At 42.2% G+C, this 72,089-nt stretch overlaps 3 protein-coding genes across 5 annotated transcripts; 1 reads left to right on the top strand and 2 right to left on the bottom strand.

The window, feature by feature from the left end:
• Positions 1-21,517: 21,517 nt before the first annotated feature.
• On the bottom strand, positions 21,518-32,550 carry selenoi (selenoprotein I). Its single transcript, XM_053444693.1, has 10 exons — positions 32,353-32,550; positions 29,515-29,583; positions 28,873-28,981; positions 28,486-28,560; positions 26,061-26,323; positions 25,864-25,972; positions 25,738-25,786; positions 25,469-25,649; positions 24,753-24,932; positions 21,518-24,519 (listed from the first exon to the last, which is right to left on the bottom strand). The coding sequence occupies exons 1-10, from the start codon at positions 32,407-32,409 to the stop codon at positions 24,412-24,414; spliced, it is 1,200 nt and encodes a 399-aa protein (XP_053300668.1). The 5' UTR covers positions 32,410-32,550; the 3' UTR covers positions 21,518-24,411.
• A 345-nt stretch (positions 32,551-32,895) lies between these two features.
• Positions 32,896-34,170, top strand: ost4 (oligosaccharyltransferase complex subunit 4 (non-catalytic)). Its single transcript, XM_053444694.1, has 3 exons — positions 32,896-32,899; positions 33,699-33,836; positions 34,044-34,170. Exon 2 carries the CDS (start codon positions 33,700-33,702, stop codon positions 33,811-33,813), a length of 114 nt encoding a protein of 37 aa, XP_053300669.1. The 5' UTR covers positions 32,896-32,899; position 33,699; the 3' UTR covers positions 33,814-33,836; positions 34,044-34,170.
• A 955-nt stretch (positions 34,171-35,125) lies between these two features.
• Positions 35,126-48,008, bottom strand: agbl5 (AGBL carboxypeptidase 5). 3 transcript variants are annotated; one of them, XM_053444690.1, is made up of 18 exons: positions 47,872-48,008; positions 47,036-47,084; positions 46,436-46,732; positions 45,655-45,826; positions 45,321-45,487; positions 44,974-45,151; positions 44,408-44,586; positions 43,409-43,931; positions 43,154-43,323; positions 42,739-42,874; positions 42,315-42,532; positions 42,026-42,228; positions 41,238-41,414; positions 37,073-37,215; positions 36,885-36,937; positions 36,576-36,772; positions 35,752-35,885; positions 35,126-35,655 (listed from the first exon to the last, which is right to left on the bottom strand). In XM_053444690.1, exons 3-18 carry the CDS (start codon positions 46,648-46,650, stop codon positions 35,578-35,580), a joined length of 2,943 nt encoding a protein of 980 aa, XP_053300665.1. In that variant the 5' UTR covers positions 46,651-46,732; positions 47,036-47,084; positions 47,872-48,008; the 3' UTR covers positions 35,126-35,577. The 3 variants fall into 3 exon arrangements, with proteins under 3 accessions (XP_053300665.1, XP_053300667.1, XP_053300666.1); XM_053444692.1 differs by lacking the exon at positions 41,238-41,414 and having other exon boundaries at positions 47,872-48,007; XM_053444691.1 differs by lacking the exon at positions 47,036-47,084 and having other exon boundaries at positions 47,872-47,995.
• Between the last annotated feature and the right edge of the window lie 24,081 nt (positions 48,009-72,089).

Raw genomic sequence — 72,089 nt, 5'->3', positions numbered from 1 at the left:
CTAAAACAATTAGTTTAGTGAACTGAAGATCTGCATCTTCTCCAGTTACGATTTGTAGTGTTATGTTATGGGTTATCACCAAAAAAGCCAAAACATCAAAACATTGCAACAATCTAAACTATAAAAAAAATATATATATGTATATTTGTATCTTCATTTAAAAAACAACAACATTATTAATATATTTCATTGCACACTAGCAGGATTTGGAGACCATAAGTAGGGTTTCAGATGTGTTTACTTAATGAATGGACGTACGAGTGCAAAGCCAATCGATGCCATAAAGTGTCCACAATCTTGCTCTCAAATCTCTGACAAGTGTTTCGTCCCTCATACACACATGTCTCACACACACAAGTGTCTCGTCCTTCACACACACCTCTCTCTCCGTCTCTGCCCTCGCCTCTCCCGATGCCACCTTCTCTGGATCATTAATATTCTGGTGCCCTGCAAAGATGTGGAAGAATCTGGTTGCTGCTTGATGGTGCTCTTCGGGGCTGCTCAATTATTCAGGTTCTGTTAACTGAGACAATCGTGTTTTGTGTATGTGTACGTGTGTGTGTGTGTGTGTGTGTGTGTGTGTGTGTGTGTGTGTGTCTGTGTGTGTGTGTGTGTGTGTGTGTGTGGTTGTGTGTGGTTGTGTGTGGTTGTATCGTTGGCATGCATTTTCTGTGTGTGCCAAATGAAGACAGATTGAACCCACTGAGGTGGATACATCCCCCACTCCAGTTACCTTTCTGGCTGCTTAACTTAGTGCTATGAACCGGTAAGCTCTGATACTGTATCAGACAAACACAGACAATCACACTGCACAATAGCGATACACTAAACGCGAGTAGCACAGACAGTTGAGTAGGCTTAAAGAAATACAAGAGCACTTTACTTTTAAATGAGTAATCCAGAAACTATTCAAGATCAGTTTTGATATAATTTCCATAAACACATATCGTTCATACTCGTGCAGAGGACCTTGCTTTTGATGCCAGACATGTTTTCTGCTCTGAACAAACCTCCAGCCCCCTCCTCCCTTTGAGAACTGACCTTGACAGGACTGAACCTGAACGGTGCATGTACATAAGAACAATGAAGCACAACAAACAAGGTATGGAAAACAGATGAATAATTCATGCTGCATGTACAGATGTATTCATGGCTTGTGGGCCGTTGTGTTTGCGTGCATCCTACAGTGTTCTGTCTGAAGGGCATGTACCTGTAACGATGACATCAACCAATGACCTTAAAGTTTCCATGTGATCACAGCTGGTTAGCAGTGACACATTGACTGTTGTGCTGTAACTCAGTGTCTTCACCATAGTCTTTATAAAAAGCTTCCTCCCACTGTAAAAAAAAAGATATTGTGATAATGGCGTCATTTGGAACCAGAGTCAGTAGTGATTGGAGGATGGATCAAACAATCATGATTGTTTAGCCTGTTTGGATAGCATCAAACAATCAATTAAAATCAGTCGCAACCAGTATTATAAGAACTACCCGAAATGAGAGAAATCATATTTGGAAAAAACATGTTCCATGTCCCATCTGCTAACATAGAAGAGCTTGGGTTTATCACATGTACTGCAGCAGGCCGCCAGGGGGGTCATCCATATATTTTGTCAGGTTGTCCATCTTTTTATGGCCACTGTGGTCTTGTACCCAGTGGCAGTCTGAGGTGTGAGTTTTGCTTGATGAGTCATCCATGTTGGAATAGTGCACAACAGCACATAAGGCCCGTTCTTTTACCAAGACTCAGAACTGATCCTTTCCGGCAGGATTAGAACAGAGAGGAGTTCATACAGAGGTGAAGGTTTGAGACTCAGGTCACAAGAAGGAGGACTTGACTCCTGAGACTTGAGAAGTATTTCTTTCAAGTCCAAAGACTTGAGCTGTCCACAGTTAGATTATTTAGATATTAGCCCTGTGCATTGACAGGACCTGTTCTGAGCTATGTAAATGATCACAAGCTTACAGGTATTAAACATAACTCTAGCATGGCATGTGATGAGGAATATCTAAGGGTGAGATGTGTGATTAAAGAAACACAGGGACCCTGAGCTCAGTTGCTGCATTAGTTCACAGTAACAATCATTTTGTGAGAACCCCCTTAAATTCTATGATCGGCTAAAGGAGACTGCAACGACCGCTAATGAAGCCCCATGTCACCAGCTTTCTGCCAAAAGTTTCGTAATTTTACATTTTTGGTCTAAATTTGTGTTGATGGGATGGTGATGGGGTTTGAACTGAAGCTTTACTACTTTACTATTATTTAAGTTTATGCACTTTGTTTAAGACTTTGATACTAAAAGAATCTCTGGTGATTGGAACTAGCCTGTCACTCAGTGGAGTGCATCCCTCTGCCAGGGCCCAACAGTTCCCTCATGAAGCCACATTTGCAGCTCAGGAAACTCAAGATCAGTGTTTTCATCCAGAAGAAACTTGGAGATTGTCGTTCATGCCGTCATTTTTCTCTCGTTTGGATTATTACAATTCTCTTTTCACCTGCCTGAGCCAACAGAGTCTACCTAAATTCCAGCTCGCCCAAACCGCAGCAGCCAGTCTCCTCACTAAAGACACCATGTGTGTCTGGTCGTAACCTGAGGTCCTCCGCGAAGGCCCTACTGGCCATTACACAGTCCCGTCTAAGGACCAATGGTGACCGGGCCTTTGTGTTGAAGTGTTATGTGTTGTGTTAAAGAAAGTAAAAAAAGTCCTGGATCCGGCCTCTGATCCAGATCCCCTCCATGATGTAATAGGTTCTACCCCGACCCATAATACATCCTTCCAGCGAGTTTCATGGGAATTGGTTGAGTCATTTTTGCGTAACCCTGCTAATGATGTGGTTTGGTATCATGTGTTAGTCAGGGGAGTTTTTTTTTTATCTATGTAGGGTCCCCCTCAGGTTTGAGCCCCTAAACTCTCCTGAAACACTCCTGCACTTCATCTCCTCACATCCTCTCTCTGACTTCAGTTTTAGCTCTGAGTTTCTCAAACAGCAGAATGTGGGTTAAGTTGATTTCGAGTTTGAGTCGTCGTCACGCCCCATCAGGTGAGACGCTATGGAGACGGACAGTTGTGGTCACAGGGAGTGAGTCATGTGTGTCTTCATGTGGGACACTAAACATGCCTGGTCTTGTTTATATGGCCCAAGTTTCCTCTGATGTTTTATCTGTTAGTGTTGAGCTCTGGTTAATTATTAGAGAAGTATTTGTTGTTTAAGCCAAACTAAGAAGACTTAACCAAGTCCTGCGAGGGTGCAACTCCACCTTCAGTCCAGAGGAGGATAAGTGCACCACTTCCATCAGTGTGGTAATGTGACTGCTTGACTTTTTTATATTCTGGTCATTTCCTCACTTGCTACCAACAGATGTATAGTGTTTGTGTGTTTGTATTTAGCATGTGAACTTATTTTTTCAGACACATTGGCACAGAGCCATGCTGCTATAACAGAGTTTATTTTAAAAGAAAGTGATTGGTGACAATTTGGATGAAGAGGAGCCAGTGAAACACAATGTGACATAACCCAATTCCGCTCAGAAAGTGGAAACTTGAATTCGATGTGTGTATGTGCCCGTTCAGGCTGCTGACTCGTCTTTGTCGTCATTTCAATCTACAGCAGCTTAATCCCTCTTCTGATGATTGATGACAGATGTGTCCTTTGTATCCGATACTTCGTGGAACAAATGCAGGATTAAGAACCAACACAAAGGAGCGTATCTATGCACCCGACCCCAACATCAACTTCCACATACAGTCGACAGTGTAGGAGCATCCGAACGAAAGAAAAGAAACAAAAAGTTTAGGATTTCCATCATAATTCCACACTGATTTTAATTTGCTAATTATACCAGTGATGTGGAAAATGGATAATTGTGTCACCTAGAGGCCACAGAGGTAACAGTGCACTGGTTATGGATTGGAATGGATGGTGTTGCCCCATTAGCACTTCAATAGTCTTTGGTGTCTCTGAGAATAATCGCTGTGCCCATCGCAGTGTGTGTGTTTGTGTGTGTCAGTGTGTTAGTGTGTGTGTTTGTGTCAGTCTGTGCAGGCCTGTTCCGGCGTGTCTGGTTTCTAATGCTCATCCATAATTGAGTGTCACCTCGCAGGGAGAGCGGCCCAGGGTGGCGCAGTGGTTAACTAGTCTGCGGCTGCTCGCCATTGTGTGTTTATGTGTGTGTGTGTGTGTGTGTCACAGGGGTCAGCGGCGCACAAAATGCCCAGCATCACAGCAACCTGAGCTCGAACACTGTTTAATTGATGCCACCTCGGATAAACTGTCAGTTTTAGATCAACACCAGCTAATTCACTAAAAGACGCGGTGATCTGAGGGACAGTTTATCATCTCAGTGCTCTGGAGCACAGTGAAGTCTGGTTATCAGAAAACAGGGGAGCTGTTTTTCATTGTGGAGCCCAGTTTTCCTGTCAGGACCTCAAAGTTCATGACGTTTTGTAGAAAACAAAGTTGATCAGATTGAGGGAAATTCTGCAGAGGAAGGACTGGAGCGTTTATTCTCAATTCCTGGTGCCTCTGGGAGATGAGGCTGATGAACCATGTGGAAAGTTAAAAGGTGTGTGGCCATCATCAGATCTGAGCTGTCCTTGCAAAAAGAATCATTATAATCTCACCAAATCACATTAATCTTCATGTGGCCGTCTCACAGAGATCTTAGATACCCTCCTCCAGTTGTTATCTGTCTGGCTTCTTAGTATTATAAAACAAGCATATGGTGGATTTAGATAAGCTACTCTCTGATCTGTCATCCTGGGTTAGACAGGCTTAAAAATAAGAGAATTCAAAATGCCAGACCTAAACCATAAATAATTCTAGAATAATCAGTACAATATTAAAAATCAATTGTAGGTTTTGGTTTAAAGTCACTGTAGGTATTTTCAGTGTTTTTCTTTCCAGCACATGAACACCGGCTTCTGCCCTTATGGTCAAAAGCTCAGATCTTTTCGTCTTTATAAGTTGACATCTTCCTCTGCGTCTTCCATCTGTATTACCAGGGCCGGGTCTAGGCAGGGGCAAGAGGGGGCCTGGCCCCCTCAAATAAATGTTGTGCCCCCTCAAACTAAATAGGGTTAGGGTTAGGGTTAGGCACAATGCCCCCTCAAGATTTGTGGCTGCCCCCTCATACATGCCTGTCTAGACCCGGCCCTGTGTATGACTCCTCTTTCTCCTTCTGAGATATTTGTATCCTTTTTATCAGTCTTGGTCCGTTGTGTGTTTGACATGTCACAGAGGAGTCCACTCGCTTGCTGTGAATCTTTATTTTTTGCTGTTTTCTCACATGGGCTCACTCAGACAGTTTACCAGGAATCTTGCAGGAAAGGGTTCAGTAAATGTCTGTTCTGACATACAGCCTCTGGAAAATACCAGGATCTTCAGTGCAGATGTTAAAGCAGCTGAGATGTTTACCTCTGTGGACACAGAAGTCAAACATTTCCATGTCATATTGTTGCTTTAAGCTCCACATGTATTCTTCCTCATGAGGCACCCTTTTATGAAAGGTTTATAAGTTGTAAAAGTTACATTAATCCCTCAGTCTGGGTTTACAGGTTGTGAAAAATCTCTCGAGAGCAAGTCATCAATATTTTTGTCATTAATAAATGCTTAAAAAACTGGTGTAGATGCCCTGCAGCTAAAAACAGTCCTGCTGGAGGAGGATAAAAATGTGAATCTACCAGTGACTTATAACTGATCCATAAAGCATGAGTAAATGATTTGAGTCAGATTTATAAACTCTTCACAAAGTGAACATTTTGCTTAAAACTGTTGTGAAAGTGTTGTAGTTTGGTCCCCTGCAGCTGAGCCTATTTATATTTTAGCAAAAAATAAATAAATAAAATCTTTTGGAAGGTGGAAAAGTTCCCCAAGCTGCAGGATTATCTTGAGACACTGCAGACCCTCTTTTCCTTTCTTCCGCAGTTAAACTTTCCCATTTGAAACGTTTGATTGTGTATTCCTCTGAGGAAGATCAAACTATATGAGTGTAAAATAAAATAAAAAGTCAAGTGGAATAACTGAAACCGTAACGTAGAAAGAAGTGGATGAGAAAACGAGTGGACGGCTTGGGTTTCCAGCTCATGGTCTGAATGAATCACTGCTGGATCAGAGTCATATTTCTGATAAGCGAGCGGCGGTGCTGCCAGCTGTTTTGACAGGCACAACTCAGCACCGCCACTTTCAAAACACACGGCCGATCCAACACAGACATGCTGGGCCTCCAAGTTTCAAACACACCGACTCTGACAGAGAAGTCTTTATCAAACACAAACTCGTCACACAATCCTGCTGCTTTGAGGATTTCTGGCAGTTTCTCCACAGGATTATTCAATATTAAAAGTATTTAATATTCTAAAACCCTCCATCCACTCTGACTTGATCCCCGCAAGGCCTTAAAAACACACACAGATTTGTGCAGCTATCCTTATTAGGACTATGCATTGACTTCCATTCATTGTGGACAAATTAAACAAGCCTTAACTCTGACCAATTCTTACCTCAACCTTAATGTAACCACAACTCACATCTTACCACCAACCTTAACCAGGAGCTCAGTGAAGAGGTTTTCTACACAGACTCTCTCTCTCTTGTTTTCTACCAGACAATCAATTACTAATGAAGTCTGTCACATGGAGTCTCATGAGTCAGAGGCGTTCAATTCAGCTCAGGTTCAAACTGTGAAGGTGAAGGTAAAATCAACCCGTGACAGTCAGAGGGAAACGTGTGAAACGTGCACAGAAACTTTGATGATTCTGTGTTTTTGATCCTCAGCATTCGTGGAGAATACAGCATGTGTTGATCTACACTGCCATCTGCTGGAGGCCCTGTGTAGTGGAACTTGTTCTATAATCTCCCATCTGTTTGCATTGTTTTACATGAAGTGGTTTCATGAAAGCAAACTTCTCCAAACTCTGTTTCAAAATCACATGATTGTCAGACCTTTTCGTCATGTGGTCCCACATCAGCACACTCCCACCTCCGCAGTTACTATGGTTACCAGTCCTGGGCAGGTTCACGGCAAACATGCTTGAACTGAGAAGAAGCTTCAGGTCCAAACATTGAACACCTCGTCACCTGTTTCTGTTGCTTTGCCGTCATGATGTTTTCAGAAATGTTTGACTAAATATCAAGGACAATATTTCTGTGGCATTGAAAGTACCATTGTTTCCTTGAACTACATCAAAACAACTATTTCAACCCAGGCTCCATCAAATCTGCATCTTTCACCCGAAAGTGCAGATTTTTGGGTGAAAGCTCCAGCCCGAGGGTCAGGTGGAAAACTTCTTCCTCGGCTGATTATGTGTCTGCAGATTTCGCTGAATCTGCAGAGTCAGTCAAGTTCAATCAGAGGTGCAGAACAGGAGAGGAGTGAATGGGAGGGAGAGAGCTGTGGTCACTTGTCCAGAAACAAATACACAGAGGCAAAAAAGGAGACATGCTACACTGAGTAGAAGATTTTAAATTTTTTTAATGATAAACCTTTAAATGTATAATTTTTTGAAAAGCAAAAGAGCCCTGGCAAAATGTTGACACCATTTCACATAATCATACACATTTGCCAAGAACTTGAAGGACTTAAGCCTCCTGCTTCTTCCTGCAGGTCTCCTCCACCTGACTAGGCTCCAGGTGGTGACCTGCCTGCAGCGCATCACACTGGGCCTTACAGCTCTTCAGCTCCTTCTCAGGCAGTCGACGTTGGCGTTGGTTCGAACACACGTTTTCTCTGTCTCTCTCTGTATGGGTTTGTCCTTCTGTTGGACCTCATCACAGACTTGGCTTTTACAGTAGTAAGCCGATTCCCGGCTTCTTCAGCGCAGAATTTTTCTAATGGAGAAGCTCTAGCTTCTTTCTGCAGGTCTCTTTCACATACAACCAGTTGGTTGTATTCCTGCCGTGCATCACATTTGGCCTCACAGATGGCAGCTCCTTCTCCTTCACAGTGAGGGTGCCCAGGCAGTTTATGTAGGCGTTGAATCGAGCTCGCATTTTCTCTGTCTCCCTCTGTATGATTTCGTCCTTCAGTTGGACTTCATCTTCAGAGTTGGCATTTACAGAAGTAAGCCTGTTCACTGTCTCGTTCAGAGCAGCGTTTTCCTTGTGAAGAACCTCCAGCTTCATCCTGCAGGTCTCTCCCACCTGACTCAGCTCCAGGTGGTGACCTGCCTGCAGTGCATCACACTGGGCCATCCAGCTCTTCAGCTCCTTCTCCTTCACAGTGAGGGTGCCCAGGCAAGCCATGTAGGCATTGGTTTGAACTAGCGTTTGCTCTGTCTCCCTCTGTATGATTTTGTCCTTCTGTTGGACCTCATCTTCAAGCTGGTTCATTTCACTGGCCAGCCCGTTCCACATCTCGTTCAGAGCAGCGTTTTCCTCATGAAGAACCTCCAGCTTCTTCCTGCAGGTCTCTTCCACCTGACTTAGCTCCAGGAGGTGACCTGCCTGCAGTGCATCACACTGGGCCATCCAGCTATTCAGCTCCTTCTCCTTTACAGTGAGGGTGCCCAGGCATGCCATGTAGGCATTGGTTTGAACCAGCGATTTCTCTGTCTCCCTCTGTATGATTTCGTCCTTCTGTTGGACCTCATCTTCAAGCTGTTTTTTTTCACCGGTCAGCCCGTTCCACATCTCGTTAAAAGCAGCATTTCCCTCCTGGAGAACCTCCACCTTCTTTTTGCAGATTTTCATCTCCTTCTTCGTCTCTGTAAGGGTCCTCAGGCAGTCGAGGTAAGCGTTGGTTCGAGCTTGGCTTTTCTCTCTCTCCCTCTGTATGAGCCATTCCTTTTTCCTGAGATCTTCTTTAAGAGTCTTGATCTCTGTTTCAGCGCTCAGGAGTTCGTTCTCGAGGCTTTTGACAATGTCCTGTTGTGTCATTGCCGTTTCATAGAAGTTGTCCATGTTGAAATTGTTTCTCAGATAATCATCAGTCATCAGATAATAAATAGATATTGATAATGCTGGAAGCAACTGAAGAATCTCCTGCAGAGTGTTACAGTTAAGTAGATCAGAAGAGGAGAACACAACAAAGGAATCACTTTGATGTTTCCCTTTAAACTTTCCGATGTTTAATGGTCAAAGACTTAAAACCATCTTTAAAGGAATAGGTCTTTCCTTTATTGGTAATAAAACAAAGAACAGATGACACAGTGTCTCTTTGGGAATTTGTAAATAATGTGAATAGATACAATACATAAGATAGTATGTTGTTAAGTTGTTAATATTTGTTGAGATTGTTCATGTGTGAAAATGTAGAAAAAATAATTAAAAGAAGAAACGGGAAACAAAATAAAATTCAAAAGCTCTTTATTTTGTTTTTAAATGCAAACCTTGGTTTGCTTGCATTTAGAATAGAACCCTCCAGTTCCATGTGAAATTTAATAATAAACATTCTTGAAATACTATTGAATTGTTCTTTATTATGGCCCAAGCACTGACAGTGTGAGGCCCTATTGAAATTGTATTATTATTATTATTATTATTCAGGCAAATTAATTGGCTTTTTGAGGGCTTTAACATGCTCAAATTCTTAACGCATCATTCCTGGAAGTGGGGTGATAGCCCCTCCTATAAAGGGTTCTCCCTTTTATTGCCCTTTATTCCTCAGTGGGCCAGGATCCACATAGAAGTGGTCACAATATTCATTATATGAAATCTGAGTCCAGAGATCAAAGCCTGAGGCTGGAGAGTTGTTTGATGTGATGTCATAAGGACATATAAAGACGTATATTGTCCTTTATGAGCCAAGAAATATAGATCTTGAGATTAAACATTTCCAAGACTACATTAAAGGACCATATCAGTCTCATGATTGTCATGGTCCTTTGAAACTTTAGTATTGGAAATAAATATGGCGACGCCTGTGAGCTAGTTCTGGCAGACAACTCGAGCTGCGCTGCGCCAATCATATTACATACATTATGTGACATACCTCAATCTCCACAACCATCTATAATACACACCCACCTTATCAGGTGGTCTATTTAACCAGAGAGACATTTCACATCAACCCCTCTTGCTCGCAGTGCTGCTGCAGTATTGCTACCTGACCGTCGTTCCTCCGTGGGTCGTTGTCTCTCTCAAGGCCAAATTATACTCGTGTTGCACGGACGCACGCATGCACGCAAGACACGCAACACGCCCCTTTCGAGCCCTCTGGCGGCTTGCGTGCGTCCGCCAATTTTTCTAAAGGCCAAATTATAGTCGGGTTGCACGCACGCACGCATGCACGCAAAACACGCAACACGCCCCTTTCGTCCCCTCTGCGGGCTTGCGTGTGTCCACGACAAAGCGACGCGAGCCTCACGCAGCCCGCAAGGCTTGTGATTGGTCGGCTGACTACATCCCGTCCGGAGTCTAACTTCCGGTTTCATGCCCCACAATACGCGGAAATCACGGCAGATCTAGAAGAACGAATATGGAACAAATAGAAGAGCACTTGGCAGAAGAGATCCGAAAGTATGACCACTTGTATAACCCGTCACTGACTGGCCGATTTGTCCGCCAGAAATAGGCTATTAGGAGCCGGAGTGGCGATGTAAATAAACAGTCAACGAAGAAGAAGACGTCTCTTCTTTGTGTGTTTTGTTTTCGAAAAAAAACGTTACTCCGCCTAGGGTTCTGGCGGTGAATTGCGTTGCAACACGCGCAACACGTTAGAGAAGCATAAACCAAAACGAGTCCGTCGATGCAGCTGCGTGGCCTTCCGCGGTTGCAGTCGCAGGAGTATAATTAGGCCTTCAATCCGAGTGATTCCTCCTCCGAAGAAGTTCGCTTTATTTCCGAAATTTCGGCTTGGTCCTTCGTGATCCACTACGTGTGAATCGGACGTCAAGCGTCTGCGCCACAACTCCACCACCTCCTGGAGGAGCTGCGCACCTGAAGCGTTTAATTCATCGGGTCTGAGCCACGAGTAAGTTTCAACTACTTCTTGACTGAAGGCGGCTCCGCGAGGCCGAGCAAACGCTTGTGGCAGCGTCGCTGACGGCAGCGTTGCTGGGGGCTTCTTCCCGGGACATCTCTGCTCGACCAACTTCTCCCTCACCTCAGGATGTTGTCCCTCGGAGGCAGAGGAAGCGCACCTGGATCCGCTGGGGCTTTCATCCTGTCTCCTCTGCTGAATGAAGTCTGCACTGAACGTTATGAATGAAACAATTCAGTCTCGAATCACACGCCATCTTCCCTGCACATGATGTAAACAAACTGGCGTGCAAGCTCGTGTTATAGTACTTCCTGGTACGTCACTCCAGCAGGATTATGGGAGTTGTAGTCCAATCTCCAGCCATTGGTTCGAGGCTCCTGTCTCCTGACAACAGTACCTTTCCCAAAGGAATCAAATGCTAGCAGGTAATCTGTTTTGTTATTCCGGAAACATTCAATTATATAATATAATATATATATGTGGGTAGAGTGGTCTTCCTCCAAACAAAGGTTGGTGGTTCAATCTTCAGTCTTCCCATCTGCATGCCAAAGTGTCCTTGGGCAAGATACTGAACCCCTCAAATGGGCCCTCATAGATGTTGAATGCACTAATTATAAATAACTTGTATATATGACTTTCTTATATAACTTCTGGCATGCAATGGTGTCACAACGGACGCGCCATGTGCTATATTTGTCGCATTGCACATGCCCGAGTTTCGGGATAGGAAGGGAGCGAGATGGCTCACTCCTCAGCTACTTCCATCAGCACCTCCGGTAAAACAAAGTTTATTACAGCTGCACGAATAACACGCGCTATGAGGTAACTAACGAATGATTGACTATCAAGTTCGCGGGCAACTATTTTGTCTTCGCTTTGTCAACTACGATCTGGTGCACTTTGAGGAAATAAATATGTCAGAATCTACTGTTGGTGGTCATAATCTACTTGTGGTGTGAGAAACTGTTCACAGACACACTGAGCAGTAAATGGTTCAGTCAACTTTGCAATTGGAACTTTTATAATACTTTAAATGATTAAAGTAACACTATTTTGCAGCATAAATAATACAAATTAGGTTAAGTGTCACCGATATAATGCTACAGCTTTCTCAAAAGGAGCCACCATGTGGCATATCTTTAATGCAACAAAGTTTTCAGCTAACAAACACAGGGAGACTAGTCTGTTTTTTCACCTGAAGAAAAAAAAAAAATTACCATCTGCCAGTATCGAACGTGGACATCGGGTTGTTATTCTTTATGGATTGAGGCTCTCATCCAACAACAGCACAAACTGCCCAGCCTTGTTGACGTCATCAACAAGCTGTAGCTCTATGTATGGTGCTATTCCGAATTTGGTTATGTACCCGGGTTTTCCTTTTCGCAGATGAATGTCTTGGCGATGTCCGAATCGGGAAACCTTTGAAAATTTCTGAACACCCTTCATTGGATGTGAGAGAGTGGTGGTTTACTGTTGTGTCGAGACACCACAACACTTCTGCGTGCAGCGTTGGTGTAAGGCCTGCAAGATTATGGCCAAAATCATAATCACGATTATTTAGATCAATATTAAGATCATGATTATTCATAAATTTTAGGAACAATATATTTTATTGTATTTTCATGTTTAAATGCACAAGAATACTGCTTTCACTTCCATGTTGTGCTACATTCCAGCTAATGTACACATCTTTGATCAGTTCCTAGGCAATCGACTCTCCTGTGGGTTCTTATGGAAAAAATTACGTCTGTAAGCATCGACTCTTCATTGCAAAAAATACAATCGATGCAGTGAATTGTCAGGTACATGTATGGCTCCATTGTTGTGTTTGACCATAGGTCAGCCGTAGTCGCGAAAATACTCGACAGCTGTGACATCCCTTTGTATTTACCCCGTTTTTTATTTTAGTGCAGGTAAGGCCTGTTTGGAGAAATAATTGCGCCTTCATTGCTCACAGTATTTATTGGACACATGTCTTTGGCCAAATGAAATGCGATCGCATCCGTTATTTCAGTGTGTCTTCGGGAGGTGGATGGATACGCTGTCGCGCTATGCATGGTCGTTTATGGTTTTCTCTGTTGACGTTGGAAATGGATGGAGATTCAGTGAGGTAACGTTAGCTTTAGCCTTAATGCACTCGTCGTACTATGGTTTGTGGGGATTTTTCAGGTGGTTAAACAAGGTAGTTGTATTGCTATGCGGCGCAGACACACTCTAAATGCATTATTTGTTCTTGGTTATCATCCCTTGCCCTAAATTCCAAAACTTCCAAACAACGGATGATGATCCTTTTTGAAGGACTAGTTCCTCGCCTTCTGCTCCTGATATTTGATTTACCTTTCACCCGATACCGTGACTGTCTACTCTCTGTATCTCTACTCTTCTAATAAATACCGGAATCGGCTGCAGACGGAACTTTTGTTCAGGCTACCACTGCAGGGTGCTTGCATGACTCCCATCTTGTTCTCCCTCTGGCGGTTAGCGAATGTTAGTTGAGAAAGCACTTAATTTGATATGTAGCAAAGCACGCATTTTAAATGTCAATATCGCTGACGATCATGCAATTCGATTAATTGTGCAGCCTTAGTTGTTGTGGCTCCCATTGTCACTCTGAGGTCTGTAGAAGTTGAAGCAGCAGCAAATGAGTTAACATTAGCAACGCTAGCAGTAACGTTAACGTTACAAGCTTCAGGTGTCGCACTCGTACTTGGTGGTGTAACAACGTAGCCGAGGAAGGTGTTGCCCAATGCTCGATGGACATACGCGGAAGCGACGCCGAAGCGTGGCGTAAGCGCTAATCCCTGGCACGCCGGCGCTTGGCTGGTCACACCGGACGCGGTAGCGACGCCGAAGGGCCGCGCATTACTTTTAATATCACATACTTCTGCTGTTATCAGCCTGCAGTAAAAACGGCATTTAATCATGTTTTTCAAGCATATACTTACTTGTTGCTCAAACATTAACTGCAACAGCGTCCCAACATGTGTCTTTTTTGGTGTTGTCTTTATACAACATATGCTGAGAATCAACAACTCAAGTTACTTCTCCACTTCAATTATTAATTTAATGTCATCCATGTTGAAGAACTTCTCCGCTGTTAGCTCAACTAAATGTTGGGTGTCGAGGGTAAATTACGTATTCTCCACTATAGCCTATGTGGAGAATACGTAGCCCCCCCTCTCTCTCTCTCTCTTTTTATCTTTATCACTGCTTATGTGGCTCTAGTGGATGGGCAGAGGGGGACATTTAATAATGTAGTTGGTAAAAGTGGTAAAATTAAAACTCCAAGACAACAGAAGGTGAATACTATAAATAATAATATATAAAATATGTCATCAATATCGTTTACAATCATTTTTCTGTGTTTTTCGTGTCGCGATACGCTCGCGTCAAGCGGGAAAAAATAGACTCGACGCCGAAACGATCGCTTCACGGCGCTAGGCAGCCGCGCCATGGCGCGGCGCTTCAGCGTCCGGTGTGACCGGCACAAAGGTTTAACATGGGAGTGGACAGTAACCAGAGGCTTGGCGCGTCGCTTCCGCGTCCGGTGTGAACCCGGCGTTATGCCTCGATGAGGTGCACCACAGAGTTTGAGAATCACTGCGCTACACAGGGCCGGCCTAGCACATTTGGCACTCTATGCAAGCTTCACTCCTGGCGCCCCCCCCCCCCCCCCCCCCAAGACTGCATTTCTTTTCAAATATACACAACAACGATCGTAACAACATGGAAGCATTCAATTTAGACAGCGTCTCTCCTCAGGAGAAGGAAAACATTCCGTAACGTTTTAGCTAGACCTCAGATAATAAAGAAAGTGTTCACCGTTCAAATTCAATATTTGTCATTAAGTTTTGTTCAGTTCAACGTTCTCATAAAAATGAGCGTGTTCAATGAACGCGTTCTTTTCAACTCGTTCAAGCACAACACTGCCTGAAACTGAATACTGGCCTACCTACCTCTGCCGCCTGTGCTGGATGCTGTCCACTGCAAAGCCCGGATGAGCTCTACTCACTTTGAAAATCAGCTGCTGCTCAAACTCAACTAGAGTTTGTAGACTAGTGCTCTAAAGGTGGACCAAAGTTTAACCAAAAGTTTTTTAGCTGTCATGTGGTTCATGTCTTGACATGTCCTCCCAAAAGTTCTTAAATGTTGTGTTGACATGTTAAATGTTTAATGTTTCACATGGTTAATGTCATTGCACTTATATTTGTAAAGATTCTCCTTTAATTCAAAATTACTGTTTTTGGATTGGATTTATGACCCCTTGTCCTTTTTTGCATTGGATAGGAGCGGCCCCCTCCAAGTTGTTGGAAGTAACTAAGTAACTTTAACTTAAAGTACATTTTAAATGAACGACTTTTTACTTTTACTTGAGTAGATTTTTAGATGGGTACTTTTACTTGTACTTGAGTAAAATTTCATCAAAGTAAAGGTACTTTTACTTGAGTACAATATTTCAGTACTTTTTACACCTCTGCATAACAGGTTCACTAGTTAGCATATTCTCCTGCAGGCAATGCGCCTACGGAGAATGGCCACACCGCGGCGGTGAATGGCTCACATAACAGTTTCACTAGGTAGCATATTCTCCTGCAGGCAATGCGCCTACGGAGAATGGCCACACCGCGGCAGTGAATGGCTCACATAACAGTTTCACTAGGTAGCATATTCTCCTGCAGGCCAATGCGCCTACGGAGAATGGCCACACCGCGGCGGTGAATGGCTCACATAACAGTTTCACTAGGTAGTAGAGATGAGCCGGATACTCGGCTGAAACGAGTATCCGGTACGGATAAAGCACTTTTGCCGAGCACGAGTATTATACGAGTCAATATCTGTGCTCGGACTGAATGAAAATCCTCACACAGCGTCACAGCGCTCCTCCCCTTCACACACCGCTCTGCTCACTCACTCACAGAACAGCTCTCTGTCTCTCATTCACTCAGGGTCGCGGGTCTTTTCCGTTAACGTTTAGGGTTTCTTCAGCTTGAAGTTTGTTTTTATTTCAGTTTGTACTTACTTATTAACCAGTAGAGTTCTGTTAAACGTGGGTTCGTTCAGACGTGGTGCTGGTAGATGCCGCGGCGGTGAATGGCGCACATAACAGTTTCACTAGGTAGCATATTCTCCTTCAGGCTAATGCCACAGTGAAGTAGAACGTTTTATTTCCACCTGAATATTTGTTGAAACAGATGCTTGCAGATGACTCTAGCTTGGATTTATGAGCTGGACACAATGGGACCCTAGAATCAAGCCTGATTGCAATACTGATAACAATACCACAGAAAATGAATGTTTTACAGATGTTTTCCTAAGGGCATGTCTAGGCGTTTTCCAAAAAGGCCATTTAGAGACTCCAAAGTCCCTTGATAACCATGGTCACCATACCTAGGCTAATGCGTGCACACTCGTGTTCAGGTGAGATTGGGTATTTTCTTTGACATCAGTAGACGCTACTGCATTGTTTCTGTTATAATTCTTTAAAAGTAATTTTTTCCCTCCATTTATTTCCAAAAACTGTTATGTCACTTTTTAATTTTTCTGAGATATGAAGAGTAATAAAGAATAATACCTCATGCTGCGAGTGCACATCTAACAATCAAACTTCGATAATGCTTCTCTGTCATAATGTACAGTTTATATATTTATAGTGGAAAAACAAAAGAAAGAAGAGTTCTGCCGAGAATGTTCACCCAACACCAGAGACAAGGAAGCGAAGGAATAAAAAATAGTCATTCACTGTTGTTATGGTCATATGTAAGCCCTATACACAATATTTCTGTGGCATTGAAAGTACCATTGTTTCCTTGAACTACATCAAAACAACTATTTCAACCCAGGCTCCATCAAATCTGCATCTTACACCCGAAAGTGCAGATTTTTGGGTGAAAGCTCCAGCCCGAGGGTCAGTGGAAAACTTCTTCCTCGGCTGATTATGTGTCTGCAGATTGCGCTGAATCTGCAGAGTCAGTCAAGTTCAATCAGAGGTGCAGAACAGGAGAGGAGTGAATGGGAGGGAGAGAGCTGTGGTCACTTGTTCATTCTAAAAAAGAAAAGTAAATTCATCTTTAATACTGAACTTGTGTATAATTTGTGTTAAGCCTCCTGCTTCTTCCTGCAGGTCTCCTCCACCTGACTAGGCTCCAGGTGGTGACCTGCCTGCAGCGCATCACACTGGGCCTTACAGCTCTTCAGCTCCTTCTCAGGCAGTCGACGTTGGTTGGAACTCACGTTTTCTCTGTCTCTCTCTGTATGGGTTTGTCCTTCTGTTTGACCGCATCACAGACTTGGCTTTTACAGTAGTAAGCCGATTCCCGGCTTCTTCAGAGCAGAATTTTTCTAATGGAGAAGCTCTAGCTTCTTTCTGCAGGTCTCTTTCACATACAACCAGTTGGTTGTATTCCTGCCGTGCATCACATTTGGCCTCACAGATGGCAGCTCCTTCTCCTTCACAGTGAGGGTGCCCAGGCAGTTTATGTAGGCGTTGAATCGAGCTCGCATTTTCTCTGTCTCCCTCTGTATGATTTCGTCCTTCAGTTGGACTTCATCTTCAGAGATGGCATTTACAGAAGTAAGCCTGTTCACTGTCTCGTTCAGAGCAGCGTTTTCCTTGTGAAGAACCTCCAGCTTCATCCTGCAGGTCTCTCCCACCTGACTCAGCTCCAGGTGGTGACCTGCCTGCAGTGCATCACACTGGGCCATCCAGCTCTTCAGCTCCTTCTCCTTCACAGTGAGGGTGCCCAGGCATGCCATGTAGGCACTGGTTTGAACGAGCGTTTGCTCTGTCTCCCTCTGTATGATTTCGTCCTTCTGTTGGACCTCATCTTCAAGCTGGTTCATTTCACTGGCCAGCCCGTTCCACATCTCGTTCAGAGCAGCGTTTTCCTCATGAAGAACCTCCAGCTTCTTCCTGCAGGTCTCTTCCACCTGACTTAGCTCCAGGTGGTGACCTGCCTGCAGTGCATCACACTGGGCCATCCAGCTATTCAGCTCCTTCTCCTTTACAGTGAGGGTGCCCAGGCATGCCATGTAGGCATTGGTTTGAACCAGCGATTTCTCTGTCTCCCTCTGTATGATTTCGTCCTTCTGTTGGACCTCATCTTCAAGCTGTTTTTTTTCACTGGTCAGCCCGTTCCACATCTCGTTAAAAGCAGCATTTCCCTCCTGGAGAACCTCCACCTTCTTTTTGCAGATTTTCATCTCCTTCTTCGTCTCTGTAAGGGTCCTCAGGCAGTCGAGGTAAGCGTTGGTTCGAGCTTGGCTTTTCTCTCTCTCCCTCTGTATGAGCCATTCCTTTTTCCTGAGATCTTCTTTAAGAGTCTTGATCTCTGTTTCAGCGCTCAGGAGTTCGTTCTCGAGGCTTTTGACAATGTCCTGTTGTGTCATTGCCGTTTCATAGAAGTTGTCCATGTTGAAATTGTTTCTCAGATAATCATCAGTCATCAGATAATAAATAGATAATGATGATGCTGGAAGCAACTGAAGAATCTCCTGCAGAGTGTTACAGTTAAGTAGATCAGAAGAGGAGAACACAACAAAGGAATCACTTTGATGTGTCCCTTTAAACTTTCACATGTTCCATGTACAAAGACTTAAAACAATCTTTAAAGGAATAGGTCTTTCCTTTATTGGTAATAAAACAAAGAAGAGATGACACAGTGTCTCTTTGGGAATTTGTAAATAATGTGAATAGATACAATAGATAAGATAGTATGTTTTTAAGTTGTTAATATTTGTTGAGATTGTTCATGTGTGAAAATGTAGGGAAAAAAGAAAAAGAAGAAACGGGACACAAACTACAAAATAAAATAAGAATTTCCATTTTAAGATGTCTTTTTCAAAAGCTCTTTATTTTGTTTTTAAATGCAAACCTTGGTTTACTTGAAATGAGAATAGAACCCTCCAGTTCCATGTGAAATTTAATAATAAACATTCTTGAAATACTATTGAATTGTTCTTAATTATGGCCCAAGCACTGACAGTGTGAGGCCCTATTGAAATTGTATTATTATAATTATTATTATTCAGATTATTCAAATTCTTAATGCATCTTAACGCCATCTTCTGTGTTGGTGCATCATTCCTGGAAGTGGGGTGATACCCCCTCCTATAAAGGTGTCTCCCTTTTTATTGCCCTTTATTCCTCTGTGGGCCAGGATCCACATAGAAGTGGTCACAATATTCATTATATGAAATCTGAGTCCAGAGATCACAGCCTTGAGGCTAGATAGTTGTTTGATGTGATGTCATAAGGACATATAAAGATGTATATGGTCCTTTATAAACCAAGAAATATAGATCTTGAGATTAAACATTTCCAAGACTACAGTAATGGACCATATCAGTCTCATGATTGTCATGGTCCTTTGAAACTTTAGTATTGGAAATAACTGAAGTCTTGAGATTTATAAGAAGTTGGAGCTAAACCTGGAATTTAAGACATCATTTCAGACAAGCGTCACGATGGAGAATGTTTCACGTGGAGACGGTGCATATAATGATAGAGCTAGTAAGTACTCTGTTCAATATTTTATATGGAAACTGATTCACAGATTAAGTCTGTGATAATGTCTGTGGTAATGTAATGTAATTCTCAACTTGTAGGACTGAGTCAGGCGCTCGTTGCTATAAATACCAATTATTTGGATTATGACAATCTTGTAAACAATGAAGACAACAATGATGGCGGCCCAGAAGACTTAGGACGTCTTGAGATCAGCGAAGAAAATGAAGTAGACGCAGGTGGTGTTGAGGTTGATGACCCCCCCTTGCCTGAAGAGCCCAAGAGAAATGCAAGAGAGGAGCATGAAGAGGACGATAAATTAAGGTGTTGGGAAGACATTTAGTACGAGGATTCAGAGAGTGACAACGAGTACAAGACTGACAGCGACGATGACACGGACGATGAAAACGCTCCACCCAGTGAAGTTGATGTTGTGGTTCCCAAAGAGGAGGAATCCACGGCCAACGAGAAAGATGATACAAAAAGTCAAGATGCTGTCGTGGCTGTGTGTTGCACATCTGTCTGCTCCTCACATAAGGCTCTCTGAGGTTTCTAGGTCGTTTCCCTCTTAAGAGGTGGGTGAGATTCGCCTAAAATGCCTGTCTGAGGAATACCCAAAGTGAATTGACAGCTGTTCTTGAACCATTTGGAGTACATGCATGGTCTTGGTCTCTTTTGAATGGTGACATTCTGAACTTTTCCCCCAAACAGTCAGAATCACTTTAAGTGCTACTGGCATTGAGTAAAAGCAGTTGGTACACAGTGAAGTATTACGTTTTATTTCCGCCTGAATATTTGTTGAAACAGATGCCTGCAGATGACTCTAGCTGGGATTTATGAGCTGGACACAATGGGACCCTAGAATGATACCACAGAAAATTAATGTTTTACAGATGTTTTCCTAAGGGCATGTCTAGGCGTTTTCCAAAAAGGCCATTTAGAGACTCCAAAGTCCCTTGATAACCATGGTCACCATACCTAGGCTAATGCGTGCACACGCGTGTTCAGGTGAGATTGGGTGTTTTCTTTGACATCAGTAGACGCTACTGCATTGTTTCTGTTATAATTCTTTAAAAGTCATTTTTTCCCTCCATTTATTTCCAAAAACTGTTGTCACTTTTTCATTTTTCTGAGATATGAAGAGTAATAAAGAATAATACCTCATGCTGCGAGTGCACATCTAACTATCAAACTTCGATACTGCTTCTATGTCATAATGTACAGTTTATATATTTATAGTGGAAAAACAAAAGAAAGAAGCGTTCTGCCGAGAATGTTCACCCAACACCAGAGACAAGGATGCGAAGGAATAAAAAAAGTCATTCTCTGTTGTTATGGTCATATGTCAGCCCTGCCCCCCCCCCCCCCCCACCACCTGTTATTTAGTATGATTCTGAGGTAAGACTGTGTTGACATGGACTCTCGGCTTGTTTCTGTAAAAAACCCTGAACTGTATGAATTAAAATGGTCCGACAGCGCTCCGCTGAGGCTCCCAAAGTTATGTACCTGCTTTGTGAAAGCATTCACAGCAGTTCAGAAGCTGCGTGCACTGCTGAGATATCTGTAGGTATTAAGGTCGGCTATGCTTGAGAGCTCCCGAGGTAAACTGGTACTTAACTGGTACTTTTTTTTTAGAGGGAAGAATTTTTTTAATTAAAAGTCATAAGAAAGCGGTAGCAGGACAGACGAAGTAAGGGATGAGGAGAGGAGACACGGAGGAAGAAAGAAGAAGAAAGCGAGGAGAGGAGAAAGGGACAAAAGAGGATAAGGTGAAGGAAATCAAAAGGGAGACCTGACAGACAGGGAAGACAAAAAGGAGGAAAAATGATGGATGGAGGCAAAGGAAAAAAGAGGAGAAAGGACAGAGGAAGGCAGAGGAGACAGAAAATAGTAGAAATGATGAAGGCAAAGGAATAACAAATATTTTTAAGAAATGTGTATAAGCAATGGAATAAAAGATATATATATATATCTCCACACACAACAGTCACTCAAACACTCAAAACTGCTCAATGCTGGTCCCTAGAGGAAAATAAAGAAACTTTGGCCTTTAAAATCTATCACAAACGTTTCTGCCTCTGACACATTGACATGGTTAAAGAAAAAATCACTTTTATTTGATTCTGGACAGTCTTTTCTTCCACTGGTTAAATACAACGTCACAAGTAGCCACCCAGGAGCCCTGGAGTGTTTTCCAGAGCAGCATTTTACAACAACTTCATCACAATTTGAAAGGTTTGGGTCATTAATCCAGGAGGAGGGGCAGTTTGTCCTAGAATGTGGTGAGTTAAGCTGAGGAGCACAGTACAGAAAAATGCCCAGAGAAAGTAACTGTGAGAATTGAGCTTAGACTGTAAGGAACTCAGAAGGAATTTATCTAGCAACAATGAGAAATGTGTTTATTACGTTTTTCTGCCTTGTTTAGTCTCTTTGTGTATCTCACTCTGCTGGCAGATAAATTTGCTAATTTGGACTTGAAATGCTTTTTGCAGTGTTTGTAGTTTCTGCAGCCTCCAAACTATCACAGAGTGGTGACCTCAAGGACGATCCAACCAGCGAGTGGAGCAGCGGAGATGAAAATAGTTCATAAAACTCAGATGTAGGAACTGCTTCCTCGACAGCTATGAAGCTTTGCACTGACAAGATCACTGCTGATTGGTTCTCCTCTACTGGTCGAGCATCTCACCCGTCAATAGTGGTACAAGAAAAAAGAAGAAAAAAAATTCAACCAACTGAGAAACAATCCCGTTTCAAGAAAATAAAATATAAAAATGAAGAAATAATGTATGTATTTACACAGATATTCACACATACAGAGTACACACCCATACATACATGGATCAGCACATACACACAGTGCATCTCACAATCAGCTGTTCTCAAGTCACTACAGTCACAGATGTGGGGCTTTATTAAAAAGGACTTGTGAAATCAAAATGTCAACTATTACAATGTGCTCTTGACTGTATAAGAGCTTTCCACAGCCGCAGTGCAGAGCTATGGGAAACCACCATGGGCCGTTGCGCTGGGTTGTAATGGCAGTAGAGCTGGATGTACTGCTCTCCCTGACAGGACTGCAGTGACACTACAGGTGTACATGTTCACTGTTGCTCACAGTGTATGTACAAAATCAAGTGAACGGAAAGCATTAGCAAATCTGAAGTCCACGATGCAAGTATCTTTTTACATGTTATTTCCTATGCACCATTTAATCAGTAAGCAGGACCCTAATAACCTCGACTCACATTCACATACAGACTTAATGTTCATTCAGACAACTGACACAACGCTCCAGACAGGACTTACCATTCACAAGGCAAGTGCAAGGCTTTCCCAACAGTTGGTTCATCTGAACCAGTTTCCTTCATACAAACTGTAGCACATCTGTTCCACCTGGTTTTTGTCAGGGGAAAGTGAGGTGTGATATGTGAACAAGCGCTCCAACAAACTGGTTGGGAGTAAAGGTTTGAAAATAATAAGACTCTTACATTTCCTAAGTCTCGGCTCAACATTGATGGATCAGGCCGAGCTTGAACTGTACTCTCGAGTGTAGCTTTTCTACATAAAGACAGATTAAGTGCCGACTTTGAAACGATGCTAAAAAGGGAGGTGAAAGTGTCAGATGACACACAAAATAAATTATTTCATCCAAACTACAGTCACACTGACAAACCGTCTATGTTGTATTATGAAAACACTGAGAACTCGTCATCTTGTACCAGTCTGCAGCTACTACTGAATCTCCATCTTCACCGTGGAAACAGTCACAGAGGAACAGTGTCTAAAGACTGAAAAACAAAACAAAAACAAATGCAGCAACACACAAATTACCTGACAGACAATATAAAAGGTGTGGTGACAGTGTGTGTGTGTGTGTATGAGCTGTAGAGTGTGACACCAGGCAGTGTTGTGTGGTTTTTGCGGTGTCCTGTGCAACGGTTTGTTCCCTCAGAGTGAGTCCGCTCCGTTTCTGGCTTTTGGACACACTCTTCATTCAAGCGCTGCGCCACTAGACCACACACCACTGCCCTGGAGACAGACCAACAAATGATACCATAAAATAAAAGTATGTTAAAAAAAAAAAAAAAGAGAAACCGAACGAATAAGCATGAAACCGCGACACCTCAAAAGGTAGGGAGAGCTAGGAGGCCAGTGCTCAGACAGAGGTCAAACATTAGTAGAGTTCAAAATGTCAGAGGTTAACTCTACTTGCTCATAACAGCTATCATTACAGAGCGGAATGGGGAATTAATTTGGGGTTAATTCATCGTTTTACAGGACCACGGATAATTCTTTAAAGATTCATTTCACTGAAACCAAATTGCCCCGAACCCATCACATACAGTTTATATATATATATATATATCTATATATATATATAGTTATTAACATATATCACAGAGATTTCAAACTGCCAATCATCCCATGAAAAACAGGCAACTGAACCTTTCAACTTTGGACGCAGCTGTGAACGCGAGAGCCGCATGTGGTCAGAGTTCAGAGGTTCGGTCAGTTTTGAAATAGCACTACTTTCTATCAATGCTTTAAACTGAAATGATGTTTTCCCAAGGCATTTTATACATTCATAATACTATGTGAGTGTATAACTAGGTGTGTGTGTATGTTTGTACGGGAATACCTGCCACAAGATATAAATGATCTGCATGAAAGCAGAATAACTTTTGTTCGTGTGTGTGTTTGCATGGCTTGTCAGGGCTCTTGTCCTCATGACTGAAGCACATTTCCGTAGGAAACAATTGCACCTCATTGGCTCAACCAAGTTAGCCAATCACCAATGACGGAAGCCAGAGCCCCTGGGCCCGCCCCATCGCTGAGACAGGGTTTGGTTGGTTGGTTCGGAATGTGTGTTTGGAGACAAATGGGGCCATAGTCCGTTCCACTTGCGGCGTCGTCATGGATGGAGGGGAGGGGTTGTGGTTTCCGCGGTGATGAGGGTGAAGTGTCGGTAGAGTAGAGGAGGGGAGGAGTTTACACCTCCGCTCCTTTCAAGCCAATTCGTTCTTCCTCCTGTCAGTCACTGTTGGCCTTCTTCAGGGAGAAGGCGAAGATATTGAAGTGGTCGCTGAGCTGCTGCACCTAGAAAAAAAACCCCACCAACTTAATTTTAATCTCATTCAAATCCAAGTGTGTGATGTCAAACATGTACCTACACACAACTCTGACTAGAAATGATGTCTGTCATTCTGAAGTCTCTCAATAAACTTGATTCAGTTTAACTTCAACTCACGATAAATTCCCCTGCAACCCAGAAGAAATGGGTTGTTATAAAGGAAAATAGAAAAGTGAAATATCCTTGTGTGTGCTCTTACCACTGATACACCGTAGTGTATATGTGCTAGTATGACAGCCAATGTCCACAGATACAGCAGTAGCGTCTCGTTGGCGACCACTCCAGTGACCGCTAACCCCACCACCAACGACATGGGCAGCAACAGCCAGCTGAGCGGCTGGCAACGTGTGTTACTCATCTGACACACAATCAGCTTACACTGCGAAAATAACACAGACATGAACACTTGAAGACGGGACTTTCATGTTATCAAAGCCACAAAACATGTATCTGTGTGTGTGTGTGTGTGTGTGTGTGTGTGTGTGTGTGTGTGTGTGTGTGTGTGTGTGTGTGTAGCTGTATTCAGACATGAACTTGGCACAAACTTTACATGAAACTTTCCTTTCACATATGAAGGACACAGCAGCAGATTGTCAGGGTCACACACTTCTCTACTATAAGAACAACTTTGGAGAATTCAGGCGAACGGACAACGCAGAAATATTACTGAAGAAATCCTGGGTTTTTGTTTAAAGCACATCAACATAGACTTCGACCTCCGACTAAAACTTGTGAATCTTTGTCTTTGTCTTCTATCTGCATGGCTCCTCTTTTTAGTCCTGTTCTCATCATGTTAGAAACGTCGCTTGCTAAGAGTTTTCTGGAGATTTTCCTGCGGTGTTCTCCCGTGGGCTAACTTCGACATTTTCTGGCCCTGTTAAAAGTAGGGTCGGCGGAAAGACTGCAGACTCTCACCGTGACATTGGCGAATGCTGTCCCCACCATGAGGTAGTAGGTCCTAGGCTGCAGCTCAAGGATGTTGGATGGAGAAAACACCACCCAAATGGTGGACAAGATGAAGAGGAGGACAGGAGAGAGGAAGGGCAGGAAGGCTTCGTACAGGCTGCTGTGCTTCAGAGTGTTACTGCGATAAGCCCTGAAACACCACGGGGAGAAAACAGTTCAGAGCGCTGAGTCGAGACAATTCTACAATATAATGAAACGCGGATGAAAACTGAACTTACTTCAGGACATTGAGGAGGCTCATGGGTAAGGTCACAGTGAAAGAACAAGCTGGAAATCGACAAACATTGATTAGTGTGGCTGCTTTGACAGAGGGAATGAATTTAGTTCGACCAGTCACGGCTCACCAATGATCATAAAGGTGAAAAGGTCTCTGTAGAGGAAGTGGAACAGGATTGGCTCGTACCACGTTTCCACGCCAACCACAGCAGTGACCAAGTAAACAAGGGAGATGGTCTGGAAGGAGACGAGACACCAGACATCGGGTCATCAGACGGCTGGAGTGTAAATGTTAACATGAATGTTTATGTGTGTGTGTCTTTACCACTTGGCTGATGTCGTATCCCCAGGGCAGAAACAAGATGCCAGTGTTGTACTTCTCCCAGTGAGACAGGATGAAGGAGAACAGCACCACCCACAGGATGTAATACAGCGTGGCCACACCCACACCGCACTCGCCACGCCCAAATATGGAGTAAACAGTGGCCACAAAGTAGATGCAGGCCCAGCTGTCCAGGCCGTGATCAAAAAGCTCCCCTAGTGGTGTGGAGGAGTTGGTGCGTCGCGCCTGTTTACCATCGACACCATCTAAACACACGGAAGAGGCACAACACACACACACAACATATCAATATGAAATTTGTATTGAGAAACATAAACAAACACATTTCTGCTAAAGTTGCTGCTCACACTTGCATAACTGCACCAAGCCGTTAAGAAACAATCACATGCCTGCTTCCTGTCACTGAATTTACTGTCACAACCTCTAACACTAAGAGATCCACTCACAAGTGGTCAGTGCTTAGTTCATCTCTTCAGTGGTCAGATGTCGCTTCCTCGCTCTAATTGCAAATCATGAAAGTCATTTGTGCTCCCAAAGATCCAATAATGTTGTTTACAGATGTGTCCAGTGTTGATAAGTTTGTGTGATTGAGCGAGAAAGCGAGAGAGGTAGAGACAGAGAGGAGCCGGGGGGTGGGGGGCCTGAGGGTCTTTCACATATTACAAAGAATTTGGTCTCTGAATGTGGTCTGAGTGATATCAGGACGAAATCAAAACGTATTAGCTGCGTGCAGACCAGTATTTAGAGCTGACGACCCACAGATCCCTCAGGACTATGGTTGCAAAGGGGCGGACACTTTCCGGTAGATTTCCGGAAACTTTCCATGGGAATATTCAGCTCAGGCATTTGGGAAATTTTGAAAAAAATATATATAGGCAAATTAAACGTTGAGCAAAAAAAACATCATTCAAAACTCTATTTTAAAGATGTTTGGAATGCAGCATACGCTGCATGTTGAATTTCAACCCTCCACTGTGCATTTCTCCATCACATGCACAGATAATTCCCAGCATCCTGCACACTACAGCAGAGATATTGATGCCTGCTGTAGTGTGCAGGACTAGTCAGGTAAGTTTCGATGATATTAATGGGGAAGATATATTAACATGCTGATAGGGATTTGTTCATCTGTTCCTCTAGCCTATTTTTATTAATTTATACATCAATCGTAAAATATTTTTAAGACGATTCCAACTATTTATATCTCTGGCATTGCATTAGTGTTTTTTTACAAGCTTTTTTCTCATCTTATGCTACAGAACAATTCCACGCGCACTATCTCATGTGTGGAGACATTTCACCCCAGCCAATGTAGAAGGAAAGGCTGTGTACATTTGCAAATACGATGCAAAGACCTATGTTAAGAATGACTCAGATCCAGAAGCATATAGTCAAGTGCCCAAAGTTTCCTCAGGGCTCAAATCAGCCTATGACAAAACAAATGTTTATATTTATGTATGTATAAGACAAGGTAAATACAGTTAGTATAAATTACCCACACAATTTCCCGTTAATTCCCGTCAATTTCCGTATATTCCCGTATATTCCGGTATTATAATTCTCATGGAAAGTTTCCAGCTTTGAATATTCCCGGAATTTTGCAACCCTACTCAGGACAGATGTTGATTCCAGGTCTGAACAGGGTCAATGGTTAGAATCACTGACTGGCAGCCTGTGGAATATTAGAGGACATCTACTCTTTGTATGCATGCTAATCAACTGCAGGTACGATAAGCTCAGCAACATGCATCAGTATTTGAATCACTGACTACAAACTGTAATGATTGTGGTGGAGTGTAATGCAAATGTGGCACAAAAACATCAGTCTCTTGAAAATCAACACATCCTTTGAATACTGATCGGCGTTATTTTGTGTTGTTGACAGCAAATGAAGGTGTTTCGGGTTGATACAGCACGAATGCAGCGGCATCATCACATTCCAAATTCAGATAAATCACATAATAATAATAATAAATCATAAATCATAAATCAATTTAAATTGCACATCAATTTTTTTCATCTCAGAATCTTGACAAAGAACGCTTCATGCACAGCCATATTTTCAAATGATGATTCTGCTGATTGATCAATGTGGCATCCTGTTGACATTGGTATCTGCTTTTGCCTGATTAAAGAGCTACGTGGCTTTCTCATCGACACAATCACATTTCAAGAGACACCACACAGAAATTTATCTGAGAAAAACCATAACGCAATTAAATATATATCCATGTCTCCAGGATGTTACACATACAATAACCCTTTACAGTTCTTTTTGTAGCCTGATTGCTTTAAGCTGTGAGAGCAGCCATGGGGGCCACTGTAGAGGACGAATTCCCCCGAGCCTCTCACCCAGTCAGAGAGAGAGATACAATAACACACAGGGGTGACAGGGGTCAGGACTCACCGAGTGTATACGCCAAGAAGTTGAAGATCCCTGCAGCAACCCAGACCAAACTAGGCACGTGTACATGTGCTGCAGCTGAGACACAAATAGTGTAAATACACATACCACACAGAGACACAGTATTCAACACTTAATCTCACGTAACCATAATCTGATCCAAACAAATGTAGTTTGAGTTAATCTGACTGAAGAATGGTCCCATTAATATTAATCAGCATCTTATCATGTTCTTATCTTTTGTGCAATTTTGAGACCGATGGTGATCGATCAGATTGTGCAATGGAAACGTTTTTTTTACAAGCATATCTGTAGAGGTCAGTGCAAAGGTCGAGTCTGTGTATGTGTTTATGTGAACCAGGGGGAAGATCAGTAGTGCGGAGGACCTACCAGAGGCAGTGAAGTCAAAGTCGTAGAAGGCCAACATGAGGAAGTTCAACACAAGAAACATAAAGCCTGTGAATGTAATGAGGTTCGGAGCCAACGATGTCGGAAGAAACTGTTGAGGAGGAGGTGAGAGAAGACAAAAAGAGATTCAAAACAATAACTATAACAATACCACTGTCAATCTTCTTGTTGTAATAATAACAGTGATTACATAATGAGACAGTTATTATTTCCGTCACATATTCTTGGCAGAGATGAATTTAGTAAAGGGAACATGCATTTCTTACAAGTGATGTCAGGTTTCAGTCAAGCGGAGATTAATGTAAACAACGGTTTGATAAAGATAAGTAAATTAATGCATCGGTGCTTGATCGAGCTGTTTACGGGGAAAATGGAAACCTTCATCGAAAAGATGATGAGTGGTTTGTGCATATGCATCAAAACAACCCACCGCCATTCTCCAGATCAGACATTAACTATCAGAGACAGATGTGTTCAGACACTGAGACAAAGGAGAGATTGTGCGTGCGTGCGTGCGTGCGTGTGTGTTGTTACTGTATCACAGTAGACAGCTTGGAAACCTCATTAATGATGCAGCTCGACCAGACGCCCAAACACAGATCAAGTTGAACAGGTCTTTCTCACCTTCACAACAAAGTTCCAGAAAGGGTGCATGACGTAGACGGACAGGGGATTTGAGTCCACTGCGCTGTACTGCAAAGAAACATTCAGTAAAGTAATCAGTCACAATGTGGTCATACATCAAACACCAAGAGTTCATCTACTTAGATCTGTTTGACTTATGATCATAAGTAATCGAGGAGTTGTAAGAGAAGGCCATACGGCCACACGTGTAACCTCTGTACCGGATTATTTTGGTGGCCTGTCATCATGCTGATCAAACCAGATTCCAGTCCTTTTAACGTTATCCAGACGTGACGGACAGGTGCGAGTGCTACAGCACAACGTCCCTAGAGCTCATACAAGGTGTGTATGGATATGTTTTGAGTTAAGTTTGAATTAAATGTGCTTACTATGGAAACAATATAGCAGTTTAAACTGCAGGGCACAGATTCACACTATAGCACAGCACAGTTTTTCAGCATGCACTATTCATATTTTCTAATATATTCTGAGAAATTTGATTCACAATTTACAGGAAATCTGACAACACTGAAATGCTTCATTAACAAGTCTGCAATGATTCTCAGTCATCCAGTTCATGGTTATAAAAAAATAAAATAAAATGTAATCAAGGGAACCCGAACATGCTTGATTATTTAGGTGAGACATCTTCGAATTAAGCCAGCCTTGACTTAACTTTTTTGGACTTTATTTGGATAGCTCTCTGTGAATCAATATTGTCTTGATGTATGTAATATCAAATAGGTTGGTCCTAAAACGAACAAAACGTTGCCATGTCATCACCACACAACTAGAACGACACTCAATGGAGAGCATAACTCCACAAACGCCCAACCAGTCCCCTTAAATTAAATTAAGCTTATCCAAATTGTGCACACTTATAGAGATATCAGACTCCTTAGTATGCCTGCTTATTTAAAAAAAATTTAAATCAAGAACTCAATTTACTAAATGTAGGAAAAACATCCTATAATGCAATGTTAAGGGGAGTAAAAGACAAATCCCAGATCTGCCCCTTTAATCAGATCGGCTCCCAAAATAAATGGGTTCTTCCGTGACTGATACCCAACCCTTCCATCAAGTTTCAACGGAAATGGTTTCAGATGTTTTTTTGCGTAATCCTGTCGACAGACAGATAATGAGCAATGAAAAGAGAACCTCCTGGGCGGTGGTAACAAACAGCGCAGCTACAATTTCCACCCTCGTCTGGTGCAAACATGCCTACACAAATGCCAACCACATTCATTCCTTGACAGAGAAACAAGTTACTCTCCCATCAAGGGAAGTGACACTGCAGACTTTGTGTTAAGTGTTGCAAAGGATGTGAGCAGCACAGAGCCGGGTGGCAGCATGAAAAACACGACGAGAACATCAGCAGAACCATCGCTGAATCAGACCATGTGCTTTACACGCGCGAGCTAACCGGTTATCTTATCAAAAAGAGATACAATCCCTTCCTTCACTGTCAGTTTGTCACCCTATGCTCTCCTCCAGGGACTTCTGCTTGAGGCATCGTAGCCGCCACTTATAACAAGCTATAATAGGGAAAAGGGTCTCACATGCTGATCACCTCAGGGAAGTGGATTCCTACACTAATCAAAAAGAGGTTGTAATAGAGTGGAAGCCTCAGTGATCTCCGCTTTGTCGGTTCGGGGACAGAGAACATGGACAGGACAACATTTATACACATGGCATATAGAGTACAGCCTTATGTCATAACTACACCGCTTATCACCAGGGATTCTCGCCTGTAAACTTCAGGGACACCCATTGTACAGATAAACCAAAACCTGTACGACCAGCAAGGGACAATGTATCCTCTTATCAATACTGGACTGCCTTTTGACTTCCAATGCAATCACTGCCACTCCTTTTTTTTCCTCCCTCTCGGCCAATGGTTTCATGTATTACCCCACTTTTGTCCAAGTAAACTCTTTGTGGGAGAGGTAGTGCTGTAACAACACGTGTCTGTGGACGCTGTAAAGTCTCTCCGAGGGATTTGAGATGTCAGTCCCTGACTGTTGTACCTGTTTCCCATCAGTCTCCTGCTTCGAGCTGTTTTACTTTCTCTTCTGTGTAATAACACCAGAACAACACCACAATGAAGTCTTCTGTTTGTAATGGAGACAGGTGGTGGTGGTGGGGGGGGGGTCTGAAATATGAGTTGGCCTCATTTTCATATACAAACACTGGCAGGGAGAAAGAGAGGTTAGCTAACTATTAGCACAGTGCGCCAAAGTCAAACACGACATGGTAAGCAATACACTTCCGGTAACCACTTTCAGAATAAACCCTCGGAGAAAGAACGGGATCGATTAGAAACGTACGACTGTTTGGTTGGCTTTATTCTTCTGACTTTAATTGTATGTGTGATGCTTAAAAGACGATTTTCAAGTGTCTCGTCGTCACACTTTCATTCAATATCCTAGATCGATACAGTTGCATAAATATTTTCAAACTCCGGTGGTGCTTTTGAATAGCTGACATGGGTGTCTGAGCACCAATTAATTTGTTGTGATTATTCAAAGGTTAATAATACCAAAAAACCTAAAATAATAATACAACATAAAATAATTACTATATGACGATTATAGTAAAGATATCTAAGACAAGCTACAGAGAACCATTTGAACACTTTCATTTTTGAAGAAACTTGTTACTTGCATCCGGTTCGATTTTAGCTAACTTTACATACTGTTCTTTACCTAGCAAGCACCCTACAGATCGTGACAGCTACACTCACACATGCACACGCGCGCGCGCACATACCCTCACACACACACACACAGTCTGTTCAATGCTAGCTGCTAACATGCTACTACAGTCTTTGAATCCTACCTTGTATTTGTCGAAGCCCGCCAGCTGATCCTGGGTGACATACTCGTAAAGAGCCATGATGGCGCAGTGTGGCTCAGCGGTGAGATGAGTGAATATCAAATCCCCAACGTTAGCTGCCGAGTCCGAGCACCATGTAGCTTTAGCCGCTGTCGTTCACGCCGGGTGCGGTGATGTCGAAACATTTCAGCCCCTCCTGCGCAGGGTGAACGCTATGCCGACCGCGGCTCTCTACCGCCACCATTGGCTTGGATGACCATGATACAATTTAAGCGAAAAACACGATTGCGTTGTGCTTAATGTCCCCAAACTATTACAACTGTACTTAAATATGGCGTCTCTGGAGAAAACGAGAAAAGCTAAGGTTCTTTGAGGTGTTTATTTGCATCAGTCGATCATTGAGACCTGCTCTATTCAATCTATTTCTACGGTGCTGCAATGCTTGACGTGTCTTTCCCCTCAAACCGGAAGTAAGACCGGTTTGCTTGTCCGTTCCAGTGCAGCTGGAGAATCACTTGAACCTAGATCGAAACCTACGATCAGAGTTAACGTGAGTAGTTACAGTGATTACATTTACACTGCAGGGGACTTTTCTTTATAGTTATGCTGACTATATATACGAGCATCCCCAATATTGGCTAGTCTCACCAGTCGGATGTTATAGTCGGCTAGCTAGCTGGTTAGCTAGGCTAACATCACACTCATTGATGGTACATTCGTAAGAAGTGGCCGTGATTTATCAGAGTGATTTCCTACAAATTCATATGCAAAGGTCAGCTTTTTATTCAGTGTTGGTCGTCGTGTGGTCAGAAAGTCACTGTCTCTATTCCACATGTTCTTTTATCAAACCTACATCTCAGTGGTTGTGGATGCTTTACTGACAACACACCAAACATAATGTCACTGCCAACTACTAATATCTCTTTTATTTTGAAAAGCTGAGATGCATTTTCCTCCCTTTCTAGTTACTAGCAGATATCATCATGCCAACTGTTATTCTGAATTAAGTCCTCAGTTATGATCATCTGAATCTGTGAAATGAACATCTCTGCTAGTTAGTTTCAAACCATCATTTAATTGATATGAACAATCATTTCTGATATTTTTTCAGCAAGATCCATTTATTCTCTGAAAATGAATCAAAATGTTGATAGAAACCTTATCTCACAATGTTTAAGAAGGTGTAAAAGAATTCCTCGATCCGCCCTACAAAGTTCTTCCCTGAGCCACATCCTTCCACCAAATGGACAGGGGTGAAAACACTACCTCCTTGGAAGAGGGAATACAAATATGTTTAAAAACTAACCTAACCTTGCACTTGTTGCACCATGTCTCTCTATCCTCTGCAGAATGGTGACAGACGTGCAGCTCGCCATATTTGCCAACATGCTTGGCGTGTCATTATTCCTACTGGTCGTGTTGTATCACTACGTCGCAGTCAATAACCCCAAGAAGCAGGAGTAGGGTGTGCCAACATGATCGGAGAGGTGAGTCCAAGCTGTGTGTGTCCAAGGTGTTTCATTTCACCACTTTCTTTGTGGTTACCACAGTCAGTCCTGCTCCACATCCTTCATGGATAATTCTAGAGTATTGCATATTCACTACATGGCTAATTTGTTGAGGTGGTCACTGAACATCATTATAAATGTTGTCAAACACATGTGAACCCATTTAATGTATTTTTGTCCCCACAGATGAGATGGGCATTGAAGCCGCCACCTTGGAAACAACATTCCACATCATCCCAGCCTCTTTCCAAGAGATGAATTTCTATGTTGCTCTGGTTGCACATTTTTTTGTATAATAAAAATGTAAAGGACATTTGCCTTGTTTTTTTTCTTTCTGTTTGCCAATGTTGAGTAAAGAGTGAAGATTTAAACATTTTAACAAGCCTTCAACAAATAATATGCAAAAAACGAATGTGCCTGGATTCTTGGAGAAAGCAAAGTATATGATGTATCGATTATTTAAATTTAAAACATTTTTTATTTCAAGAATATTTATGCTTCAAGTTTTCAACATAGTATAATCTACATCAGGTTGCCTTATTTATCTAATATATATATATATATATATAGATATGTTGCCAAATACTCATAATAGTATAAACCCACCTTTGGAATATTTCATCTATCAAATTTTGATTCAAGCCTATTGTGTTACTCTGACTTTGTGTGTTTGGGGGGGGGAAACAGCCTCATGTTCCAGTTCTCCTGGACGTCACATTTCCTCTGGGACCTCTCTGTGGTCTGCTGCTTTCATTTGACCCTCCAGCTCCACAAGCCTCCAAGGTCCCGCGGCGGAGAAGCTTTCTCACCACATGAAATGGCCCCTAGCAGGCTCCATATGGTTTGGTGGCCTCCCCCTTTAATATCATTTTCACAAAGATGCTGTGGGTGGTGTGATGTAAATTGTGCAGCTGTCCCACATCTCTTCCCATTGACTGTCTTCTCTGTGGGGTGGCTGCCTGGAACGCCCAGATACATGTGTATTTCCTAAATGATTTGCTACATACAGCTCTACAACTCAAACTACATTTTGACGATTACTTTATAATTTGACATTTAAGTTTTTTCTCTTGTCGACCAATGTGGTAAAATAAATCATGAGTGAAACAAGGTGAAGTAATACCTTTTATGGGCATTGTTTTCAAACCACAAACTACTTTTGGAATCATTACATTAAATCCACACTTCACTCACACGTTTACCTCTAAATACAGAAAGACAATTATAGACATAAAGGTGACATGGTGCATTTTTACTAGTACGAGTATGTTCATCAGTGCATAATTATATTGGTCAGGTCGCGTTTTCTTTCTTTTTGAGTGAGGAGCATAAGGAAAACACAAAATGTGAGGAACAGTGATAGTAACTGAAATGTTTTAAAGAAATTTCACATCTCAGGATCTTGTTCAGTTTCATAGCAGAGTTGGGGAAAGTGTGTGCCTTTCCCCTGCCTCAACACTGATGTGGTGTCATCGAGCAAGGCACTTCAGCCTCTCCAGGAACCTGCCTATGAGTTGTACTGAGCAGCTCCTCGGTATGATCATGTTCAAGAGCATGGATGCATGCTCACGATACTGAATATATTCTGACAAAAACTAAGTATTTTACATTAAGATGCTCCATGATAAAATGTCCTCTCCTCTCCTGAAGTTCTAAATGGCTTTAATCACAATTTGGTCCAGTACACACAAGCGCCTCCTCCTCCTCTTCTGTGCAGTTCCTAAGCTTCTCCACACAGGGTCACTGTGTCACCCATGATCACAGGCTCAGGCAGGGTCATCACTGGAGGTTCCTCAACCTGAGAAGACACCATGCATGGTTCAGTCATTCATTTCTCTCACTAAAATGTGGTATTTTGTTCTATTTGATATGAAATGTGCATATATGTCTGTACCTGTTTCAATATTTCATCTTCCTCAGGTGCAGTTTCTATGACAGCATTGCCTGTGTAGTGTAAACTCCTGTCGGTGGTCTTCATCATTAGGGCTTTCGAGGCCAGCTGTATGGCACCGTCTTTTCCTGATACACCTGCAAAGTGAAATCAATCATGGGCTCTTAAAAAGTCTAGAATTCAATAATCTGGAGTGTGGGTTTTTAAAAGTCCTAAATATGTTAAAATATGATTTTAACTAGAGAACTGTTTTGACTTCCCTCTTTCCTGTGTGTAATCTTCACATATACACAGTTAAATCAACTTGCCTTGGCTGTGGGAAAGATTAAGGTTACCTACTGTCCCTGGTTCTAGTCTCGAGTTAACGTGGCTATTCAAGGGTTATTCTCTACTACTATCTACGATCTACTAGGCTACATATCTTCAATTGTGGGGAGGTGGGACTCTGATATTCTTTCTTATTAGTCATACCTAATCTTGATTAAGTGTTAACAAGTATTATTTTACATGTTGGAACCGGCAGAGACTTTAGAAAATTATCTAACAATGAGAAATATCATATGTGATGCCGAGCCTAAGTGGTAAAAGTGTACAAATGGGATCAGAAGTTTAGAAAACACAAAGGTAAAGTTGCAAGCCATGAAGCTAGAAAAATGAGCTTAAAGACAGCACAGGACTAACAGAGTGGACTAATATGTCTTTTTGGGTTCATGATTTCAAATGAACAATTTCTTTTTTGCATCCATTTCATCCACTCAATAAATAATATCCATCAATGCACATTTTAAGTCATGTGTTATCCATCTTTTCTGAGTATGTATACATGCCTGACAGCGACAGGTGCCGTTGGAGACCTGGTCTGAGCAGCTTCCAGACTTTCATGGTGGCCGACTCGTCTTTTTGTCCAGGTGAGGATGCATTATGTCTAACGGGGGTTGTTTTACTGTCGCTGGGGGGGGAAGGGACGTCAGTCGACCCCATCCTCCGAATGGTGACGCGGCTCAGTTGAGGCTGCAGCTCCAACCTGGGCGAGCAACAAAGAGGTTAACCTTCTCCACTCATATAAAAAAAAAGAAGAAGAGGGCTACTGTATATTACATGCAGATTTGAAATCTCATTATCACAGATGCACTCACTTGCTGAATTTGATAGAGGACAGGATATGATCAGGTCCTGAGTCTTTAGCAGCCTGTGACAGAAGGGACATATTACAGTAGTGCCTTGTAACCCTGTATGTTGTATACATGATGTTATAGAAAAACATGTAATAAGAGACAGTGAGGAGAATTTGCTCTGTGTGAGGGAGCCAGCTAAGTCAGCTAACCTCTTGACGGGCCTCTGTGGAATGACGAGTGGCCGTTAGAGTTCGGCACCCTCTCCCCACACGGCCAAGACGCATGGGGAAAGGCATTCTGGACAAACCCTCTGAACCGGGTCCACCAGCCTGAGAGTCTGAACAGCTGAGGCCTGTTAACCAGATGAAGGGAACATGAATAAAAAGGGGGAAAAAACACAACAGGGGGGGAAGGAGAAACAGTGGGTGGCAGCTGAGTAACACCACATTCAAAGACGGACATTATTTCAGGACAAAAACAAAGAGGGGATTTAAGTATTTTGAGTTAAGTACAAATGTTACACATTATTTGCATCCATTTTTTTGACCCGTTTGTTGCCAAGTGCAACAATACATGCAAGCTAATAAATAAAGATTGCACACAACAGCGTGGATTGAGAGCAGAGGACTCACACAGATGTTGCTTCACAAAAGGATAGTTTTTATTCCAGAGGTTAAACAGAGAGGCGATAAAGGACAGCAGCACATTCAAGAAGGTGATACACAGACAAACACTTAAGTCTGGTATAGAAGGTTAGCACCACATTGAAGGAAAAGAACAATTGAGGAGTGTAAAGCAGAGGGACCTTATGAGAACGTGATGAAGCATACAGTGCGTTTTCTCCATCTTGTTATTCTGGGTGAAGTCATTTAAGCTTTAGAGACAGGACATCAGAGGTCACAGTGAGGAAGCAGAATCAAACTACAGTGCACTCGTGTTGCAGGGCACTTGTCTGAACTGAAAGCTCCTTGTACATAGCTCCCACTGCTGAATGGAGTGGGCATACAGAGAAGTCATCAACATAGTGATACCAAAAGGAGTAAGACATCTATGTTGCCAAAGCACATAATCACATTTTCAGGGGTTGTTTTCACTTCTAACATGTTCTCAAAGTGGCTTCTCCTTCAACACTTTTCATCTATAGCTGCTTTCAGACCTGCACCGAAGTCCGGACACATTTTGATGACATTTTCCAAAGAGGCTGTATGTGAGAATGCTAAAGTCTGAGTAAGCTGCTAAGGACATTTTCTGGAACCTTTTAACTTCCGGTCCCTCAGTTAAATGGCCGTAAAAATGTCTGAGACCATGTGAGAATAAGGCAGGAAAATGTCAGGGGAAAAATCACAGCCAGTGAGCGGACATGTTGATGATGTCGATGGACGCAAAACTTGAAGAATACAAATATCTCTGGATAATAAAAATATACGTAGAAGACGCCAACGAAGACTTGGAAAGACGATGAGATTTGAGAGCTTTTCAGGGCCGGTGTTGACGTGCTGTAAACAAAAAAAAGAGTTTTACTTTGGAATTTATGTCCTGCTTCCTGCATGCTCTATGCGTGACATTTTCTTGCAGTTGTGAATGCATCTGACCCGCACAATCTCCTGCTGTATTTTTCACATGTGAAGGCAAATGTTCTGATCCAATATTCTGGACATTTACTGGAGCTCACAGCTTACGTAAGAGAGCATTGTGCTGCTCAAATTCAAAGTCTTAAATATGCCCCTTGAACTTTATATCCAATGATTAATTGCAGTTGAATTTTATTTAACCCTGTATAGTGGAAATACCACATAAGTTGAGTATTTAAATTCTCGTTGCAGGTTTTCTGGTAAAACTGGATGAGCACAGCCTGCTAAATCTACTGTTTACAACAGAACAAGGCACACCAGGACAACAATTCCACACAGCACTGGAACAGACAATAGCTACAGCAAGTCGAGGCCAAATATTCGGGGGGAAAAAGTTATCCTATCAGTCAATGGGTCTGGTTACTCAGCTGCTAGTGAAACCTCTCCACATCACAGACATTCCACCTCTGCATCTTCAGAGCATCTAGAAAGGCTGGTCTTAACAACACAGACCATCATCAAGAAGTTGAATAACAGCACACAAAACTGGATTACAGATTTTTCTTTTGAGTCTTACATATCGACCAATACAACGAGATCACTTCTCACCTCTGCTAACCACAAAATATATTAACTTTGACCATCGACAGCTCACTACACACCTGTCAAATTCAATTTACACAAATAAAACACACAGATGCGTTTGAATAAATAATGATCGGCTGTATGAAACAAGTAATACAATTTAAGACTCTAGTCTTTATTTACACTGAAAACAATATTGGAATGTTATTAGAAAATTCTTAACACTTGCCAGCTTTGACTGAGCCGCACAGTTAGAGCAAACAAATAGTATTAAATGATATTGCTTGTCGGCAGCTGCATTACGAATCCAATCCTTCTTTTTTTACAACACCTTGGTTCCACCATCCATGAGGATTTTAAGCCAGTGATGGTCCACATGAGGATTCTGGCTGTAGGCTACTCTGTGAATATCATGATGTCAGGACCAAGACTGGGCCGACACTGGAATGATACAGGTTTCATAACATTTCATCACAGAAATTAGGCTCTAGTTTGCACACAAACATGAAACAAGAGGCCTTTGAAAAAAGGAGTTTTTAAATCAAAAGAAATTTAAATATTTTCCACAGAATGTTAAGTTCAACTGAGAACTCACTCACAGTGTAACTAAGGCTTTGTTCAGACCTGGTATTGACACATGGCATTAACCGAATAGTCTACCGAAAAATATTATCCCTTTAAATGCATCCTGAATTCAAATAAACATGATGTCATTCATATTTGTCATGACCAAATTATATATTTCTTTACCTGGTCTGAATTTGCAGATGTGTCTGTTGTCAGTGTGTGTGTGTGTGTGTGTGTGTGTGTGTGAGAATGAGAGTGTGTGAGTTTGGGGGCACAAGCCAGAAAGAGAGAGCGAGAAGGGTCAGGACAGACTTGATGGGTGGCTCTGCTAGGAAGAGAGATTTTACCAATTTAAGTAAAGTATTATTATGTGGTGGGCAGAGTTGATATTGTGGCCACAAATAATTCAACATCAGGACAGTGAAGAGGGTCAGGACGCACTTGCTTTTAACAAATGTGGCCACATGCATCCCAGTCCACCTCTGACTGTGGTCTCAGTGACCACTTGTGAATGGATCACTCCAGACAGATGTTAATACCAGGTCTGAACAGTGTCTATGACATGACGATGTGATCGGCCTGCGACTTGCACTTAAGTATATATTTTTAACATCTTATCACCACAGAGTGAAATACAAAGACACTGAGAAAAGAAACAGTAGATGAGAAAGTGTTTAAAACGATTTTACAGAGACAGAGGGCACACAATGTTCCCGGTTTCTTAAAATTAAATAAAACCAATAAATTATATATTATAATAAAGTGCAACATGGCGATAGTACCTCATGTTGTAGCTGATAATGAGCAACTGTGAAAGAGAGAATATTTAAAAACAGCCCTGGCTATTTTCCCAAATGTCATCACAGTAACATGGTAATTCCTCTTAGGTTATTAGTTGTTGAAAAAGAGACGTAGTCAGGGTAATGTAATGTAATCCATCAGTAAAATATCCATGTATAATGTTCTGATGATATCTACTGTATATCCTGTGTGCAAAGGGCACAATGGAAAACATGAGCTAAAGCAACTATCTTTCTTTGCTACACATTTACACTGACGGGTCTGAAACCACTAACTCCACAGAACTATGTCACAGGGCTGTGTGTTACACAAAGCTCGACTTAAGGTCGATTACGAAAGGAAAAAAAAATTCAGTCATAAATTTGATTGGAGCATCACTCGCATTCTCCATTGTCTTCATTATCTGAAGGTGCTAATACTGCAGATGTGTGTAATGATGCAGATATGCGTAATGAAAAAAGTGGAAAAGGTGAGAAGAGCTAGCACCATTGATGTTTCAGTCACACAATTACACACACGAACGCACACACAAACAACAGTGATTTGCACTTGTTTGGCCTCCAATGAGCACCAGGCAGGATATAAATGAACGCACCTCTTATCTGTTACTCGAAGCAATTTTAAGAGCTTACACTCACTCAATTCTGCACACACAAACCCATTCACACACACAGACGCAGGCACCCACAGGGTTAGATTCAGTCCTGGGTTGGCCCATTTGGAGTGTTGCTAGCTGGCGGCCGGCTCTGAAGGAGCAGGGGGCTCAGTTTGGAGAGCAGCCCTGGGCGGGGCAGGGCCTGCAGGGAGGGGAGCAAGGTGGAGAGGCTGGGGGGCTGGAGGGAGTACAGACCTGTCATACTGACGGAGGCCGGGAGGGGACAGGAGCCCGCCGCACACACTGAGGAAGATGAGGAGGAGGAGGAGGAAGGGGGTGAGTTAGGGGGGCGTGAGGGTGCGTGGCTGTTGCTGGGAGACCGTAGGATGGAGCGGTGGTGGGGGGGACGTCTCTTCTCCTGAGGCTTAGTTTCTACAGAGAGGGAGACACATAACGTATACAGGCTCTAAGACATGCGAGGATTGTGTGGCACGCAAACGCAACAAGAGCCGTGAGCTGAGGCACAGCAGATATTATAATGCTCCGGGTGAGCAAAGGGACGGTTGATGGTTAGAATACATGAGTGGTACAGGAAAGTTTAACTTTCTCCAACCACACACTCAATTTCGTGCTGGTGACAAAGACCAGGGCTCATTAAAAAGTAGATCTGGCATTGGAAGGGACAACATACATGCACAAGCAGCAGCGGGGTTGGGGGGGTCATGCAGGGGTCATGCTGATATTAAAGGCCATAACAGGGATCCATGACTTCACTCATTGGATATAAAAAAAAAATCTGCCTCGCAAATTTTAAATTAGTGTTACTGTAAACCTGAAACTGTCACAGACACTGAAACATCAGCTGGCATCGCAGAAGAACCACACGAACAACCACAAACAGTTATTTACATCAATAAAAGTAAAGAGAGATATAAAACGAAAGAACATAAGATGTTGAGAGAATAAAAGAGATGAGTGGAGTTACAACCAGTCAAAGGTGTAATGAAACGGCAACCACTAAGAGAGTTGAGAGATCAGCTTACCCCGGACTGGCCCCAGTGTCTTGTTGCCTCCACGTCCGCTTGTGTGCGTGCTGTTGTGCTGCGAGTGAGTTCGGGGTGGAGGGCAGCCAAAAGTAAAGCTCGGGGAGTTGTGCATCTTGGGGGAGGGCGTCTGGCTGCTGCTGCTCTGGCTGTTGCAGCGGACGCGGCTGAGGGTGTTCTCCGATGCTGAGCCAGACAGACAGCTGCCGGGGGGGGAAAAAACGACACAAAAGTCAATCAAATGTTTTACTTCTTTTCACTGTTTTCGGGAAAAAGAACTGAAACTCACTTGTTGAAACTCTTTGGCGGTGAAGCCTTGCAGCCGTTGTGGTGTATTCTGGTTGGAGGGTGGGCGTGGCTGTGTGTGTTCAGGCCTTTGGTGTTGCGGACGTGCTTGAGGATCCAGGCTCGGAGATTTGTCAGGCAGCTGTGCTCTGACAGTACCAGCCGTGGCCAAGGGTTAGACTCAACCATGTCCAGGGCTGAGATGGCTACGGCACGCCCCACCTGGTGCACAGCATTTTGTAGTTATCAAATATCACAAACATTAAAACCCTAGTGAAATAAACATGTGTGCAACAAGCACTAGGTTGGAAGTATCAACGACTAATACGGAGTCGGATGCACTGCATTAAAAAGTGAAAAATCTACAATCCTGTCTGAATGAGATTCGGTACTTGAGCAACAATCTACTCTCGTCTCTGAGTCCTTACCTGTTCAAATATTTCCGGAGTGTATTTCGGGGGAAATGATGGAGGTGGGGGCGGGGTTGCCCGTCCGTTGTCATGGCAAGCAGGTGGGATGGTGTTCATGGTTTTTCCCGTGTTATAGTTGCACTCCAAAGTGTAGCTGTTGACAAGCCGGCAACAGAAACATGAGGAACTATTCAGCTGTTGTTTTCTGAAATTATTTAATTTAAGCCTGAGCCATGTGAATTGTGAACATGTATATATATATGTGTATAGATCCAAGACTAGCAAAGGAACAATTACTCATCCCTGCTGTTCTCCAAATGTTTGAATCTTCAAAGCCCATTACAGTTTTGTATATAGTTGAAAAACGGTCATATCTGTAGTGACTACACCGTACAACAACTATTTACGTGGTGTGTATCTTTTAAAGTCTCACCTGTGAAGCAGCCCTATGGCCTTGTGCATGGCCACCCGCCCGCTGCCTTCTTTAGACTGCCCATCTCTCTTGTCCCGAGAGTACATGTTCTTCTCCGAGAAGTTACAACCAAGGAATTCAAAGTGAGCAGAGTTCACAGCTATCAGCCTCGGGTACAGCATGTTCTCTACCTGCAGACAGAAAGTATATAACTTAATATCAATCCAAAAGTATTCCAAGAGAACGGTTGGAATGAATAAATAAAGCATCTGTAACCTGCTGGCTCTCATCAGGAAGGCTGTTCCCATACATGAAACATCCGCGTTTGGAGGCGTGGCCATGCAAGTCCACATAATATGCCACACCTCCCTCCTGGGGTGGAACCGATTCCTGCTCCTTCACCAAGGGGACTGCTTCTTCTCCAGTAACAGAGGCTACAGTGTCTGAGGAGCTCTTCGGCTCTTCTTTCCCCGTCTCCGTGTTCACCCAGACGTTTTCCTCCGTCACCATGGGAACTTCCGGCTGCGCAGGATTTGCATCTTTCTCAGCAACTCGTTGGTTCAAGCTGCTTTCAAGAGCGGTGGGGGGAGGGGCTGGGTGTTGATTGGAGGGTTTGGTGTTGAGGGGAGAGGTGTGTGTGTTCGTAGCGTTGTTGTTGTGCGAGCCGCACTGCGTTTTGTGCAAGCGGTTGTGCGTGTGGTGGTGGAGCAACAGTGTTTTGGCTGCGTAGATGGATGGGTGCAGCTCAGGGATGGGATTCAGGTATTGTCTGTTCAAGTTCACTCCTCTGGAATCAGTCCTGCACAACAGAGATGGATCGTTTTTCATAAAAATGCAGGCCCTTATAACATTGATGACTGAACAAAGCAGAAGCCTGTCTACACGCTTTTCCTGTGTAAACCAGCATCAGTTAGTGCCGAGCTATTCTGGTATACTTATAACATGCTGGTGTTTGTTTGAAGAGCAGATGGTACAGGTGCTATTTTTAGATACACATCATTCCAGGGGTTTGCTGATCAAAAGAAGAAGAAGCAGAGACCTTCATATTCAACCAGGCTCTTCTGACACCCTTATGACCAACCGTGCATTAACGTACTCACTGTGGAACCCGGTGTTTCTTAAACATCATTTATATGAGAAAACGATGCAGTTTCAGTGTCACCAAGCCACCGTGCTACAAGCTACACAAACTTTACAAGAAACATAGTGGATCGTGAGTTGAAAGCAAAACAAATAATTTAAACTAGGCTTAGCTGACTGAGTCAACCTTCTTACCTATAGTGTCCGCGGACAACCCCGTCTGGGTTGAGCATGGGAATGAGCTTGAACACAAACATGCTTCGAAGTGCATGAGCACGTGGGTCGTCTCTTCTTAGAATAAAGTTCAAGAAACCGTTAAACACAAAGGATGAGGGAGTCTCCCCTGGGTGCACCCGACTGCTGAGGAAAAACACCTGCAAGCAACACAAAAATACCAAAGATCAGCTTCATCACATCAGCCTCAGGCTACATCGATACCAATTTTAGAAAACAGCATTTTAAAACGAAACAGTATCCAAGCACATGAGTCTTTTATCTCCATAACAGAAGTAATCCTCATCCACAGTAAAACACCTGAAAACTAAAACAGGGCCCACAGATTTTCAAAACTTCTCAATTTTAGGCACTTGAAAATTCTGGAGTAATGTGGATGGCAGGTGTCAACATAGTAACTGAGATGCTTAACATCTATAATGTATTAGGGTGGCTGAGGCCAGAGCCCTCAGTGTAAAATCATCACAGCAATAAAAGGTGTTATATTACAGCGGAGAACACAGTGTGTATGTATAACTGAGTGATACCCTTTTGTTGGGGAAGCGATGTGGTCTTGGAGTGTTGGTGTCGGGGAACAGCTTCGACAGACGGGGCTCTCGCTCCTCCTGCATCCCGCTGCAGTTGGTCACAGTGAGCAGGTCCACCCTGTTGCCATCTAGAGAGTGGCACAGCAACTCCCGATGATAGTACACACTGGCCGGTGCACTGGCAGAGGGAACAGGCAAGGAGAGAGATTGCAAGGGAGTGACCGATGGTAGAAAAGAGACAAGCGCAAAAAAACAGCCAATAAGTCATTTGTCATTTTACTAATAAAAAAACTGTAAGAAATGTCAGGTACTTCTTGTATTATAGGGGTGAGTTGTATTCGTTCTACCTGCTTGGATTGAGATGAGCAGCATTGGGGTGGCTCACATCCAACTGCTGCAGCATCTCCTGACACTCAGTGTAGGAGAATGGAAAGCAGAAGGAGAAGTAGGTGGTAGCCCCTCGCACCTCTGACAGCCGGTGAATGAATGAGAGGATAAACTGGTTATCTATAATCTGGAAAGTGACAGGAGAAAGGAGGAGGAGAGATATTATTAGAAATATAATTGTAGCTAGTGAAAAAGTCAGACTGACGACACTCTGCCTCAATGGCTCCTGGTGCCCAGATCCTCTGCCTGACCGCCTCTGTGTGTGTGTGTTGGTGTGTTAGTGTGTTTGTGTACCTCTGTTGTGGGTCTTTCTCGGATCCTTTCCCACCGGTTCTTGCCAGGTAAAGTGCGTACAAGAGGAGCCATGCCCTGGCTGTAGAGCTTCCTCTGGTTGTTCATGTTCATCACATTGATCTTCAGTATCTTCCCAGGTGCGGTGCCACGCACGCTGAAGTAGAACCATGACCTGAAACCCAAACAGAAAGCACTATAAATATATAGTATATTTATCCCCGATACAAATACTAGTATAGCCAACAAACACCATATAAAATATAACAAATCTAAATGAAAGGAAGAAGGCTTACATTTTTTAAGAAGCTTTTTTTTTTTTTTACAAAGAAAACTACATGTACTGCAGTAAATCAAATGTGCAAAGTTGTGTGTGTTGTTTTTCAAAAGTCTTGGTATAATATCGGCTAAGTTGCTTATTCATAGTCTAGTTTCTCTGAGTTGAGAAGGAACAGAGAAGACAGGTTGACAACTCTGTACATTAAATGCAGACAATGACCACAAATGTATGAAAATCAGGACAAAATATCACAATTCTGTGAATGGATGCTAACAGTTGCTTGTCACGGCCATACACATACCATATCCATGTTGCTTGCTGCGGCTGGTGTCTTAGAGATTTGCGAACTTTGGTTGATGCTGGACAGTATTGACCAAATCATCACAATAATCAACTAGCCATTGGGAATTCAACCTTAGTGTACCATTTCATCCCTGATTTCATGTCATGCAGTATAAGGGTTGTGTTTACAAATACGTGGTACAAAAGCAGAAGTTTTGTTACCTGTTTCCGTTCTCATGTTCTGTGCCGGCGCAGTCAGGCTGCGTCCACACATTGAACTCATAATCGGGGGAGAGGGTTGATCCTGAGGGGGCACTCCCACTGGAAGTTGTGTCAGAGGCGGGGCTGGAGCCGCCCTTCTCCAGCTTCTCCACACGTGCCAGGTTCCCCGAGTCAAACTTGGAGCTGAACACGATGTTACCAATGCGAGTCTCCATGGTTCTGACCCTTCAGCCTCTTTATTTGTTTCTCCCCTTAGGTTCTTTGAGGTGTGCCGATCACAGGCCTCACACAGACAGCCTGTCAAGGAATCAGAAATACACAAATTAATTTACCTTGTGATAAATGGTTCCAACAAAAACAGAAAACTCTTTAGTCGGAGAAGGAGCAACCTTGCATTACAATGACACAGTAGCGTTGCTGCAGTACAGTGAGCAACATGAACAAATATTTCCCAGTTCTAGAGTTGCACAAAGTTCTACACAAGCAAATCAAAGCTGTCTATCTATATAAGCGATGACCTGAGTGCCTGTATGTTCTTTGAAATTAGTGATGTCTCCAATCTGTGGAGAGACACTTATTAAAAGATGCACCAGGAGTTACCTGTGTTGACGAGACCAGTCTCTTTCTGATGGACACGTCAGGCTGTAGTCTGAGTAAAATGGAGGTCAAAGAAGTCGAGGTGAGGAAGATATTGAAGATAATGTTGTTTACTTCTTTTTCTCATTATTATGATATCAATAAACTGAGATAATGACTTACAACAATGTAGATATTTGAATTCACATTAAAGACAGTCAACTGTGAACTACAGTTAGAGAAGATAGAGTAGAGGGACCAAGCCGAGGGAGCTTCAGTCTAACTAGTATGATCAGAGCTAAATAGATGTCATGCAGACGTAAGAGACACAAACACGGGCTTCGTTGCCAAGTCAACACACAACAGCGATCCCCTGAGGCCATTTGACGAAACTACACGCATTGTCAAAACTAAACAATATCCTTCACATTGACGCCACACTATCTGCAGGACACATTCATCCACTGAACCACTGCCTCCGAGGAAGTGATGCATGTCTGCACCTGTGACATCCTGAGGGATAAAATAATGGCTGCTGTCTGATTCGAACAACAACAGCTGACCGACATCTCCAGCACAGTCAACGGGGAGGGAAGTGGGGGGGCTACCACGCGATACACTCGACTAACACTATTAAAATACAAACACGAAAGCTTTTGTTTAGCACTGTGCCCCCCCCAGTGTCCATTATCCGTCCACTGAGTCTTGAGCTAATGACGTTAGCTTCCGTATCTAAGCTACTGAGGCTAACTTAGCTACCGAGTTAGCAGCCGTTGATCGAAACGAGTCTTTGCGACAAATGCACGTTTTTTCTTAGTCAACGGGTTCAGCAGCACGATTGTGTTTACGTGATTATTTACCAGCCTCGGTGGATTATTTTCCATCAGTGTCCATTTTTTGTTTTCAGCGTCCTGTTCAACCCTGGATTCATCGCTCTGTGCGCTGCGTTCAGGTTCCTCTGGAGAAACGAAAGCTGCCTGGAGATGTCCTCCTCTCCCGCAGTGACACACGCAGTCGCTCTATAAAATAAGGTAAGTCAAGGTAAGGTAGATAAGAAAAGATAAGGTAGGGTAAGGTAAGGTTAGGTATGGTATGGTATGGTAAGGTAAGGTAAGGTAAGGTAAGGTAGATAAGAAAAGGTAAGGTTAAGGTTAGGTTAGGTAAGGTAAGGTAAGGTAAGGTAAGGTAAGATTAGGTAAGGTAAGGTAAGGTTAGGTAAGGTTAGGTATGGTAAGGTATGGTAAGGTAAGGTAAGGTAAGGTAGATAAGAAAAGATAAGGTATGGTAAGGTAAGGTTAGGTATGGTAAGGTATGGTAAGGTAAGGTAAGGTAGATAAGAAAAGATAAGGTATGGTAAGGTAAGGTTAGGTATGGTAAGGTAGATAAGAAAAGATAAGGTATGGTATGGTAAGGTTAGGTATGGTAAGGTATGGTAAGGTAAGGTAAGGTAGATAAGAAAAGATAAGGTATGGTATGGTAAGGTAAGGTAGATAAGAAAAGGTAAGGTTAGGTAAGGTAAGGTAAGGTAAGGTTAGGTAAGGTAAGGTAAGGTAAGGTTAGGTATGGTATGGTATGGTAAGGTAAGGTAAGGTAGATAAGAAAAGGTAAGGTTAGGTAAGGTAAGGTAAGGTAAGGTAAGGTTAGGTTAGGTAAGGTAAGGTAAGGTAAGATTAGGTAAGGTAAGGTAAGGTCAGACAATATAAGATAATCCTTTATAATTCCCAAAACGGGGAAACTTGCTGTGCTGCAACAGCAAAAAGAACGGAAAGAAAAATCAGTAATATCCCTAGAAGTAATAGTGAATAAACTTGCATTATAAATGCAAGAAGAGCAAGGCTCATACAAAAAGTGTGACAAGAATGTCTGAGACAATGGACCAAAAACCTGAAAAGTCAGTTCTGAAGAGTATTCCTGCACATTGCCTCCTGCAGACTTTAGTAAGAAAAAATATACTTTGTAAATGAACAGACTTCAAGACATTCTAAGAAAACACATTTGTGGTGGTAATAATAATAATAATAAAAAAAGGTTGTGTCTATTTGATCTCATGTAATAGTTACACGTTTTGATGGTTTAGGGAAAAGTATTTTCAAAATCTGATTCCACAGATTCAATTAGGAGCATATCCCGAGGGTCTGTGCTGTATGTTCACACTACATGGATTTGGATTCAATGATTATTCTTGTGGAAAAACTGATTTTTTTTTTCATGTTTATTTAAAAACAGCAAGGAAATGTATTGTGATGAAAAAACATTGATCAAGTTGCCACATTTTTTACTTCCTCTAGTTATCTTAGGGTGAAACCATGCACTCAGTCAGATTTAGAAAAATGAATGATGTAGTTTCCATTTACCTTTTCTGGTTGGTCATATGTGTTTATTTTGAAATCCCAAATTTCATCTGTCTTGTTGATGTGTTATGAGAAATGCTGCTGAGTCCATTTGTTACTTTTTATGCATATAGGAGCCATTTAAAGTAGGTTGGGTTAAACTAGTGATTTCATCAGAACTGTATTGTTTTGTCAAGAGCAAATATGTACAGCCGTGGCCAAACATTTTGAGAATGGCACAAATCTTCATTTTCACAGAGTCTGCTGCCTCAGTTTTAATGATGACAATTTGCATATACTCCAGAATGTTATGAAGAGTGATCAGATGAATTGCAATTAATTGCAAAGTCCCTCTTTGCAATGAGAATGAACTTTATCTCCAAAAAAAACATTTCCACTGCGTTTCAGCCCTGCCACAAAAGGACCAGCTGACATCATGTCAGTGATTCTCTTGTTAACACAGGGGAGAGTGTTGACCGGGACAAGTCTGGAGATCACTCTGTCATCCTGATTGAGACAGAATTGCAGACTGCAAGCTTTAATCAGAGGGTGGTGCTTGAAATCATTGTTCTTCCTCTGTTAACCATGGTTACCTGCAAGGAAACACGTGCAGTCATCATTGCTTTGCACAAAACGGGCTTCACAGGCAAGGATGTTGCTGCTAGTGAGATTGCATCTAAATCGACCATTTATTGGATCATCAAGAACTTCAAGGAGAGCGGTTCAATTGTTGTGAAGAAGGCGTCAGGGCGCCCAAGAAAGTCCAGCAAGTGCCAGGACCGTCTCCTAAAGTTGATTCAGCTGCAGGATCGGGGCACCACTAGTGCAGAGGTTGCTCAGGAATGACAGCAGGCAGGTGTGAGTGCATCTGCACGCACAGTGAGGCGAAGACTTTTGGAGGATGGCCTGGTGTCAAGAAGGGCAGCAAAGAAGCCACTTCTCTCCAGGAACAACATCATGGACAGACTGATATTCTGCCAAAGGTACAGGGATTGGACTGCTGTGGACTGGGGTAAAGCCCTTTTCTCTGATGAATCCCCTTTCAGATTGTTTTGGGTTTCTGGAAGAAAGCTTGTCTGGAGAAGAAAAGGTGAGCGTTACAATCAGTCCTGTGTCTTGCCAACCGTAAAGCATACTGAGACCAATCATGTGTTGGGTTGCTTCTCAGCCAAGGGAGTGGGCTCACTCACAATTTTGCCTAAGAACACTGCCATGATTAAAGAATGGTACCAAAACATCCTCTGAGAGCAACTTCTCCCAACCATCCAAGAACAGTTTGGTGACAAACAAGGCCTTTTCCAGCATGATGCAGCACTTTGCCATAAGGCAAAAGTGATAACTAAGTGGCTCGGGAACAAAACATCAACATTTTGGGTCCATGGCCAGGAAACTCCCCAGACCTTAATCCCATTGAGAAAGTGTGGTCAATCCTCAAGAGGCGGGTGGACAAACAAAAACCGACAAATTCTGACAAACTCCAAGCATTGATTATGCAAGAATGAGCTGCCATCAGTCAGGATGTGGCCCAGAAGTTATTTGACAGCATGCCAGGGTGAAAAGGCAGAGGTCTTGAAAAAGAACGGTTAACACTGCAAATATTGACTCTTTGCATGAACTCAATGTAATTGTCAATAAAATCTTTTGACGCTTATGAAATGCCTGTAATTATACTTCAGTATACCATAGTAACATCTGATAAAAATATCTAAAAACACTGAAGCAACACACTTTCTGAAAACCAATACTTGAGTCATTCTCAAAACTTTTGGCCACGGCTGTATAGCTGAACAGCAGCTAAACTGGAAGTACTGTTGCTTTAAGGTCCAGAGGAATGCAAAATAATGATGTTGCCTGTTTGGTATTTTCATTCAAGTTTCCATATTTACCTATACCACCATAAATCATTATTCTAATGTTATATCTACGATTGATGGACTGTATCCGAAATCATTTCCTACTCGGTGTTGCAAAATTATAATTCTACCATGGATATTTTGCTTGAATGTCTACATTTGCAACCAAACAGCTCTATCCTATCCCCCTGTATTTTTTATTTGATGCATCTCAACTCAAACTCTTGATTATTGCTTCCTCAGCGATTGCACAGTTATTTGGCGATTGGAAGTTCAGAACAGGCTGATGTTGATATAAAAAATGATACCGTTAGAATATTTTGCTGTACAGATTGACAAAGTGAGTAGTTGTGTTCAGCTTTTGATGTTGAAATAAAAAAATGTTTTGGCATGAAAGGATGAAGTAAACAAATATAATAGAGTACATTTCTAAAGTCACAGACCTGAATGAGGAGAAAATGGCAGAACTTGTCCTAACCATAACCCTGTTACATTGTGCTGTTAGCTCCTTATCTTTCAGAGAGGCAGCCTCTTGACTGGTTTGTACCCAGAACACTGAAAGTGAGGAGCCAAGTTGGAGTAAAACTGGAAGGAATGTCCACATTTTCGCAAGCAGACGAAAATGCTTCTTCTTCATGTCTGTGGTTCTCTTTAAGAGAGAAAACAGTTTAAATATTTTATTTCCAGCTACTCCAGTTCTTCCCTCTTTCTGAAATATATGTCTTGTTCACTCCATCAGGATTGGAGTATAAACTCAGACTCTTGATGGGAAATCTGAAGCGAAATACACAGTACACAGCCCCATGGACTCATGGAGGATAATAAAAAAGTACAACTCTCAGGTTGTAGTAAAAATATAAGTGAATCATACTTTTTATTTTTAGATGCTGAATGTTGTCAACTCACTGGCCTGAAGTGAGCACTATGTGGATGATTGGACAGACAAGTCTAAAAGCAAGGAAATAGACCTTATTCCTTCTTTCCTTTACTAACACAATGTCGTTTTCTAATATATTTTGTAGAATGATGTTTGTAGAAATTGTGCAAAGTTGGTTGGCTCGTGTAGCAAGTGTAGAAGGCTCCTCATTTGACTGCCATGCATTAATAATGATGTCTGTTGGCCCTGCTATATGCTGGCGAGCTGTCCAGGGTGTACCCTGCCCCTTGCCCAACGTCAGCTGGGATTGGCTCCAGCTCCTACTGCGACTCTCAAAGGATGAGAGGTATAGATGTTGGATGGATAGATGGATTTTTTATTTGAGCTGTTGAATTCTACAGCCGGGCAGAGAGCTGTAAAATATGTAAAGGGGACGACAATTTCAGCCACATGCATCAACAAGGAAAATCTTTTGCTTGATGGCAAAAACAAAAAGGTTTTCAGTCCAGAACCAAAGTCTTCAGTGAGCCACCAACAGTCTTCCACAATGCCATCTACTCCCAGACTACCTGTCAGCACAGCCAGGCACAACGAGAAAAGACTGGCCTCAATATGACAACATAAGCTGACAAGGTTAGCCAAACTATTCAGTGCTTCGTTGACTAAAATGTATTTGTTTTCTTGGTGAGTGCTGAATGAGAAAAGATCTGAGAATCTTACTGTACAGTAAATCTGAGGCCCCAGCCAGCAGCTGGTTAGCTGTTTTCTGTAAATGATATCCCATTTGTTTAATCTGGACAAAAGCCATGGTGTGAAAATGACAGGCCATGGTTTTACACTGGGTTATGAGCCGGACTGTTTCTTGGCTCCAGTCTTCACTATATGCCTGGAAACCACACAAGAAAAAGACTGCAGGAAGTTACTGTGTCCATGTACAAAAGGCTTTGTACTCACTTTAACTTCCTTTTAGGATAATTGATGATTCACACTCTAGAAAATATTTTCAGTTTGCTGCTCCTGGTGATGTCATCACAGAGGTAGCGTCATATGCACACGGAAAAGTGTGCAGGACTTGTGTCTGCAAGATGTGTGCTCGTCAGCTGGCTGATGGATAGCTGATCCACTACTGTCAATGTGGTGTTTCCTTGTGCATCAATGACTGAAGAAACCACACATGCGTGCACACGCACACGCATGCACGCACGCACGCACGCACACACACACACACACACACACACACTGCATACTCCAGGTTTAGAGTGGAGATATGACGTTCCCTCAGCTCAGCAGTTGTCTCATGTTCAGTCCAGCTATTTCTTCCTGTTTCCAATCTTTACGCTAAGCTAGAATAACCAGGTGGTCGCTGCAGTTTCCTATTTAACCAACATAATCAATGTTTTATACGCCTCTGTGCAACAAAGTCAAAATCCTTGAATATGTCTAGCCTCTGTGTTAAGATATTAGTATATTTTTTTAAGTATTTGATCAAGCTCCCCCTGAGAATGTCACAAAAATAAAAGAATCCTTGTTCTCTGCAGCAATCAGTGCCCGTGACAAAAGGCTCGTCAGTACAGGCGTGCACATCCAGCAACCCCTCTTCCTCCTCCGTGATTCCACAGGCCACAAAGAGGCCTTGTCCTTCTACGGAAAGTTCATTGAAGAGGTTTAAACCTGATAACAGTTTTTTAACTCGATCGGTTAAAGTCCCCGTCCCTGAGAGACCTAATTTACAGCCTACATCGTGTCCTTCCTCCTGCTCCGACCAAGACACACTGCCCCTCTCCTGAATGTTCTGAATATTTCCCTCTTGTTGTGAATGCGTCTCCCCAGACGATCTCCTGCTGCATTCTTCATATGCAAAAACTACACTCAAGTCTAGTCAGAAAATTGCTATATAGACTATAAAGTTCTATCTATATATTGTGCATAAATCTGTTCCTTCCCTCTCAGAATCAGCTCAGTGTTGAGCTGTCTGACCTACCTGCCCCTCAAAGCCTGGTACTGTTGTGAAACCATCAAACTCACATTCATCAGGTACAGCACAGAATTATGAATAGAAACCTCTCCTTCTCTTCATGCCAACGATGTGACCCACTGGGCCCCCTTCAACACACATGCTGTGATCCATAGACGGCCTGTTGCAAGGTCGACCGGTCGAGCTGGATTAATGTCATATCTTTTCAACACAAGAGGGCAGTGAAGCCTTTCCACTGGCCTGTTCCCCTGCCGCCGCAGAAGCATGGTTGCACACACACTGTTCACGGACCAGTCAGTCGGTGACAGCGTACCCTGCTGCAGATTAGAGTTATCTTTACCTGCACTAATCTCTACAAATGTCTCCGTCTTCAAGGGAAATAAAATAAGGATTTTGAACGCTTGCATTTTTCACCCTAATGTGTTGATGTGGAGACCAGATAGTAGTCGAAAGCCTCTGATGAATAATTTTATGATGTATTTTCCAGGATTATAGATCATTGTGCACTTTAAAAAAAAATGTATCGGTGTTAGAATAATTTCCTTCAACTTGCTTTATTTAACTGTAATAAATTACCTTTTTAAATGAAGAGGATAATAACAAGGATTCTTAAGATTTGAGCACAAGTGAAATCACACTCAAACACTATTAGATGAAATAACTGCACACCCTACGGTGCTGACAGAAAGATGGACCTCATGCATTAAAGTGTTTGAATCACGGTCCCCAGTGACGGATGCAGATAACATCCTGAGAGGAAAGTGCATCAGTACACTACACCTCCTTTTCTTTCACTGAACCTTCACACTGCTGACATCAGGTAATCCCACGGCACAGTCATGAACAGGACTCCATCTTTAATTACACCGAACAGACATAAGACCTTTTAAATGCTGCACAGCTATCACAGAGTTTTCTCATCGAACGACGCTGTGAAATGGTTTCTGTAGGTTGACCAGTATATGACCATTGGAGTACAGAGTTTCCACTCCAATTTACGTTAATCGTATGACCTGTGATCACTCATATAAAATTTTGAACTGAAAGAAAAAAGAGTTAAGAGTTGTTTTACCAGCCACCACAAACTTTCCTGTATTCTCTTCACTGTGTTTTGTTGATAAGCGGAATGTAACATTAGTCGAAGGGAACAGTCACACATCACAAATCATTAACAAGTGCCTCGCTGAAATTAAACACTGAATGTCAAACAACTCTCTCCAACTAAACCATTCCAAATCCGATGAAATTGTCTTTGGTCCCACCTCCAGCACGGATGATATCATGGAAAACCTCGCTGAACTGGCACCACTCACTAAGACTTAGCTAGAAATCTAATTTCCTCTTGCCTCGACTACTATAACTCCCTTTATAATGGTCTTACTCCGGAATCAATCCACCGTCTGCTTTTAACACAATGCCAAAAATGCAACAATATCACCCCTGTTTTTGCATCATTGCACTTGTTTATTTTAGGATTGATTCTAAAACTCTTTTAATTACTTTTAAAGCAAGGGTTTATATTTCAGACCATTTATCTCCCTACGAGCCAGGATGCAGTCGGAGATCCTCAGGGAGGACAGTGTTAGCCTTTCCAAAATCTAGTCTGAAAACGAAAGGAGATAGAGAATTTGCTGTGAGGGCCCCTACACTTTGGAACAATCTGCCAGAAGAGATAAGAAAAATCGGTTACATGTTTAATATCTCTTTAAGACACATCTCTATAAAAAAAGCTGTCATTGCATGATTTTTATTACCTGTATCTTCATTTTTATTATTTGTGACTTTCAGACTGTTTGTTGTAAAGCACTTTGTTACTTGTATTGGAAGTCTATATATACAAATAAAGTTATTATTATTATTATACGAGACACCCAGCCACAGGGAACACAACACTTGCAACATGGCCTAGTTAAAGGTTTTCTGTTGTTTGCATCCCAGTCTGGTCAAAAATTTCCCAAGATGTAGCTTGTAAGAGCTTGTATGTTGTTGCTAAGAAACAGTTTTTCATGTGCCCCCAATAGGTGGTCTCTTTATGAATATCATTACATTTCCCCATTCAAGGGTGGCAAGACAGCTTTATCCCTCGCAGACCATATTTATCGCTATTTTCATGACTAAATTTGGGAGGGATGCTGATGCTCACTGTGGTTCTGGGCCTTAATATATTTACTGAGAGATGCAGTTGTGAGGTGAAAGTAATTGCTTACAACTGGTAGGGGCTGTGTATCTGTGGATTAACACTTTTAAATAAATATGTTTTAATATAAATGTCCAAATCAAATGCAAGCCTGTTTTCTTCCACAGCAGCGATGGGGATACTTACATTTATCTCTAATTAATCATGGACAACATTAGGACTTCATCCAGAGGTGTATCCACAGGAGGTCCAGTCTAGGGTGTGGGGCTCCCCCATAGTTGTGGCCCCTTTTACACGCACTGTGTGCACTCTGTGTGGGCCAAAGACTCGGGGCATGGCCCCCTGTCTTCCTGCTGGGCCTCCATCTGCTGTTGAGGTGGTTAGGTCCCCAGATTGATGGCAAGACAATGAGTTTATGACATGTGTCGCCGTGAGTGACAGAGGGTCTTGTCCCAACTGGGCCTCCCGACGACCACTGATCTCACATTTGTCGTAGGCACTTTGCCAAGGCTAATGGGAGGAGAGATCCTCCTGCTGTGGACTGGGACTTGTAGTTTACAGCTGCCTGGTAATTCAAGACAAGGAGCAAATCTGAATTGGCACGTAAGCAAGCTTAAACACGTATGTCTTAATCTTAAAGCACGGTAATCAGTGTTAAAAGCTTATGCACGAAACCATAGAACCCTCACTGCTAATTTGTGATTGGTCCGAGTTGATTTGCTGCAGCTTCTCTTCGCAGGGACTTTGTGAAGTCTTCTAAACTGGTCTCTGATGTTCCCCAGTTGCCCCAGCAGTGCTCCTTTCACACACCTGTCAACATGCTGCCTCTTTCCACTTTGGTGGGTCCAAGTCAAAAAGAAATCGCTTCCTTCATCTCCCACTCCTCTCCTACTCGCCCCAACAGGATGATAAGAGCTGGAGTTTCACAACTGAGCAACTGCAACAATGCTACTGTACCTTCAAAGGGGGAAGATGCCACATTGTGAGATGACAGGCTATTGATATGAAAGTGTTGTCTCCTTCCTGGGTGAGATCAGAGGAGGCCCGGTAGATGTGTGCTGTTATGCTGCTCTGAGTGGTCTGACCAGTGTGGTGGTGGAGAAGTGTCATGGCGGACAGACTTAACTGGGGTGTGCGTGTGTGTGTTTGTGTGTGTATGTGTCAGTTGTCTTCTCGCAGGAATTTGGCATAATCCATTTGGCAAAAGCTTGTTATTGTTTTCTGTTGTCTCTACTTGTATTTGCACATAATCAGAGTGGGTCATTTGTGAACATGAAAGACAAAAAATGACACAAGTGTAAAATATTTGTTTCTTCATCCATTACATTTGAAATGACGGCGGTGGCTGATCCTCTTCTTCTTGCAGTTTTAATGAGGGAAGTGGTGTCACAAGCTTTTCCATGAACTTATTGCTCTTCCAACCATGTTCCTCACTGTTCCTCTTACAGTAGCCGTAATTCATTGAGTGACACTGATGGGCTGTTAAGCCTGAAAACTCCATCCTCCATCACCAGGTATTATTTGGTAATTTTTTTTTTTTGTGACTTACTTATTGTGTGTTTTGTCCTATTGTATTAAACATATTGTAAAATATTCTGTTCTTGTGTTCAACAAAACAATACAGCTTTCAATGTCACAGCAATATTGCACTTGATATTCACTAGATAGCATCGGGAACCTTCAAGACAACAAAGAAACAGAAACAGAAAAAAAAAAAATACAAAAAATACAAAAAGAAAAAGGTGAGGTGAAGATGAGGTGCAGAGACTTTTTGTATTTTCGCCTTAAGCTGCTTCGCCAACATGTGATCAAGGTGTTGTCTCTCAAGCTAATCTTCTATGCAAACATGATTAGTACGTTACCTGTGATACTGGTTCTAATCATAGTGTTTCCCTTGTGAATAAGCAGCACCTATTACACTGCAGGGGAGAAAGGTGGTGCTTTAATAGTGAGTCTGCGGAGCATGAAAAGTAGTTCAGGAGGTTGTTAAAACACTATTTGTCAATGAGAATGAATGTGAAGCCTCAAACAAAAGTAAAGGAAAACAAATAGAAACCCCAAAATATTTTTAGAGTCTGAAAATGTTCTTCTCTGTTGGTGCACAGAAAAGAAATGTGTTTGCCGTCCTAAAAATATATAGAAAATATTCTGCAACACAAATGAATTAAGTTTGTTCAATATTAATGATTTATTTGAACACAACTGCCATCTTAAATTTTTTTGCGTGATATCAATTGAAATGTTTTTTCAAGCGTGTTAAAAAATATTCTTTTTTATTGTTAATGAATATCTATAAAAGACATAATATTAGATTAGTGATTGTGATAATTAGCAACTAATTCAGTCGCAGATTTATGCTGTCATGGAGACAGCTAATATACAGTAAGACTTAAAAAACATATTTTTATCTTGTTCAAGCTTATTTTTCAAGGGTGGTTGTAACGGCCTAAAATAGAGATAACAAAGTTGTTATGTATCCAAATGGCATATATATCAGCCAGCTCGTTTCACAAATGGTATTATGATAATACAAATCAATACAACATAATATCAACTCCATTGAAAGGTTATTTTTGGGATATCTAGATCAGATCAGATCTGGATCAGCAAAGATTTTCTAAATAAATCAACATTAATCAACAAATAGCGAAACATTTGACTTGTGATGTAACTGAACTGCATCTGCTGCAAACATCCAATCAAATATATTCTAATGATAACTTAATCATTTCTTAGGGTAATGGGCTTCACTGCACATTTGAACATTTGCACATTTGCACATTTGCACATTTAAACATTTGTACATTTGCACTAGAGTTATTTTTTCTACTACTGTATTATCCCACCTATAGTGTATTCATATTTATATATTTATCTTGCTCATAGTGTATTCATCATTCTTAAATCATACCTTACCTCTTAATACTGTTCATATTCCATTTATATTTCTAACTGTACTTCCTATTTATTTACATATTCCACTATTCACAATACTCTGCACTTTTACTGCCTTTTTTTGCACTTCTGGCTAGATGCTAAACTGTGTTTCGTTGTATATGTACTTGTACTGTGCAATGACAATAAAGTTGAATCTAATCTAATATTTCCACTCCAATGTAACGGTATGGACACATATTCAAATGTAAATGTTCCTGAAGTGCTTGGCAAGACTTTTGATAGACAGGTGTCAATCACTGTCACAGTTTGTGCAACCAGCTAACTTTACCACCACATTAATAACACACCCAGCCAAGTTAGCAGCCGCCACAAATGTACGTGCAGTTCAAGTGAAACAGTGAGCCCACGGAAAAACTCCCAATTTAAGAGCAACCCACAGGATGTAATTGAGGCCTACAGACACCATAAGCACAACATGGAGGAGCACCTGTTCCTGGATGGCACCCTGCCACTGCTCTCTGTCTGCCTGCTGTGGAGGCTAGCTACCCACTGATGAGGAATTAGAAAGTCATTAAGGAACACAAATAGCAGGATGGCACAGTCGCGACCAACTCCACACTAAATGTGTGTCTTCATTTATAGACTCATGGGGAAAACTCACTTTAAAAAAAAGTCATTATTGATCATATTTACATGTCTAATTTAGATTGTCTCTTTGAATTAGTGTGTTCTTTCATTAAAACTCCCCTTTGAGATGATTCTCTTGAATCCAAATAATGATATAAAATTAAACTCAGTAATTTAGTGTCTTGTTTGTTCATTAATAAGTCACCTTGGATTCATGTTGATTACATTGAGATACGCTTCCACAGAGGAATCATTCTCCTGCTGTTTCCACCGGTTTGTAAATAAGTTGAAGACAGAGCTGTTTGAGAAAGTTTCAGCTGGACACATGTGAAAAGTCTCCATCCATACTCGCATCTCTGTGGAGTGCTTTCATCTTATTGCTCAAGTTATTGCCAGCACTCTAACAATGACAATGACAACATGCTGGTGGTTAGCAAGTGTAATCTGTGCATTCTTTGATTTGCAGTTTTGCTTATTAATTTTAACACAGAGTTCAGCTGAGGCTAACATGAATGAACTTTGACTTTGAAATCTTGAACTGGTGATAGCGCCACCTGCAAAGTCATGGGAAGAGTGATTGTTATTTCCTCTCGGGGAGTGACAAGTAAATGTCATCACCATCAATCCAGTAGTTGTCAATACACACACTATATATCTCAAACCTTATCTAATGAATATCTATGTGAAGGTTATTAAGAGGGCATGGGCCCTTCCAGCCAGTGCATGTCAGCATGAGGCCTTTGACCCTCCAGGTACACCTTGTTGTCTCCCCTCGAAATGCAGGTCATATGTTATCATCACCCTGCACATCCATAAAAAAAATCCAACACTGAGTTCACAGTGAGGCGTATCGAGTCCCTCTGGACCAAGCGATAAACAATTTGTCATACTTCTGACATTCTGGTTTTCGCTGTTTGAGGATGCGCTGCGTTTGGTTAAAAAACACCTTAATTGCCTCAATGAGTGTCACACACACTGCTGCTGCTACTGCAAAATCCTCTCACTTCCCACTGTTTTCTGTTTACAGCGTGCATGCATCTCTTTTGATCTCACAAAGGATCTTTGCCTCGATGCTTCTCCCTCCCTGTCCTGCCTTTCCGGTGCCTTGTGGTTTGAAAACCTCTGCTCAGGGCAAACGCGAGAGACAGACAGACTTACATTGCCATCCCTAAAAAAAAAAAGATGCTTTAAGTTCTTTAACATGAACAGATATTGGTATGACATGCCTCTCTTTGGGTCATGTGGAAAATGTAGTACAGTCTCCCCGGTGCCATCTGTCTGGTGCTCACTCATCACACTCCCCCTCTATAAGAGCCAGTGGTACCTAATTAAAGCCTTCAAATGGAGTTGCAAATGAAGTTTTCCAGGCGTCTCCACAGCTGGCAAGGTTCGCAGCGCAGACTCCAGAGGTTCAACTGAAGGGCAACTCGGCCTGAGCTTTACAGTGACAGGTTACGTAGTAGAGATTCTAATGTCTCTAAAATATCTGCCTGGAGCTGTAGCGGTCTGTTAATGGTATACGGTGCATCGGACAAATAGCTGTAGATTGTTGCTGCATGGCAATGAAGAAGAAAGGGGAAAACAAAAGTCTTGAATTGATAACTGTATGACACTTCAAGGGGTTGGTCCACTGACGCCGTATTAGGGACTGACTCTGTGGATTTATTGAATGGAGATTTTACATCCAAATTAGTTTTATTTGACTGTAGGCCCTACAGCCCGTGAATCATAAAATGTCTACATATCCCTGTGAAATCACCATGGGGGCTGTCACAGTGGCCTTGCAGTTGTTCAATTATTCACCGTCTACAGAGCAGCTCTGGGATTGGCCTCAGTGTGACATCATCACTCAAACCCTTCACCCTTTGCAGTTCAGCGATGTTTAGTTTGTGTTTACATTTAAAAATTAAACCCGAGCTGGTCTCTAATATTGAGATAGTGCATGCAATTTATATTAGATAACTGGGGTATCCTTTAAATCTCCACTCCTCCAGTGGAACAACTCTATTCAATGCTGCGTTAATCAATATTATATTAAAAAATGGATCAAATTACGATGTTGAAGGAGTCGCTTGTAGTGATGAATCCTTCCAGAGATTATCTTGCTCAGCTCGGCAGTCGTCCTCCGCTCTGTGAAGCATTATGGTGTCTTTCAGCCCATTGTTTTGATTTTGGATCAGTCTCTCATTGGGGCAGCAGTTTCTTCGGCAATAAAACACAGATTATCCTACTGTGTGCAAACTGCTCAGCACCAAATGGCAGGCTGTCAAAGTTTGCCACTTGTGTAGTTGAGCGTTTTGGAGCCGGAGTTAAATGTTTTGTGTTTCCTCCTCATGACCAAATACTTAAAAAGTTTGCCAACACATTAGACTCAACCCCAAATGAAGTTGAACTTGAGTTTTTTGTGTAAAGGTTGCTCCTCTGCCTGCAAGTGAAAAAACAACAGCTTTTAATACATGATGTGTTACAATTCTCCATTAAAATTACTTAAACAGCTTGTGTCGGGTTATTTATTTTGTTGACTTGTGTATTTACATCATGCAAATTGTAACCAACAATGTTCAAAACCAGAGAAACAGGACATTTCATTTTGGTTGCCTTTTAATTGCGTTATTTTTGCTTTACTGGTGGCTTTGTCCTTCTCTGCTGGGACCAACTGGGACATAAGAAATATGACACAGGGAAAAACACACTGCCAGCACGTCCTATTGCCAGTCAGCTGTTTTTTTCTTCCTCTGTTTGTATTGGTCACTCGTAATGAATCACAGTTATTCATTGCTGTTTGCTGCGTAACATGAATAAAACTTTGATGCATTACCTTATGGGTGAACATGATTTACAGAGTCAGGTCGGGTAGATTTTCATTGGCAATGGTGGGGAAGACAACAACTCCCATGATCCCCATCATCAATCTACAGTCTTTTGTTATTGTTTTGAGACCCCTTGTGGCTGAAGTTACATATTGTACATTTTATTGGCCAAATGTGCTCAGTCAAAACAGAGTAAAGGTTGGAAAACAGCCGCTATCTACAATATTGAATTGTATAGAGGAAAAAATACATTGAGAGTGCATGGGTCAGAGGTTAGGTTAACTCTTAACCAACAGTGAAGTTTGGACGTGCAGCTTTGAAGCCGGAGCTTTAGACCTCCCGGTTTGGAAGTCAATAGATCAGTGGATCTGTGATTCATATGAAACAAGTGTCCGGCAACTTCAGCAGACTGTGCCTGATCACTCTGTGATAAACGTCTGTTTCACTGAGGCCCTCAATGCGTCAAGAGCATTGGAGCCTATTTCAGGGCTGCGCTGCTTGAGAGGTCAAGGCGTAAGGGAATCTGACAGATATCATGAACACGGCTATAACTCCTATCTTTTACACTTCAATTCTGCAGCCATAATGCATTGTACTTTGAGAGTTACCCCAAGGCTCACTAGCCGTGTGAGTCATTGGCACACCAGTGAGTCCGACTGCACAGTCAATTACCCATCTACCTTTCATGGACCAGGAGTAGAAGACAGGGAATGAGCTCATCCATGCATTCAACCTACGGCAGCCATGCTTCCACCAGAGGTGAAACCCATATGCAGACGGGAAAGACAAGAGGATATTGGGTTAGTTTTTTTTTCCTATGTGGAGAATAAAGGTTAATAACAGTCCTTTTCCGTGTCATATTTGACATGACCAGTCATCGCAGTAATTACAATCATTACACTCCAAAGGATGTCTAGTTATCCCTCTTAAACACAGGCCGCACAAAGGAAATCAATTATTCAATCAGAGCTCTCCCATTCATCCCTGCCTGAGTTCACTTAATTTTGGGCCTGGGTGAATATGCCGCAAATAAACCCCACGACCGAAGAAGAAAAGATGAACAGGCCCCTAATTTGTACCCTTTCAGGCGGTCAATCACTTTTCAAAGGAATGCAAGCTTATTCTGACAATCAGGCTGACGTGAATGGGAATGGGTTTCATCTGCTACTTTACATAAGTTATCTGGTGATAAAGAGGGCAGAAGAAGAGAGGGATGTGGGGGGGTGGAGGGGGGGCTCTCCGTCGACAAGTGCAGCCTCTGCCCCCCCCCACTCTTACTTTCGGCCCCTTCTCTCCTTTCTCTCATCCCTGCTTTCACCTCATCTCTCACCCATCCTCCGCTCCTCATCTTGCCCGTGCCCACTAGGATTGGCAGCATGTAATTTAAGAGCATGGGCACAAAGACCAAATGCCAAGCCCATAATGGAAGCTGGATGTGTTCTGATTTAAATGGGCTTCTCTGCTCAGGGCCCAGGGCCTGTAATTAAGATCACTGGGACAAAGGAGAGGAGACAGTCACACAATGCAGTTGGGACCTGGATGAAGAGGAGGGGGCGAAAAATATCAGCTCGATGCATCCAAAAATGGAAAGTTGTTTTTTTAAGATTATTGCGATTTTTGAATATAATGGACACTGGAATAGATTTGGAACACATGTCCACGAATAGGTTCCGTTTGTCGTTACTTCCCCGCTGATGTTCTGATGAATTTACTTGTCCTACATATGTCCATTCATTAAAATGACAACTTGGAGGCATAGTTGAAATTGGTCTGAACTAACTTTCAAGGATCCACCATAGTACATACATCTCTTTGATTGCTTATGGGGTAGGACACATTGCAAAGAGCAGCTTAACTTCAGAGAGAATTACTATTACCAAGCACTGACTCCATCAGCATTCCTGTAGGGGTATTTGATCAATCTGAATGATGAAAAGACTACGAGAGGCCTTCATATCCGGATGGAGGGCTGGAAGTCTCGTCCTCCATATCCACACACCCTCCATCACTCTCTCCTGAGCGTTTTTTGTTCCCGAGGACACACTCTAGCTCCTAGTGCTCTGGGTGGTTGTGTGTTCAGACCTTTTTCCGTTTAATTAGATTTGTTAAAACAATTTTTGGAGTGCTTTATTCGGTAAAAGCTCTCAGGGGTTAATATCCGCAGAACACTTCTGTTCAGCTTCTTTTCACCAATGGAGCATAAATTATTTAAATTATTCAGAATTGTGCGACCTTTTATCTCACCCCCTTTGAAGGCAGCAAATTAAAAATGCAAATGGGCTAACTAATTAATATGCAAATGCATTCATTCCCAGTTAACAATTAGCAATTAAACCTGCAGTGTCTAGAAAGAGCACTGACAAAATTAGCAACTTCTTTTTTCATCTGAAAAATAGTCAGTCCGAGGAAAAAATTGATTGACGAAATGACTTTTACTGACAACCACCTGCCTTGATGTAAACAGAATTAATAGGATGTCATGTAGGAGACACAGAAATCTGAGTGGAGTCGTGTCACAAACAACAAAATGTGTGTCATTTTGTCATGGTTTGGTTCCAGGACTTGTATATTTCATAACTCAATCAAACCTCAATTGAAACATAAAAGTCTGTGAGGGATTCTCTGGGTGTGTGAGCGACCATACACGCAAAAAGGAAGGAAGAAACACAGAGGAGGGCTGAGTTAACACATTGCATAACACAAAATAATAGCAGGTCTTTGTTTTTATAGCCATGGTCAGATACCCAGAGCAGAAAAGGACCAACAGGAAAAACCATAAAACACCAAGAGCTGTCAAACAGTTTCCTATTTCCTTCAACACGCTCAAATGCAATCTTACACTTCATGCTATCTCCTACATTACACCTTAAGATACCTAATGTTACAAACTCGACATCAGTCATGCATGCCAAGCCCCGACTGTCTCCCCAGCCTGAATTTAACCACATCCAGATCTTTTGATGTGATAGCGGGAAGGTGCGGGGGCCGGGAGGCGTGAACTACAGCTCCTTGTAAAGGTTATCTGCGATACACAGACCCGGGGGCACCTGCCTCATGCAGAGTTCACGCACGTTTGCCGCTGCTCAGCCGGGAACATACAAAATGATGTATGCGTGGATATCACTGTCAGCTGTGGAGCTATGACAATAGAGGTCAGTCAGTCAGTCAATCAGGGAGAGACGAAGCGAGCGGGAAAGAGAACAAGAAGGATTTGTCTTTTTTTATTTTTTATTAGTAACATGCCCAGCTTATATACTAATAATCAGTGTCAGGGTGCAACTTGATCTCTTGTCAGCCTGCAACTTCTGCCAGAGGGCTCAGCAACACCATCACCACCTCTCGACAAATGCTCAGTGATTGCCGTGCCTTTAAACATGATTCTTGTGTTTCATTAACTTGCATTAAGTGCCCACGTCCCCCGACGCTTGAATGCTATATTACCAAAGAAGGTTCATATTTTATTTATCACAGTTTAATATTGTTTTTGAATATTTGCGGTGCCTTTAGGCCCGGCTCTCAGTCACGTTGTGCTCTTTAATTTCTCCTCGGAATTGATTCTCTATCGCTGGGAGTGACGTTTGATTAAAAACATTTTCTTGCATAAAAATGTAAACGAACAGGAAGTTATTTTCCATCTACTGCAGCTGTGTGCTACAATATCTTTGGATTACGCTCGTATTTTCAGTTAATGCACTCTTTAATTGAATTGTTGATTGTTTATACTGTTCGGTCTGAGTTAAATTGCGCACACCGTTTAAGAATATCTCACCTTACTGACCACTTATGCAGATGACACCCCGCAGCTCTAATTCATTTGCTGGTTTTCACATACATACTTTTAATATACTAGCTACTGCATAATTACTGCACGACACACAAGACACTCCACATGCATCTCTTTATCCGCTCACTCGTGGAATAAATAGAACTAAAACACAAGAAATGCAGCAAGGAGCCTCTTTCAAGCAAATAGGCTGGGGGTGGGGTAGATAATTAATTCTGAGATTAATGTACTGTAGCAGTGGTGTGTTATTAAAACGCTATTTTTAAATTACAGCTCAGAAAGCACCCCCTTGGGATTAAGAATGTTAGCCACTGATCTCTACTTAAGTTATGGATGGAAAGGGAGAGGAGGGGGGTCTATTTTACATGCCCAGGTCCCATCTTATGGCTCATGCTGTGGGCTGACATGGAGAATCTTTTTGGTGTTTGCTCGCCTCAGTGACTCACTGAAAAGCCTTTAGTCCCTTTATCAATGGAGCTGGAACTTGTGCTTTTCAATAAGTATTTAAAGTGTTTGATAGGCGAGGGCCACTGCTTCTTTACAACTGCGGTGTGATTAAAGAATCTTGCTGTGTCTGTTGGAAAACACTTGTTTGCAGAGCCGGTGAATGTTGGGAGGTTGTTGTGAGACAGACGACAGCTTGTGTAGTAATATGCCAATTAAAAGGTAAACGACTGAATGTTTTGTATTTTTGACATCAAATAAAAAACGTGTTTTTTGAGCAGGTATGGGGGGTCAATAGCTTAACTGGTTTTTGGTTGCTTGGAGTCCAACACCGACGCTTTAAATATAACAAGGCACTGAAACTGACAAAATGATAACATGAAGAAAAATCCACTTAGCTTTGAGTTGTGACCTAAATAAGTGACTTCTTCAGTCTTCCTCGATCTCTGTTATGCCTTCCACCATCTCCTGAAGACCATATGTGGCTCTTCAGACGCTTTACGCTCTACTATGCTCACCAAGTTCTCACTGACTGCCTGCTGAGTGGTGCCGGAGCAGGTAGCATACAGTTGGTTAATCTAAGCTTTTCTTGAGCTGCTTTCAGACATGCACTGGATTTCAGATAATCTCAGGACATTCTCCGGAGGGGCTGTATGTGAGAATGTAAATGTCAGAGAGAGAGGCTCGTGGTGAATTCTCCAGGAAATGCCCTACTGTAGTCTTAGGCTCACCTGAGAAGGCAGCAACGATATTCTCTGGATGATTTACAGAGAGTGAGTAGGCAAGTTGATAACGTTTCTGACATGCAACAGATGCAAAAATTAATAAATAAAAAGTTTACAAATATCTCAAGATGATGAAGGTGTCAAGACTCCTTTTGAGGATAAGAACCAATGCCGATGTTGATAAACATGTGATCGCCACCACTCACCTGGACTCTACACTCGCCCAGATCGGAGAATCTCCTGCTGTGTTATTCATATGTGAAACGGAAAGTCAGGACCCAGTTGAGTGGACATTCTCCAGACTTTATGAAATGGCTTTGCTTACAACATTTCACTGGTGGCTGGAAACATCTGGTGAATAAAACGTTCAACATTGGAATGATGGCCAGAACAATAGAAAAATACACTGCAGTGTATTTCAGCACTGAAAGCATGATACATGCTGAAAAACGTGTTCACGTAACAAAGCATTAGGGAAAGCTTTCAAGTGTTTGCATCATACCTCTCTCACATGCTTACTTATTGAACATAAGCGGCCAATGGCGCTTACATTTTTTATCAAAATGTAAAAAAGACAGTGAGGTTGGGCCATCTGCATGAGATGACCACAACATGGTAGAGAGAGTTTGTTGAGCCCCATGTTTATGTGTGTGTCTGTGTGTATATATGCATGTTCTGTTTTTAACATTGGCAGTGAGTGGTTTGCACCTGTGGCTGCTGGCAGACCATCCCGTGTGTTGCAGCTCCAGAGGGACCTTGAAGCCCGTCGCAGTGGGAGAGAGGAGTCTGTCCTGCTAACCGTAATTAGCACAGGCCTGTTGATTCACTGATAATGAGAGGGAGTTCATTAGCGCCACGCTAATTGCTGCCTACTTCACCACCACCGACGCCGCAGCCATGCCAGCCCCCAAAACACACTGCACTCCGAAAAAGTTTTCCCGTCTGTCACATTCGAGATGAGGATTTAGTGTAAAGATCTGCAACTTTTCAGGAGACCGGTGAGGGAGCAGATGGAAGAGGGAGAGAAAAACAGAGGATAGACAGAGAAAGGATTTGGTTGTGGAAATGCTGCTTGTAGTGAGCAGCAGGAGGCTTCTGCAGAGGGCCAGACATATGTGGGAAGGACTGTTCTGTCCAAGGACATGATGCAGGTTCAAAAGCTAATTGCCAGAACAAGCAAACAAGAACAAAAAGCAGAGTGTGCTGATTCAGCTTAAAGACAACCTCACCTGCACCTGTGTAGTATTATGTAACCACTGTGTCCAATATATATAATATATTAAATATGTATGTATATATGTTTATATGTATATATGGTAATATGTATATATGTATATTTCGGCGGCTGTGGTTGAGGGGTAGAGTGGTCGTCCTCAAACCTGAAGGTCGGCGGTTTGATCCGCAGTCTGACCCATCTGCATGCCGAAGTGTCCTTGGGCAAGATGCTGAACCCTGAATGGCCGAACATAGAATAACAAAGTCCTGCGATTAGATGCACGGTATGAATGTGTGTGTGAATGGGTGAATGTAAAACTGTACTGTAAAGCGCTTTGAGTGGTCATCAAGACTAGAAAAGCGCTATATAAATACAAAACCAAAAAAGAATACAAAAATAAAATACATTAAGATATTTGAGAGTATGACACACTGTATGTTGAAGGGATGTTACTGTTTAAACACTCAAATTAAAACTGGAATGTCAAGTAATTGTTTAAGTACAGTCCTTTTGGAACAAGAAAATGAAAAACAATCTCACACACACACACACACAGACACACACACACACACACACACAGTGCACTTGCCACCTATGGCCATTGTTCTCCTGTCTTTGTTTGCAGATCTGTGCTAATTGCTGCTCAAAGGTGATTGATGGTCATTAAATTATTATTTCACATTAATGCTGCTTTGGCAAAATTAAGAACATAAATTCGGTCTGTGTATTTTTATATATACAAATGTTACGTACATCCTTCTGGACAAAATACAGAATAACTAAAGAACTTAAAATATGGCATGATTGTCAACGGCAATACCTTGGTGTGATTATTATCAAAAGGTTCAGAAAGTGTAATTTTTCCTTCTTCTCCTTGGCTCTAACATTTGGATCTGATATTGCCAGAAGCTCTAAACGCGTAGCCCCAGCTGAGCTGGCAAACATCTGTTTTGTGCCATAAACCAATCTCCTTTTGAGCATTAAAGTAATAAAGTAGATTTCCCACAAAAGCTGTTGGCACACTGTAAAACAGTGTGCCAATTAAGACCGATTGATTATGCCAGTCTTCTTGCTAATATTTTGTTTAAATCTGCACTAACTTTTAAATCATATTAAAAATGGATCAAATTCCAATGCAAAATTTAGTAGGAGTCACAGTGATAAACCCACAAAGAATTTTCCTCCCACTTTTCGATTTTAGGGGACATTTTAGCATCTTTTAGCTTATTGTTTTTTTATGGCCTACAACTATACTGTTTTGCTTCATATTCAATATTAATCAGTCCTCTTTGCAAAGGCAGTTTTTACCCCCAAACCCTCGTACTATAAACATTATATCCAGCACTAATCGACAGAAAGACAAAGACATTGACACAGTTGTTGAAGCTAGTGGAGCATTTAGCGGCTAAAAACAAAGGTATTTCCCACAGGAGGTGGAGGAGACCAAATCAGATGTAAAAGTACGACGAATATTGGATTTGTTTGTCTGGTGACTAGAGACTCAACCGCAGACTTCATACTAATGTTACAGTGTGTCTGATGAATGTATTTAAAACAACTGCTTGTGAACAGTTCTGAGCGCCTTTGACTCATAAGGGAATACTACAGTATGTCAATGTTTGTTAACTGTTTGTTGTGTTGGCCCCAAATGGAAAAGTAGACCTTTAAGTTAAAATGCTTTGCTGCACTTACACAGCCTCTTACCAGCTTCTAATCTTAAATGGTTGGTCGAGGTGTATTTTTTCAACATGTCTAATAAGAATTAAACAGATCCTTTGTAAATTTAATGAATCACTACTTCTTGTTTTTGTAAAGAAATGATGGATTAATTTCTGTGAAAACGTTCCCCCTAATTGTTGAGAAGCTTTAATCACTGATGCAGTCTGCAGCTCCCGGTCCCTGAAGAGCACTTCATTTTCAACCTGGGGAAATGGTGGAATGGATGGATGGAGGATGGCGGGATGACTAACCGGTCCGAAAGTGCTATAGTAATATCCGTCAGTGTTGTGTATTTCTACATAACAAGTGTCCATCCACGAGGCAATCTCACCTCAAGAGAGTGATCTGTCTCTCCTTTCCCCTCGCTAAGAGGCTGAGGCTTTATCAGCGAGGCCATGATGAATTCTCAGCAGACACCCACTCCGTATGGACCCTGAGTGAGCATGCATTTAAATGAACTCTCTCTTCCTCTGCCTCGTACTACACAAGGATTTCTAAACTCTCTCTCTTGTCAAGCACTACATCAAACACAATAACAACAGCCGTCCTAGCCTGCCTTCATCTCCTCCCCTCCCTTCTCTACCTCTTTCTTTAAGTCATTTCCTTCACCGACATTTTTCTTTCTTGGTCCACATCTCCAAAGACTCCTTTCATCTGCATTCCATGATGGACTCATCTACATTTTTTATAGCACTTTACGTCATATCCAAGTTTGTTGCTGCTCTCAATCAAACCACAAAGAGTCATAAGCCATCATTCTTAACCACCTTGTCTCTGCTCTTTTTTTTTTCTTTCTCAATTCTCCTGGTTTTGAACTAGATGGAGAGAGGCGGTATTCTGGTGATTAGAGCGTCAGAGCTGCCAGTCAGTCCCCGGGCTGGTGCATCATTCTCTGGGTGAGATACAACGATATGAGACGCCTCTCCTCCGTGTCCATTGCACGGATTACTAACTAATTGGCATCATTATAAGTAACCCATTACAGCCCAACATTTAATAAGATGGGTATTGGTAGCTGGAAAACAATAACCTCACCACAAATTTGGATTTTCCTCAATTAAACCACTCAAGTCATTGTTTGCCAGGAAACTGAGGAAAGTTCCAGCAAAAAAAAAAAGTGCTGTAATTATTCATAATCCCAACAATTTGAGTGCAGCTACCTCATTTGTCTCAGTAATTTCGGGTTTTCTGAAAATTTCTTGCATACATTTGCACATTAATGTGGCCTGTTGTGAGCGGAGAGGTAGCGTTTTCCTGTGTGATGTCTCGCGCGCGGTGCTGCGGCCCAGTCGGGAGGCAGGGCCAGCTGAGACACAAAGATTGTTTTTGTTCTCCTTTCGCCGCGGTGCGTTTTAACACATTCAGCGTTATTGCCTCTCGTCAGTGGTGTTGTGATGGTAAACAAACACCTTTGTGGCGTGTGCATGCAAGTGCTTTGTGTGTGTGTGTGTGTGTGTGCGCGGTCTTCTATGCCTTATGCAAACAGACAAACACACATGGAAATTAAGCATTTCATCATTAATTATCTCACTCAATAATTATTACCTTGCACATACCTGTACGTTCACTCCTGCACTGTGAATTCACTCGTCACTTTTAATCCTGAATGTCCTTGAACATCAGGGGAAAAGAACCCACCGAATTGTACCATCTGCAGCAGCCATACATTTTATTTACCATAAA

This window comes from Pleuronectes platessa, chromosome 17 (genome assembly GCF_947347685.1).
Source record: "Pleuronectes platessa chromosome 17, fPlePla1.1, whole genome shotgun sequence".
NCBI classification, from domain to species: Eukaryota; Metazoa; Chordata; class Actinopteri; order Pleuronectiformes; family Pleuronectidae; genus Pleuronectes; species Pleuronectes platessa.
The sequence above is the reverse complement of the archived record's forward strand: the minus strand, read 5'-3'. Positions and strand labels throughout refer to the sequence as shown.

What these genes read in the sequence shown, in the direction of transcription:
- ost4 (XM_053444694.1), top strand. Translation starts at nt 33,700, where the DNA reads ATGGTGACAGACGTGCAGCTCGCCATATTTGCCAACATGCTTGGCGTG.
- agbl5 (XM_053444690.1), bottom strand. Translation starts at nt 46,650, where the DNA reads ATGGAGACTCGCATTGGTAACATCGTGTTCAGCTCCAAGTTTGACTCG. An exon ending in CCGCCAAAGAGTTTCAACAA is followed by an intron (nt 42,229 to 42,314) that starts GTGAGTTTCAGT and finishes CCCCCCCGGCAG; the next exon opens with CTGTCTGTCTGGCTCAGCAT. An exon ending in CCACAGAGGCCCGTCAAGAG is followed by an intron (nt 36,938 to 37,072) that starts GTTAGCTGACTT and finishes CTTCTGTCACAG; the next exon opens with GCTGCTAAAGACTCAGGACC.